At 43.9% G+C, this 61,438-nt stretch overlaps 3 protein-coding genes and 1 long non-coding RNA gene across 15 annotated transcripts; 2 read left to right on the top strand and 2 right to left on the bottom strand.

The window, feature by feature from the left end:
* The first annotated feature begins 6,887 nt into the window (after positions 1-6,887).
* On the top strand, positions 6,888-30,912 carry PPTC7 (protein phosphatase targeting COQ7). Of its 2 annotated transcripts, none has more exons than XM_083753338.1 (8): positions 6,888-7,026; positions 7,324-7,568; positions 8,555-8,783; positions 18,837-19,016; positions 21,760-21,958; positions 23,387-23,510; positions 25,485-25,614; positions 27,604-30,912. In XM_083753338.1, the coding sequence occupies exons 1-8, from the start codon at positions 6,996-6,998 to the stop codon at positions 27,660-27,662; spliced, it is 1,197 nt and encodes a 398-aa protein (XP_083609464.1). In that variant the 5' UTR covers positions 6,888-6,995; the 3' UTR covers positions 27,663-30,912. The 2 variants fall into 2 exon arrangements, with proteins under 2 accessions (XP_083609464.1, XP_083609465.1); XM_083753339.1 differs by having other exon boundaries at positions 6,889-7,026; positions 7,327-7,568.
* RAD9B (RAD9 checkpoint clamp component B) lies at positions 30,204-49,620 on the bottom strand. 9 transcript variants are annotated; one of them, XR_014567587.1, is made up of 12 exons: positions 49,098-49,501; positions 45,982-46,052; positions 45,085-45,234; positions 44,556-44,670; positions 42,992-43,091; positions 40,746-40,852; positions 37,885-37,991; positions 37,448-37,512; positions 36,498-36,620; positions 34,043-34,181; positions 31,155-32,645; positions 30,204-30,968 (listed from the first exon to the last, which is right to left on the bottom strand). XR_014567587.1 is itself a non-coding variant. In XM_083753322.1 (11 exons), exons 2-11 carry the CDS (start codon positions 46,011-46,013, stop codon positions 32,520-32,522), a joined length of 978 nt encoding a protein of 325 aa, XP_083609448.1. In that variant the 5' UTR covers positions 46,014-46,052; positions 49,515-49,620; the 3' UTR covers positions 30,204-32,519. The 9 variants fall into 9 exon arrangements, 8 of the variants coding, with proteins under 8 accessions (XP_083609448.1, XP_083609443.1, XP_083609449.1 ...); XM_083753322.1 differs by lacking the exon at positions 49,098-49,501 and adding an exon at positions 49,515-49,620 and having other exon boundaries at positions 30,204-32,645; positions 45,085-45,148; XM_083753317.1 differs by having other exon boundaries at positions 30,204-32,645; positions 49,311-49,501.
* Positions 49,621-49,632: 12 nt separating this feature from the next.
* VPS29 (VPS29 retromer complex component) lies at positions 49,633-57,096 on the top strand. 2 transcript variants are annotated; one of them, XM_083753456.1, is made up of 5 exons: positions 49,687-49,743; positions 53,604-53,615; positions 54,831-55,022; positions 55,321-55,556; positions 56,677-57,096. In XM_083753456.1, the coding sequence occupies exons 1-5, from the start codon at positions 49,741-49,743 to the stop codon at positions 56,792-56,794; spliced, it is 561 nt and encodes a 186-aa protein (XP_083609582.1). In that variant the 5' UTR covers positions 49,687-49,740; the 3' UTR covers positions 56,795-57,096. The 2 variants fall into 2 exon arrangements, with proteins under 2 accessions (XP_083609583.1, XP_083609582.1); XM_083753457.1 differs by lacking the exon at positions 53,604-53,615 and having other exon boundaries at positions 49,633-49,743.
* Positions 57,097-58,307: 1,211 nt separating this feature from the next.
* Positions 58,308-60,665, bottom strand: LOC310851247. Of its 2 annotated transcripts, XR_014567648.1 has the most exons (3): positions 60,519-60,665; positions 59,337-59,466; positions 58,308-59,286 (listed from the first exon to the last, which is right to left on the bottom strand). It is a non-coding gene; the product is annotated as an uncharacterized lncRNA (long non-coding RNA). The 2 variants fall into 2 exon arrangements; XR_014567647.1 differs by having other exon boundaries at positions 58,308-59,466.
* Between the last annotated feature and the right edge of the window lie 773 nt (positions 60,666-61,438).

Here is a 61,438-nt window from a genome sequence, read left to right as displayed (position 1 = left end):
AGCAGGCGTCTTTGAATTCCGTGACTGCTGTCACCATCTGCAGTGATCATGGAGCCCAAGAAAGTAAAATCTCTCACTGCCTCCATTTCTTCCCCTTCTATTTGCCAGGAGGTGATGGGCCCAGTGGTCATGATCTTCATGAGGCCCAATAGTAGGTCCAATTGCCAACAGCGAGTTTTCCAGGCTGAAAAGGGATGGCATCGTCTGCAGCAGTCTGCATGCCAGTTGCATTGCTCAAAGTGCCACCTTGCTCCCCTTTTGCAAGAGCGGAAGCAGGCCATGCCATCCCACACACTGGACCAGCTTTGGCCCAAGTGCTTCCAGCTGTTGACCTTGACCCTAAGCACCCGAATACATGCAGTTAGACTGAACCTTAATTTTCTGATCCAGCCACTCTGCCCTTACCATCAGAAAGTTCTTCCTGGTGCTTAGCTGGAATCTCCTTTTGTGTTACTTGAAGCCAGTGGTTCAGGTCCTTGCCTCCAGGGCAGGAGAAAACAAGTTTAATATATCTTTCATGGGGCAGCACTTTAGGTATTTGAAGATGACCATCATATCTCATTCTTCTCTTCTCAAGGCTAAACATACCCAACTCCCTCAACCGTTCTAATAAGGCTTTGCTTCAGACCCTTTATCATCTTGGTCACCCTCCTGTGCACCCATTCCAGCTTGCCAATATCCTTACATTGTGGTGCCCAGAACTGGGTACAGTATTCCAGATGTTGTCTGACCAAGCAGAAGATAGTGGTACAATTACTTCTCTTGACCTTGATGCAGCCTAGAATAGCGTTAGATTTTTGTGATGTTGCATCACATGGTTTGAATCACGTTAAGCTTGTGGTCTTTTAATGTTGACTTGACCCTTAAATCCTTTTTACATGTACTTCTGGCAAGCTAGGTGTCCCCCATCTTATATTGGTACATCTGGTTCTTCCTGCCTAAGTGCAGAAACTTACAACTGTCCCTACTGAAATACATTTTGTCAGTTTGAGCCCAGTTCTCCAATTTGTTAAGGCCATTTTGAATCCCGATTCTGTATTCTGCGGCATTAACTACCCTTCCCAGTTTGGTGTCATTTGCAAAGTTGATGTGCACCCTCTCACTTCCTTCGTCCAAGTCTTTTATAAATACATTGAACGACAGGCCCAGGACAGAGCCCAGCGGCACCCCACTTGTCACTTTTTCCCAGGATGATGAGGAACCAGTAATGAGCACTTTAAGTCAGTCAACCAGTTACAAATCGACCTGTTACCCTATCCAGCCCACATTTTACCAGCTTTTTCCACAAGAATATCATGGGGGACTTTGTCAAAAGCCTTACTGAAATCCAGATAAACTATGTCCACAGCATTCTATCAAAAAGGGAAATGAGATCTGTGTGGCATGACATATTTTTGAGAAACCCATGCTGGGTCTTAGCAATCAAAGCATCCTTTTCTAAGTGCTGACAGACTGTTGAATTATCTGTTCTAGGATCTTTCCTGGTCCTAGAACCAGGAAAACTCACTGGTTAGTAGTTGCCTGGGTCTTCCCCCCCCCCCCTTTTTGAAGATGGGGAAAATATTTGCCTGCCTCCAATCTGTAGGGACCTCACCTGTTCTCCAAGGATTCACAGAGATTATAGACAGAGGCACTTGGATTACTTCCACAAACTCCTTTAGTAATCTTGGGTGCAGCTCATCAGGTCCTGGAGATCTGAATTCATTTAAAGTAGCTAGGTATTCCCTTACTACCTCTTTTCCTATCATTCTCTGTCTGATGCCGGCGGTGTGCAGGAAATGTGAGTTTCTACATACTGAGAATATAGAAACTTATTTTTATGATTATGGAAGAAATTAATTATATCCTGCAGATGGCTTCCTTCCTGCTCCACCTCACTGATGAAGTCCCCCCCCCATTATAAATGCTCAGCCACTTCAGTATCTGAGCAGCAGAGGGCGCACTGGAGTATGTTTTGTTCATTCACAGGAGACTTCGAATAACATCTAAATAGCAAAACTTCCAGTTTATACTTAATTCTGTTTGCGTGAGAGTATAATATTTTCCAGAAGTCCCAAGCTGGCAGAGGACAGCAGTGTGAGCTGATTATTACTCATACTGCCCATTGCTAGTGTGACTCACACCTGACCTAACCCAAGAAGGATCGCTCTTCAATGGTGCAAGTCTTTTCTCTCTGTTGAAACTGTTGGCCACTTTCTGATACTACAGACAACATCATCATGTGTCTAACACAGGGGTGGGCAACCTAAGGCCCGGGAGCCGGATGTGGCCCAATCACCTTCTCAATCCGGCCTGCGGATGGTCCGGGAACCAGCATGTTTTTACATGAGTAGAATGTGTGCTTTTATTTAAAATGCATCTCTGGGTTATTTGTGGGGCCTGCCTGGTGTTTTTACATGAGTAGAAAGTGTGCTTTTATTTAAAAGGCATCTCTGGGTTCTTGCACTCTTCAAAAGGAGGGCAAGATAATTGCACCTAAGCAACGGCAACCACAGTGATCAAGCGGATGAAGGAATTCCCCCTACAATGCAGCATCTTGAGACTTTTTAGTTTAGAGCAAAGGTGACCAAGAGTGACATAGTTCGAGGGTTTTAAAATAATAGTTTTTTCTCTCCTCTCATAACGAAAAACCCGCAAGACGAAAGGGTTTTCCGATTTTTAGTGGCTTCGCAAGACGAATTTCCCTAAGGGCTTGCTTCGCAAGACGAAAGCCCATAGGGAAATCTCCGGGGACAGCGGGGAAGCGCAGCGCGCCTTCTCCTCTGTTCCCGGACCTGTCCTGAAGGCTTGCGGTGGGAGGTCAGCGCTTCTCCTCTGTTCCCGGGGCTTGCGGTGGGAGAAGGCTTTTTCCTCCCCACCGCCAACATTCAGAACAGCATTCTGAATGTTGGCGGTGGGGAGGAAAGCCCTCCTCCCACCGCAAGCCTTCAGGACAGGTCCGGGAAAAGAGGGGAAGCAGGCTGCTATCCGCAGCTTGGAGAGCCCTGCGGGGAACTCCTGCAGGGCTCCCCAAGCTGCGAATGTCTGCCCCTCACGCGGGGCAGCAGGCTGCTATCCGCAGCTTGGAGAGCCCTGCGGGGAACTCCTGCAGGGCTCCCCAAGCTGCGAATGTCTGCCCCTCGCGCCGGGCAGCAGGCTGCTATCCGCAGCCTAGGCAGCCCTGCGGGGACTCTTCTGAAGGCTGGCGGCGGGAGAAGGGCTTTTCTTCCCACCGCCAGCCTTCAGAAGGCTGTTCTGAAGGCTGGCGGTGGGGAGAAAAGTACTTCTCCCCCCGCCAGCCTTCAGAAGAGGTTGGGGGACAGACTGTCCCCGGACCTGGTCTGAAGGCGGTTTCCATAGGAACGCATTGATTGATTTTCAATGCATTCCTATGGGAAACCGTGCTTCGCAAGACGAAAAACTCGCAAGAAGAAAAAACTTGTGGAACGAATTAATTTCGTCTTGTGAGGCACCACTGTGCACTATAAGCTTCTAGGGGCAGGGTCCTGTCCCACTTCTGCTGCAAAGTGCACATGTACTGATAACAAATGTATAACAAATTGTGATGTTCCCTTGAAAAACAAACTAGTCTAAAATGTTCTTTAAAAGTCCCAAATTGGCACCAACAGGAGATCCAAGTTCATCTCCTTGGTGACTGTGTGTGAGCTGAATCCTCCCCACTCAAAGTCCACATGCCCTTTCTACCCAATCAATTTAAATTGCAAAACAAAGCCTTGCTGGGAATTTAACTCAAATGAGCCATGCAGAGTAAGAAAAGTGTTATTATTATTTTTTCAAGATTCCTAGCAGCTGCACAGTAGCCCCTTGGGAAATCAGAATGGGGCCTGACATTGAATACAACCCGACTCCTCCTTGGGATTTGGGTTTAAGAAACGGAACCTGCCATGCCAGCGGAATACGCTGCAAAGAAGGATCAAACCTCTGCCAAAGCTTATACCATTTTTTATTTAATTAAAATAGCACATTTGGTGTAAAACAAGCTTACAGTGGTGCTTCGCAAGACGAAAATAATCTGTTCTGCGAGTCTCTTCGTCTAGCAGTTTTTTCGTCTTGTGAAGCAACCCTATTAGCGGATTAGCGCTATTAGCGGCTTAAAGGTTATTAGCGGCTTAGAAAAAGGGGGGGAAAGCGAAAAAAATCACAAGACTCACAAGACGTTTTCGTCTTGCGAAGCAAGCCCATAGGGAAATTCGTCTTGCGAAGCACATCGAAAAACGGAAAACCCTTTCGTCTAGCGGGTTTTTCGTCTTGCAAGGCATTCGTCTTGTGGGGCACCACTGTATTCATGGCAGCTATAACTGGCTTGTGGGACGCAGGTGGCGCTGTGGGTAAAAGCCTCAGCGCCTAGGACTTGCCGATCGAAAGGTTGGCGGTTCGAATCCCCGCGGCGGGGTGCGCTCCCATCGCTCGGTCCCAGCGCCTGCCAACCTAGCAGTTTGAAAGCACCCCTGGGTGCAAGTAGATAAATAGGGACCGCTTACTAGCAGGAAGGTAAATGGCGTTCCGTGTGCTGCGCTGTCTCGCCAGATGCAGCTTGTCACGCTGGCCACGTGACCCGGATGTGTCTGCGGACAGCGCTGGCTCCCGGCCTCTAGAGTGAGATGAGCGCACAACCCTAGAGTCTGGCAAGACTGGCCCGAATGGGCAGGGGTACCTTTACCTTTTACCTATAACTGGCTTGTATGTGTGCCTGTGAGATTAAAACAAACGTACTCATCTCAAGTAAGATGAAAACTGTACTTGCCCCCCCCCCCCATGCGCTTTGGATCCTTCACTGTACACTTTTACCTAGATTTAATTCCATGGACACTTTATTATTCACGATTTTAGCTCCTACGAAAGTCAGAGGCAAAATGTTGGCAATTGAAAAGGCAAGGGTATTTTGCACTGGTACCATGGTGATAATGTCTTCCATTATCTCCCCCAAACATTCTCCTTCAATTAATGAACAAATAAATTGTTGAAGGTTGCTCAGAAGAGTCTGCATGAGGTTGACAAATAGAGTGGGAGGCCTCCTGATTCCTAAACTGTCTCTGTCCCTTTGATCTCTGTGCTGAGCTGCACTTTGAAGTCAAACTGATTTGCATTAAGTGGCATCCTCTTTCACTTCTACATCTCCTCTCACCTTTTCTCTGAATCTCGAGTGGCAATGTCATCTTGGAGAACAAAGGGGCAAGCATGGCTTCTTTGCTTCTCCAATCAGTTTCCTATCAAGAATGCACTCCCCTAAGATTTCATTCTGAACGCCTTCCAATGAAAGGTGTGCTCAAAGCAAAGATGCATTTCACTAAAGGTAACTTCTTCTGTTGGATACAAACTCTAGATTTCATTCAAAAGACTGTCAAAGGAGAGGAAAAAATTCAGTGAAATTCTCTTGGACAAGACTGAACTATTCTCGAAGTGTCATGATCCCCCATTGCTCAATTAGATATGTAAGCTACTGAACTTTACAGGGCCTACAGCTTAAGGGTGCAGAGAGGACTGCACTCATGCAGCTGCAATCTTACACACACTTGCGGGAGAGTAAACCTTCACTGGGAAAGGAGTACGACAAGGCTGTATTTTGTCTCCCTGCTTATTTAACTTATATGCAGAATTCATCATGCGAAAGGCTGGGCTGGATGAATCCCTAGCCGGAATTGCCGGAAGAAATATCAACAACCTCAGATATGGAGATGACACAACCTTGATGGCAGAAAGAGAGGAGGAATTAAAGAACCTTTTAATGAGGGTGAAAGTGGAGAGCGCAAAATATGGTCTGAAGCTCAACATAAAAAAAAAAAGATCATGGCCACTGGTCCCATCACCTCCTGGCAAATAGAAGGGAAAGAAATGGAGGCAGTGAGAGATTTTACTTTCTTGGGCTCCATGATCACTGCAGATGGTGACAGCAGTCACGGAATTAAAAGACGCCTGCTTCTTGGGAGAAGGGCAATGACAGGCCTAGACAGCATCTTGAGAAGTAGAGACATCACCTTGCCAACAAAGGTTCGTATGGTTAAAGCTATGGTTTTCCCAGTAGTGATGTATGGAAGTGAGAGCTGGACCATAAAGAAGGCTGATCGCCGAAGAATTGATGCTTTTGAATTATGGTGCTGGAGGAGACTCTTGAGAGTCCCATGGACTGCAAGAAGATCAAACCTCTCCATTCTGAAGGAAATCAGCCCTGAGTGCTCACTGGAAGGACAGATCCTGAAGCTGAGGCTCCAGTACTTTGGCCACCTCATGAGAAGAGAAGACTCCCTGGAAAAGACCCTGATGTTGGGAAAGATGGAGGGCACAAGGAGAAGGGGACGACAGAGGACGAGATGGTTGGATAGTGTTTTCGAGGTTACCAGCATGAGTTTGACCAAACTGCGGGAGGCAGTGGAGGACAGAGGTGCCTGGCGTTCTCTGGTCCAGGGGGTCACGAAGAGTCGGACACGACTAAACGACTAAACAACAACAACAAAACCTTCACTGTGGGGCTTATTCCAGACTAAACCCGCCTCCGCTGCTCCCCCCCCTTTCTGCAGCCGTCTGAAGGGTTTCACGTGTCTGGACAATCCGTCCAGGGAAGGAAGGAGGGATCTGGTTGTGGATCTGGGAATCTGCGAACACTTCCTCCACGCCCTCCCCCTCCACGCCGTGACGCCGCCGTTGCCCTTTTGTGACCTTGCAGTGAGGCTCGCCGGAGCGTCTTCTGCGGGGATTTGCATGGCGGCACCTCGGAAGAGGCGTCACAATAGTCCTGCTCACTAGGAAACAAAGAAAACGAATAACGAAAACTTGAAGGCCCCAGCAGGGGGAGGGTCTGTCTCCGAGGGGGGCTGCCACCCGGCCCTCTGCTGCTCAGCCCCCTTTTGCTTCTACAAGAGAGCGAGCGGGAAGGGAAACTACCTAGAAACAGCCGCACATGGTCTTGTAGGGCCAAGAACTACAATTCCCGGCAATGCCGCGCTCGCCCGGCGCCGGCCAGAGAGCAGTAGAACAACCGCTTTGGGGGAGCGCGCTGCATGCCGGGAGTCGCAGTCCAGGCTCCGAACGGTAGGACGCCACAACGTCCGTCCCCCTCCCGCGCAAGCGCACTTGCGCGCAGCTGACCTTCACGAGCGGCGAACGGAGGGAGGGGCGGGCTATGCAAATGAAGGCAAGCCGCGCAGCCAATGGCGGGGCTGGGCTGGCGCCGGAGGCCCGGATGTGAGGGAGCTCAGAGGGGTTTTCCCCCCCCTCCGCCCCGCCTCTCTTTCTCCTCGCCGGCGAAGAGGCGGGGCTGACCTCGCGCGTTTCCCTCCCTTTTCCCCTCCCTCCCTTCCTCCCTCCCTCCCTTTCTCTCTCCTTGAGGAGCCGCCGGCGGAACGCGGGCCCGAAGCACGCGACGGGGCGGAAGATGGCGGCTGGAGAGCCCGGCTGCCGGACGCGGGAGACACGCCGCCGGCTGTGAAGGGGGAAAGGACGAGGAGGACGAGAAGGGCAAGGGGAACCGGCGACCGAGGAAGAAGAAGAAGAAGGGAGGCCAAGAGCGGCTGTGGGCAGAGCCCAGCCCCCGACCTCAGGGGCCGCCTCGCGCCCAGGCGCCTCAGCCTGAGGTGGGGGTTCAGGGCCCTCCCGGGAGGGGAGGCCGGCACTTCTTTCTGTCATTTTTGGGCGCCTCCTGAAGAGAAAGAGGGGCTGGGAACGGGGGTCGTCGCTCTGAGGGGCGCCGGGCATCCCCCTCCCTCAGGGGGGCCTCGAGGAGGAGGGGCCCCCTCCCTCGTCAGAAGGGAGGCCCTTAACTGAGGAGAAATTGGCGGTCTCTTTTCGGGGAGGGGGGGCTGAGCGCCCCCACCTCAGAGCCCCATTCCGGGCTGTGAACCCTCGCTCTGAAGAGGGGCTCCTTTCAGTGGGGGGCTGACTCCCCCCGTTTTTTATTGTAGTTCTGAAGCGAGCCTCGTGGGGAGGAGGAGGGGCAGGGGGTGGGGTCCTTGACCCCTGGCCTTTAGGCTAGGGCCTTATTCCGAGGAGGAGCTGGAACTCCCGCCGGTGAACTTTGACGCACTTGGAGGGCCTCGGGAAATGTGCACCAGGGGGAGAAGGGGTCCCGTTTAGGAGGAACGCAGGTCACGGGGACCTAAGCGTGCTCACAGGAAGGAAAAACCGGCCTCAGCCTGGAGCTGTCTTGAAACTTAAGGCATTGCTTCTGTCTTTTATCTCTCATTTGGGTGGGAAGCATAGGTAATGTAGTTAAGTATAGAGGCCTCTTCCAGGGAGAGACCTAAGAGCTGAGTTTTCTTTTTGGAGAGGGTGGGTAAAAGTGGTGGATAAGGAAGTCTCCAGTAGACTGAATATAGGTATAGAACATCTATATATCAATATCTATCTATACACACACACACATATATATACACACGCACACGAAAAGGAAAGGGCTCTATTTCAAGGTTGAAATAACCTTTTGTTAGAGAAGAGTTCAAACAAGGGCCCCCCACTTTTGGAGGGGTCCCCACTGGTAACCCTGGGTCTTGGGGTGGCCCTAGTTCAGAGCGGACTACGTTGGCTCCGGTGGCACGTCTGCCCACGGTTTCCCTCGTTGCAGGCGGTCGGCTGCTGGGCTCCCCACACCATGTTCTCGGTCCTCTCCTATGGCAGACTGGTAGCCCGGGCAGTCCTAGGTGGCCTTTCTCAAACAGACTCTCGAGATTACAGCCTGGTGACTGCCAGCTGTGGCTTTGGCAAGGACTTCCGCAAGGGCATCTTGAAGAAAGGCATGTGCTACGGGGATGACGCCTGCTTTGTGGCCCGGCACCGATCTGCAGATGTTCTAGGTGAGTGATGGCTGAGGCTGGTCTTTGTGTTTGTCTTCCTCCTCATGTTTAAATGTTCTAAAATAGCACCCCTAGGTAGTATTTGAAAAGGCCTTATAATTGCATATCTGCAGGCTGCTGTCTGAGAGCAAAGTGTGCCAGGGAGACAGTGAAGTAGACTCCATGATTGTGGGGGGCTCCAGAACTGATCTTGCCCAGTATAAGTTCCTGTGTGGGTTGCTGTGTTGCTTTGCTCATCAGGACCTGTCCCTAATAGCTCCCCTGCAGTTCCAAGGTGGCTGCTACGTTTTTTAAAAAAGCATTTTAGGTTTCCCCATGTTTTTAAATAGCTTGAACTTAAACTCTTAAGGTGTCCCCCCCTCCCTTCTAACCCTGCAAATGAAACAAGCTGTTGGAAGCAAACACTTCCTGTCTTTAGCGCACCTTGTGTCCTTGTCAGGTGAAAAGCAAAGTGACATTGAAAGCGGTTTCAGATGTCAAGCTTCACTCCCCACACCCACTTTCCTGTGGTTTCAGAGCTCCCTGCAGATCTTCAGTGCAGTGCAGCTGTGCTGTGTCAGATGTCACAGGAGCAAAAGGGGGAAACCTCTTGAGTGCAGGCCCTTTGTAGGGGATGTGGCTTCTCAAATGCCGTTTTGCTTGCTGAGCAGCAGCAACATGAATGTAGATTGCTAAACACTCCTTGGTGCATGGCTTATTTAGAGTTGAAGATTGCTCTTGTGTCTAAACATATTATGTTAGTGAAACTTGGTGTTGCCATGGTAGCTTCATATCTGTTGTAATGAGTGATTTATTTTTTTAAAAAATGTTAGTTGGCTTTATAACAATGTTTTGAATAGTACATTTAAAAGAATCTTGTCAGATGCCCATGCTGTAGTTCTGTATATGGAGGACAAAGAAAAATATATCAACCTTGGTCATGCAGCGCAGTTCATCTTTGTTCTTAGGCCATAACCCACAATGCAGTTTGGCTGTTCAAGTGTCTTATCTAGCATATGATCCATGTTGAAGGGAAGGTCAGTAGAGTTCTTCCTTTCTGTCAATAGAATTTCTTGCACTGTTAATGGAAAGGGAGTGATGGATTTCTATCAAATGAAAGACTGATTGGAGTTTCCTTGGTTCTGCATTGCTCTTTAATAGTATAGCTGGGCATTTTTTCCTCTGGCCCTTATTTTGGTTGGATTACAGTGAATTGTATGGCAGGGTTTGGTGATGCTATGTCATTGTGTTGCAGTAGTCCTATGTAAGCAGCCTTGTAATGTCACTGAAGTGATGCGGGGATTAAATCCTTGTTATTTTCATTTTTAAATACTTTGTTTCCTGTACTTTATTACTGTTACAGCAAGCAGATTTTATTTTATGTATTACATTTATATCCCACTTTTCCTCCAAAGAGTTCAATGTGTCATATGTAGTTTTCTCCATTGTAATTTTTTCCTAATTCTTCAGAAAGTGATTTGTGTGGCTTAGTATTCTTTAGATGACTGTTCTAACAGCCCCCCCCCCCCACTTAATTTTGATTTAGGTGTTTATGCCCTCTTCAGTCAGTTAAGACTGACTCCTTAAAGCAGCTTACAGTTGAAATCCACCACACATTTTTGTGTGTGTTTGTGTTTTTGTGTGCATGCTCTGTGTTTCGTCTCTTCTGGCCCATGAAAATACACAGGTTCCAGACTCTTTCCTGGAGAAGGAGCTATAGGTGAACTCAGGCTTGCTGGTGACAAAGATTAACCTCTTGCTGTCATTTTTCTATTGGTTCCTTAGCCCGATCCACAGTGGATGAAATAAAATTCTCTCTTTGTTCTTAGTTCTCCATTTTAATTTTTTTTTAAAAGATACTTTTATTAGGCTATATAATTGGATATTTTGCCCTTCTTTCCCTGCATGTTTGGTAACCATGTTAGCTTTTCTCTGCTTGGTGTCCTGTGCTCTGCCTGCATCTTTTGTTCTAAATTTCAAATGTCTTCAGACACTTATGCAGCTTCACTGTTCTGGATTATCTTAATTAATTTTATACAACCTATAAAATAAAATGCAGAACAGCTTGGTACAATTAGATTTTTTATATATAAATAACGGTGTAGAATGTCTTTAGCCAAAGAATGAGTTTTAAATGTCTTTCACTTTTCATTCAGTCCAGATTAGCTTTATATATTACTCATTTGCGGATATAAGCATGCCATGAAGATCTCTACCTTCAGTTTTGAGAGTCTTTGTGGGCTGGGTGTGGGTGTGGAGTAGCCACATGAGCTGCTCCCATCCAGTGGAAAAAAAATTGCAAGAGCACTTGGAATCTGCCCAACTTCCAAGTCCCTGTTTGACCACAGTTTTAAAAAAAACACCCCTACACATGGCCTTTTTCTGTTGTGCAATTACTAGATCTGAAGAACAGCCCTGCTGAATCAGACCAAAGACCTGTCTCTTTCTGCTTATGGTTCGCAGCAGTTGGTATTCAGAGACATACTGCATCTGATACTGGAGCTATTATGACCAATAGCCACATCCTTTGCAGCTCAGTGGTTACTGCTGCTGTCCTGTGCACTGTTGCAATCAAGGGGGCTCACAGCAACTGTGTCAGCTGTGAGCCAGGAAGCCCTCAGTTCAAATCTCACCTATTGTACTATCTTAGCAAGTGGATTAAGGCAAAATATTTGCCCAGCTTCAGGCACTCTACTGCATTGTGGGAAAGGTAATAATGGCCTTTCTTGTAAAAGGGAAGGGGTTGCCAGCAGTTGACACTCTGCTGAAATTCCTACATTAATAGAGAAGTTGTGAAGAAGTGCTTTGAACACTTGCAGTACACTATCTTTAAAGGTAAAGGTACCCCTGCCCGTACGGGCCAGTCTTGACAGACTCTGGGGTTGTGCGCCCATCTCACTCAAGAGGCCAGGGGCCAGCGCTGTCCGGAGACACTTCCGGGTCACGTGGCCAGTGTGACAAAGCTGCATCTGGCGAGCCAGAGCCGCACACGGAAACGCCGTTTACCTTCCCGCTGGTAAGCGGTCCCTATTTATCTACTTGCACCCGGAGGTGCTTTCGAACTGCTAGGTTGGCAGGCGCTGGGACCGAGCAGCAGGAGCGCACCCCGCCGCAGGGATTCGAACCGCCGACCTTTCGATCGTCAAGTCCTAGGCGCTGAGGCTTTAACCCACAGCGCCACCTGTGTCCCCCAACACTATCTTTAAACGCTAATATTTTCTGGGGCTACATGGCGACTTCCTGCAGATACCAGTGCCTTGGCTGCCTGAGGTATGAAGGTTTGGTGCCAGCTATTGGTTACTGTACATGTTCTGGCCTTTCACCTGTAACTGCTTCGCTAGCTTTCCTTTCATGGCAGTTATTGTAAAAGATCCTCCATAGGAATTGAGGAGAGATCAGGGTCTGTGGCGATGAAAATTTTAACTCTGAAAGGCTTACGTAAAAAGAGCATGAAACGTGATTTTGTTGCAGAAGTTGAAGGATCCTCCTTATTCCCTTCCTTAGCACCTTGTTTGGGACAGTAGTCAACAGCAGTTTACAATGAAGCAAAAGCCACACTGAGAATGCATCAAACATGTTTACATATATGGGGATAATTTGGATCGTTTATTCTTCAATTAGATTGTCATAGATACTTCGTAAGGAGTACATTAGAGTGAGGAAAGAGCTTGGGAGATTGAAGTGAGGATTACAGGAAGCTTTCTGTAGATTCCTGTGTTTCCAAGCTGTTTTCTGCAGCCACAAGGAAAATGTGTGGGTTTTTTTAAAAAATAAAATACCGAAACTAGAGACTTGCAGGTTTGTCAGAACACCAGGTCCTGGGTTTCTGTGCAATTTGGCCAGAGTTAACAGCGTACAGACAGGCACACATTGCTTGGGTTTTCCTTTTTGGCTCTTGCACTGTTGACAAATCCTAGGCTGGGCGTTTTATGAGAGATGGCATTCCAAACCTTTTAATCATTTTAATAAGTACTGTTCAACGGTACTGTTGAAAAGCAATAGATAAATATGAAATCAAAGACATTTCAAATATTTCTTGGAAGATCATAGAATTGTAGAGTTAGGATCATCTAGCCCAACCCCACACAATACAGGAATCTCAACTAAATCATACATGGCAACCTCTGCTTAAAAATCTCCAAGCATAGGTCAGCAATAAAAGACACTGTTATTGAAGTTCACTCTTTATTCAAGGATTCAAAACAGCACAGGCCTAGTGATCCCAGCAACTGACCACTAAGTCTTGCCCCAATGAGGCAGCTGTGAGGACTACAGGCCTCCATCTTCCCATCACTTTCTAAGGCTCCTCTTCCAGGGTCTTTCCCAAGCCAGTTGCAAACTACACACAACCAATCTCTGCTCTGCATGTTTCATTTCTCTGCATATTCTAGGAGATAAGGGGGAGGGTAGCTGGCTGCAGTAGGAGGGCCTGTTGCCTCTTCTGTTTCCTCTTCCTCCTCCCAGTCTGCTCCTTCTTCTCCCTCTGTCCACTCATTGTTGTCCCACCACCACTTCCCTGTCTCTGAGCCTTCTTTCCCTGGGGATACCCTTTGGGTTTCCCCAGCCTGTATACTTCCCACCACTCCTCGGCATCCAGCCAGTCCGTGACACCAAGGTGGAGTCCACCACCTCTTGTGGGAGTGCGTTCCCCTATCAAACTGCTCTTGCCATCAGAAATGGCTTCCTGATGTTTGGTCAGAATCTCCTTTCTTGTAACTAGCCTCCGGAGCAGGGGAAAACAAGCTTGCTCTATTTTGCAGTCAAGTTTGCAGTCATAGCTACTCAGAAGCAAGCCTCATTAAACTAAATGGTGCTTACTCCCAAGTAACTGAGTATAGGACTGCAGGCTCAGGAGCATTCCAAGCTCCTGGCAGATAGATCGCCATTGCTGCATCCACAGCCTTGCTGCTTGCACTGTAAAGGTGGGGGTGTGGGAAATGCAGTTTTGCTGCATCAGCCCTCAAGCTGACATAGCAAAGTGGCCTTTGCCATCTTGTGGGTGGCAGGAGGGTCAGCTAATTCTGTTGGCCCAGCTGCACCCCAACAACATACTGTTTTGACTATTGCTGGCAGGGATACTGCTAGCAGTAACTTCCACCCACCCACCTTTTAGGCTTGTGCATTGGGATGTTGTTCACCAGCAGAGCTCCCCTGCCCCATCCAAAACAGGGATTGAAATTGTTCTGTCGGTCTCTCAGTATGAATGAGGCTGAGGTTCTTATTAATTTCATCCCACCTCAAAGCATGTATCAGTCTTAATTCTTCTTATAACTCAAATCTCCTCCTTGGAAAGACAGCTCCTCCAAAGCATAACCAAAACAACTCTGCTTAGTGGAAAAAGATATTCACCAGTGTAAGCCCAGTTTAGGCTGAAGGACAGTCTGTGGAAATGGTAGGTGATGAGCTAAGGGATTATTTTGTTAGCATAAAAAGAGGCTTGTATCCAGGGATCTCATTTGAACCATGCTATTGCATAATTATTCTGCTTTGAGAATGATGGATGGGTAGACAGAGTAAAGAAAGGCACACACAAGGAACTAGTGCAGAATATCCCAAGGTGGCCACTTCAGGAGGGAAGAATGCAGCAGTGGGCGTTTTGCAATATTACTTGCATTTTTAGTAAAAAATGCTTTTGGCATGGCCAGGTTTTCTAGTATCTTAAGATTTAACACTTACAAGTAAATGTCTTTAGCTGGTGTAGAGGGCAGCACACAGGTGTTTTGGTCTCTGATCACTGACAGGTGAAGGAATGCTTGTAACTGCCTGCTTGTAACTGTTTTTGGCCAAAGGTGTGGTTTGTTATTGGCCAAAATAAAACTGCATCTTTTAGAATAGTTTGTGCAAGTGGGAAAGTAAAACTTGGATCTGATCCTCTGGAGTTTGAATAAGTGGTTGTACCAGAAATGCCCTGCTGGCTGCCAGCACAGCATACACCTGCCCTCCCCTATAGCCTACAAAGAAGTTCACTGCTACCTCAACTACCATTTGATTTTGTGCTTGCTTGCCTTGAGTATCTGTAAGTGATGCATGCACAGCATGTAACCAGGCAGTAACTCTGGGGACTGTCCTCCATATAGTCAGAAGAACTGTGTAACTGTCCTGCTTACCAATGCTGATGAGATGATGTCTTTCTGCCCTCACCAGGGAGGCAGAGAATCAGAGTGATTAAGAGTTATGGTAAAGAACTGACTAACAGAAACAAAGGTTAATTTAGTATGTTCAGTGATATAAACTGCTTTGAGGGATTTCTTTCTCTTTTTTACAATCAAATGGTGTATAGATTTTATGAAATAAATAGGGTTAACTCATCCAGCCATGTTCAGTCTTTAAATCCCATGCTTCAGATATTTGAGAATATTTTTGTGGCCATGGGTTTCCATTAGTTTTTAATCAAACTAGTTTTTTAGTGCAAGAGGGAAAATATATTGATACACCATACAGCCAGGGAATTTATACGGACACTGTTCCTGTGGAACTGTCCTTGGTTAGTTCTGATGAAATGATGCTACTGCTGGTGATTTCAACACAGTGAATAAAGCTAGGTCTGTTGCCCAATTACAGAAATCTTAGTTGATTAATGGACTGAATTTGCCTAAGTGTAAAATGAAGAGTTCTGACCTAAGTCTGCTTTGTTTTTAGATGCACAGGCATAATCTTTGATAAGACATGTTCTTTCCTACATAAGAGAGAAGGAACTGGAATGCCTCTTTTAAGATGGAGTTTGCCCTCTGTAGGTTTTTTCCTCCCTCCAATACTTAACAGTTAACCATGAAGCAGGTCTTTAATTTTTAAATCAGGTGAATCATTTAGTCGATCAGAAGTTTTAAAAATTGATCTTTAACTGTAAACTAAACATTTTGGCCCTACCCAATCCCCAAATCCCCTTTGATGCCCAGTTCTAAAAACAGGAACAGATGTAAGTTTCTTTTCTATGATCTCCAAAGAGAACTTTATTGTATTAATTAGTTACAATGCTTTTCATTGAATGTCCTCAATCCCAAAGCAGGAACCAAATTAATAAAAGGAAACAGGGAAAAATATTATTAAAAATAATATACAAACTTTACAAAATCATATAAACAAGACCAATAAACAACTGAACAATTTTATCATAAGGTAAACTAGCAAAATTACAGTAATATAACTTAATATTTGCAATGCAACAAAGTACAGGCCTCAGGGTTGACCTTGAGCATGGGAAGTTATAGAAGACTAGAACAGTTGGGGAAGTAGGAGTTGCCTTTTTGTACATGCATGAAGGCACTTCTTTTACAGTGTGTTGTGGCTGAGTTGGTGATCTATAAAGAGTGCAGGTTGGGATTCCTGGTCTCCCAGCTGACTGTCTCTGCAGAATACGCTGTTCGACACTTTCCGACTTGATGCTGAGAGTGACTTGCTGGCTTTCAGAACTGAGGAGTCTGGGGGTGATGGAATTCAAGGATGCTTGTCCAGACGTTGTGGAAGACTGATCAAATGTTAAGCAGCATTTAGAGGAAGGGGAAGTTGATGAGGCAACCGCAAGGCATACATACAAGGTTGCTTAAATATGTTTTCTTTAGCTAATGTGCTGGCACGATTGCAGTCTCCAGAGGCTTATGCACAGGCACACTTTCAATTTACTTATAGATGTGTGTTTCTGCTTCTTGTATGGCTTACCAATCAAGGCCCATTGTGTTTAAGCTGCAAGACCTGCAATGAACTAGCCCACGTTCTGTCAAATGACCCTTTCATATCTAATGTAGGCATATAAGAAAATTCCTGATCCCCACCCCAAATCAATTAATCAGATGGGGACTGTGATTTTTTAAACCACTGATAGAGAAATCAAATGGTTAATCTAATATTAACTTTTAACATATTGCTTAGAGCAGTGGTTCCCAAATGGTGGTCTGTGGACTCCAGGAGGCCATCGTAACTGACCCAGGAGGTCTGTGGCACCATTCACATAAAAACTACCATAGAGATACCAACATTTTCAAAAGCAGAGGGGCCATGGCTTGTTTTTTAAAAACAGGGTGTAGTATAAGCAACCCCTGATTTCTGTGGGGGTTGCGTTCCAGGTCATGTGTGTACAATGGTGGAGCACATATAAGCCCGCCGTTTCGCCCACTTCCGGGTGTGCAGCAAAGTGCACACGCGTGGTCGTGCATGACTCCAAACAGTCATTGCCAATACTTTGCTAATTGGGAACCACTGGTTTAGAGGATTCATGTGCATTTCCTAAAGAAGAAAGGAAGGGTGTTCTTTAGTATTCAGGGTTATTGTATCAAAGTTGTGCTTTGTACTACTTGTGGTGTTACAAGAGGGGGGTGGTCATAATGCTTGACTTCTGGTATTGCATTGTTTGGGTGTGTGTTTTTTTAAAAAAATACAAATCCTTTAAAAATGGTTCTAAAAGGTTATGGACTATTTTGGGGAGAAATCTGATTAATGCTGATAGTCTGTTCAGAGTCTGGCGGTAACATGCCGACAGATTACATAGTTCATGCCAAGGTCAGCTGTAAACCCTCCATCTCCAGTTCAGCTGGCATCCTAAGTGAAGGACATTTTACAGATTAGCACATTTTTATTCATGTGTTTTCAATTCTAGGATAGAGGCTTGCAGCCTTGGGGAGCAGAGATAGCTCAGTAGGTAGAGCATGAGACTCTTAATCTCAGAGTAATAGGTTCATACCACACGTTGGGTAAAAAGATTGCTGCATTGCAGGGGGTTGGACTAGGTGACCCTCGGGAGCCATCCCAACCCTTCGATTCTCTGATTTTGTTTAGCAGATTTATCTTCCTTTGACTCACTCCCTGATAGTTGAGACAGTGACTCACACTGCATCCTGAATCATTTAACATGAGCTTCATGCATTCCATAAAATACCAAATGTTGACACTAGCAGGCTGAAGAGAGTTTCTGAACCAAATAAGTTGAATGTTAGAGAGAGAGAGAGAGTGAGAGTGAGAGTGAGAGAGTTGTGTGTGTGTGTGTGTGTGTGTGTGTGTGTGTGTGTGTGTGTGTAGAGGCTATAGATACTCAGCAATACCCCTGAAAATATTTCTTACTCTTATTTGACCATGGCAAAATTCTCAGGACTTTGCTTTTGCTAAACGACTTTGCCTCTTATTACTTTACCCTTCAAACCCTTCTGCAACTGCAAAACTACTGCAGAAAGTTTACAGCAAAGGGCCATTCTTGATCTTGATGCCTGATGGTGTTGGATAACAATGTTTGAGAGAAATGGGCTCCACACTGTCCAACCATTCTGGGAGCCTATAGCTGTACTAGCTTATCAGCCGACCACTTTCTCCTGGTAAATGTGTAGAAATGCACCATTCTTCTCTCCTGTCTATGTTCATGGTTACATGGCTGGCGCATGTTTGATATCTCAAATAGTGTTAGCATCTCCTCAGGCTCAAAATCAGCTGAAGTTGAAATGTGCATGTGAATTCATGACTAAAACTGTATCACTGCAGTTAGCCTGCCTAACCCGTTCTTTTCCCTTTTGCTTACATTTTGGTGCTGAAACTGGTTAAGATGAGGTGAGGTGCTCATCTTCAAGAAATATAGGTGACCACCAGCTCATAATTGATTCTGTTCAGAGGTAATCATATCTATGCCCTGAGTTTCTTAATGTATCCAAAGGGGCACAATCACTTTTGGTTAAAACTGGCAGTATCACAGTTCCGTTATGCAGATCTAGGGTGCTGCTTCACATAAAATTGTGGGCCCATTTAGAGATGAAGAAACTACCCCTGAATAATACCAGAAAGGAAGTAAAGGTGACTGTCCTTGGTCCTGTTGACTTCTGCATAACTTCCCCCTCCCCTGTCTGTCTTAAGCTAGTTGCATAATAAGCCCTTATTTGGGGCTTTCAGCAATCAGAAGTGATTATATACCTCTGTGCTTTCTGCATGGCATATTGAATTAGGAAAGTGATTAGTTTAGAAAGTCTTCTTTAGAAATATTAGCAGATATGGAGAATATTTAATTAAACCTCACCAGCTTTGCATGTTTAATGTAAATTTCATCTTCATTAATGCTGAGGAATGTATTCATAATATGTGTGTATATATATTCTTTTTTAGGGGTTGCAGATGGTGTTGGAGGCTGGCGGGACTATGGTGTTGACCCTTCTCAGTTCTCAGGGACTCTCATGCGCACTTGTGAACGCTTGGTCAAGGAAGGACGGTTTATACCAAGCAATCCTGTGGGGATTCTCACCACGAGCTACTGTGAGCTGCTGCAGAACAAAGTACCTTTGCTTGGTAAGCATAATGGTCTCTCCTCTTTCTCACATCAGTCCACTGGGGTGTATTCTTAGCCAGCCATACCTATAGCGCTGTCCAGTAGTTAAGCTGGGAAGTTCTTCAGTTATCACCTCCTGACAGGAACTCCTTGTTTGGCCTAGGTCAGGAGTGGGGAGCCAGTGACCCTCCAGATGTTATTGGACTACAGCTTCCAACAGCCCCAGCCAGCATATCCAATTCTCAGTGATTATGAGAGTGGTAGTACAAGAACAAGTGGAGGGCATCACATTGGGTACCCCTGGCCGAGGCAAGCCGTCTTGTAAGACTCTCACGACACATGCCATCTTCCGACAAATGCTTCTAAAATAAAGAGTTTTGTGGCTTTTGGCCACAAAGGGGAAGTGACCATGGTTTGGTACCGCATTAAATAAGCAAGCAAACAAAAACACTTTGATGGCATTCCTGCTCTTTCAGAACTGGTTGCTGATGCAAGCAGATATATGTTTATTTAGGAAAATAATCTGCGAACGCTTTCAGTTGAAGTCCCATTCTCCTTCGAATCTGAGCCCTTCTTTTTGCAGGATGATGCATCACTTGTACTTTGTGGCTCCTACCTTTTATTTTTGGTTGTCTAAAAGCAATGTGGAGTTGCCATTATTGGTTTCAGATTTAACTTCCCCACTGGGAATACATTCCAGCTGGGTGTCAGTTTAGGAGAAGTCTAGTGGTGGGTATTTGCAGTATGTGCTTTAACTTTAAACACCTGCTGAAAACTTTTCTATTTCTCCAGCCTTAAGGAGGCAATTAGCCATCTTCCCACAATGGCTAATTCATGTCTATTTTATTTTATTTTATTATCAGTTGCTTGGATTTTATTTTTTGAGATCGCGGTCTATAATTTTTTTTAAAAATATATAAGTTAAAAAATAAAATTGCCGTTTACATTTTACATTCATGCCACTCTCTTGAACTCATGAAAGCAAGTGGGTCTTGCAACAGAACATTGCAGTGTGGAATGTGCCAGTTTACTGTTCCTGCCAGCCAATCAGCCAGGTCTTCCAGATAACCCAATGACCCCACTCTCCACTCTCGCCTCCCAAGACACTGTGATCACTGAGCACACCCCGTCCTCATTCAGCAGCTTTTTTGGGTGGGGGGCTGTTGGCCCATAGGTAGTTTCTCCTAAAGATTATTTGTACTTCTGTGTACCTTGGAAGGGACACGGGTGGCACTGTGGGTTAAACCGCAGAGCCTAGGACTTGCCGATCAGAAGGTCGGCGGTTCGAATCCCCGCGATGGGGTGAGCTCCCGTTGCTCAGTCCCTGTTCCTGCCAACCTAGCAGTTCGAAAGCACGTCAAAGTGCAAGTAGATCAATAGGTACTGCTCCGGCGGGAAGGTAAACGGCGTTTCTGTGCGCTGCTCTGGTTCGCCAGAAGCGGCTTAGTCATGCTGGCCACATGACCCGGAAGCTGTACGCCGGCTCCCTCGGCCAATAAAGCGAGATGAGCGCCACAACCCCAGAGTCGGTCACGACTGGACCTAATGGTCAGGGGTCCAAAAAAAAAAGTACCTTGGAAGATCCCTATGGCATGCTGACACCTCTTTCTTGTTCCTCAATAGCCCCATTTCACCCACAGCCCTGTGAGGCACTTAAGGGGGTGAGTTTGATGTTAGAGGGAGTGATGTTGGGGGTCTTGAAGGAGCAGGATTTTGCTGTGTTGAGAACCAGCCACACTAATGGAAACGGACAACCTTTAGCACACTAAGTGCAAGTTACTTTTCGCACCGCACATGCTTCTCACCTGACCTCAGCTGCTCTGCCAAGAGGTCTCTGTAAGTATGTAAGCTATATTTAGCTAGCCTCTGCTGAGCTCAGGAAGAGTCATCCCTTTTTCATTACACACCTAAAGAACAGGCATTGGCTGCAGCATTTTCCCTTCAGTTCAGTCGTTGCTGGAACTGCTTAAATGAGCTCCAGTTTCAACTTACATCATGACTAGTTTTGTGGAAAAGTCCTGACTTAACTGAATGTTGCCAAGGTGGCCTCGTGCTGTGAGTGCCTGTCCCATTCATCTTGACCTTCTCAGTTCACAAGAGCACATCAGCTCCATGTTTGGCACTTGAATTTCTAGTTGCAGTGCATTTCTGATCAGCTTGACTCCTTATCCAACACTTCTAGATTTTCTTCCTTCTTTTAACTGCTGTAAATTTCCCCCTTATCTTGAATGCTTTGTTAAGCATTCCTTGTTAGGAATGCCAATATAAGAGCCAATGTGTCAGTTGCTCACATGTATTCAATGGACCAGTGATGAGATAGTTGAGTACATGTTTGCCTAGTGCTGCTAACTGCCGTCCAACCTCCTCAGCACTTCTTTGGGGATCTGCTGAAATGAATGCATGTTACATGTCTACCTCCAGAAATCTTGGTTGAAGAAAGTGCTTAGAGTTGGTAAGAATCCAAATAGCTGCTTATTAAGTTTCAGAATAATGGTGGCATTGCTTTTAGAGGTCTGATGTGCTACCTTTAAGAAGAGCTGTGTTGACTTACCAAGAGAACAGCACTGGAAGTCTGTTTCTGCTAATTAGAAATAGCTTCTCACAGTAGTTGGAAAACAATAGAAATTCTGTTCAGCTCATTTCCATGTAGTTTATCTCTCTCAGGTTCTTTCTTGTCCTTGCTGCAGCCAGTGGACCCCACTTAAAGTAAAAGCAGCTGCATTTATATGTCGTTATCTAAAAAATATTTAATTTTATTTCCAGGGAGCAGCACAGCTTGCATTGTAGTTCTGGATCGGACAAGTCATCGTTTACATACAGCAAACTTGGGGGATTCAGGCTTTTTGGTAGTCAGAGGTGGAGAGGTAGTACACCGATCTGATGAACAACAGCACTACTTCAACACTCCGTTCCAGCTGTCAATAGCACCACCTGAAGCTGAAGGGGTCGTCTTCAGTGACAGGTAAGATTTTTAAGTGTGATTATGTTGGGTGCATCCCCAGTGAATTCTGAGAGGAAGCTGTGCTCACACCCCATGTCCCAGAATATGTAACTCCCTTTTTCCAAACAAAGGAGAAGTATGGGAGATGGTCTTTTTCTGCTCAGGGGTTTTATGGTTGCCCTAAAGGGGCTTTTCCCCTCTCACTAGCCTGGCTTCACTCATTTACAGTGATCATTAGAGGCAAAGGTGTCTCCTCCTTGCATGAGGCTGTGCAAGGGTTATGTATGGAGTATTCCTCATCTCTCTGATAGTTGCATGTTATAAAACTACACTTTACAAAACAGAGCTTTGGCATAAAGATGGTTAGGGTGTGGTGTTAGGTTCCTTTTATGCCTCCAGATCCCGGCTTCAGTTTGACTTTCATGTGTGGCCACATTTGCCAGGGCCTCAAATGCCACATTTTAAAATTTCCCTCCTTCTGACTTGTTTGCCAAGGAATACTACTGTTTTATGTCTTGCCGTTGGAAATTTTTTTTGGCTATAAGAGTGAATTTGGCTTAAGAGTGAATCAAGCTGCTCTTCCAAGTTGAATTCCTGGAATGGGTGCTAAAAGTTCGTTCTTTGTGGCTGCTCTGCACTTGCAGCAGGATTCGAATGGAGATGTGGAAAAAGCCTTGTGCATTCACTTGTGTCCAAAATAGCTCTGTGTTCGCCCAGCATGCAAACGCTGTCACGCTGTCCTGTTCATTTCGGGGACCTCCTTCTCACTCTTGGGATTTGGATTGAGAATCTGCTAATTTTGCATACTCTGGCAGTGAGGTAGCAAATGCTTGAAGAACAGAGAGGGAAGCATGTGACTGCAGCTTGTATTTCAGTACGGTTAAAAGCTTCCAGCCGTGTGCTGTGCCCAATCAAAATGAGCAAAACTCCCATTTGGCAGAACACCAAGGTCCACGATGGGAGTGTTGGAAAAGCACATTCTGTTCAATGGGAACTAGCGGCTTAAAAAGGGTACCTTAGCAAAGGACTTGAAGCAAGATTACTCCCTTCCCACCAGCACTGCACTGCAAGTGCACAGGTCAAAGCAGGGGTCACTCAAAAATACTAGTGCAGGGGAGAGATCATGGGATCTATTCCATGCTCCTTTACTGTGTAAGGTTCCTTTTACCTCTTCAAACTGTCAGTCACAAGAGTCCCAGTCTGTTGTGTCTAATGAGCAGCTTGTTCAGCAGTGCAAATTCTTTGCTCGTGAAATGAAAGTTTGTGTAATAGTGATTTAAGAAAGCAAAGCCAGATAAATAGGGTTGCCCCACTAGTGCTTAAACATTATCACAATAGCTATTCCAGGTAAGCTGAATGTAGTGTTCTCCCCATTTTACAGATTAAATTAATCTCTGACCTGGGAGCCATTCAAATATATGTAGCTATTTGTGATCGTTGTTTTCACAGCCCAGATGCTGCGGATAGTACAACATTTGATGTCCAGCTAGGAGACATCATTCTGACAGCCACAGATGGGCTTTTTGACAACATGCCTGACTACATGATCCTACAGGAGCTTAAGAAGCTAAAGGTAAGCAGTATGCACAGAGTTGGGTGAAATATTTAAAAAGAGACGAGTTCATGTAACTATTTGCATATTATGTTAGTCTACTTGACCCAAAGTTTTTAAGCAAGGTGGACTAAAATCGCTTCTGGGGCCCCTTCAAGATTAGAGACCCTGAAGCTTAAGCTTAATTAGTTTTGTAGCAGATCTGCCCCTCACTACATCATTTATGTAGGAAATGAAACAGACTGGCTGTCTTTCTGATGATGGTGGAACTCTGATTACCAGAGTAATTGGAGGGGCCTCCAATAAGCTGAATTTTGAATGCATGAGAGTTAAATACAATGTCCTGCACTTATGCGTGATTGTGTATATGCATGACACTGGAAAATAATTAAATCATTTAATTTGGTGAGAGAGCAGGAGAGCCCTCGTGGCTCATGATGAGACCCTCCCTGGAGCCTTAAGAGGACGTCAGTGGGGGCAGAGGAAGCCTCGAAGAGAGGCGCAGCGGAACTGACACAGGGGAACTGACACAGCCACCACTTTCTCATACGTCCTCCTGCTGGCCTCAGAGCTTCAGCTCCAGATATTTTGATCTGGATTGGGGAGACAGTAGGGAAGAGAGGTGGAGAGCAGGAAAAAATGGAGGCTATTTAGAAGGTGCTCCCCACCTTTTGCAATTTCAGTTAATCAGAAAGGATATGTTTCAGAAAGCTTGATTCCCGAAAATGTTTTAATATTGAACTTCCCAGACACTCCCAAAAATCTTCTAAAAGTAGTTGCTAAAAATGACTCATTTGAAATTGGAGTACAGTGGTATCTCGGGTTACAAACTCTGCTAACTAGTAGTACCTCGGGTTACAAAATTTGCCCCAGGATGAGAATGGAAATTGTGCACTGACGGCGCGGTGCCAACAGGAGGAGGCCCCATTAACAAAAGCGCGCCTCAAGTTAAGAACGGTTTCTGGTTAAGAATGGATCTCTGGAACAAATTAAGTTTGTAACCCAAGGTACCACTGTAAAGGGGAAATCTCCTTAGTTGAGTTAGACTGATGAGGTGGAGGAGGCTCCTCCTTTTCAGCCACACTCTCCCAGCACCCCAAAGGGCCTGTTTGATCCCAGCCTGGTTTGAGTTTTGTCTCCTCCATTGGCCATGTCTGCTAAGGAAGACAGGCTGTGCCAAATGGGTCTCCAAGGGAAGTTGTTTCTTCCTCCTCCTCCTTTCCCAAAATACTGTTCCATTTGTAGTGGCTTTCTTTGCTTATCTAAGTCCTCTGGTGCTGATGGGAAGGGTTAGGAATGCATTTGCCAGAGATAACATGCTATTGCCCTTGTGGATGTGTGGGTTCATGTGGTATTGAGTGCCACCCACAGGCAACCTTAAATTTGGCTCCTGTACTATGCCCTACGGATAGGGTTCCCAGCATTAATCCCCATGGAGTCAGAACGGCAACTTCTGTTGAAATCGTCAGTGATGGCTTTCTCTTGTTAAGGTCAGCATTTCAAAGGAATTAAGATTGAGGAAAGCAAATTTGGGAAGAAATTATTAATCAATCTTGAATTCTGCTGTTTGGTTTTGGTCCCATCTCCCCCACAGTTTAGCTATTTCTTGGTGTTTGCCTATGCAGTAAGGAGTCAGATAAAAACTGAGTAAAAGTTAGATGAGTTGAAGTCAGGAGCAAGCTGTGATTTCCAGCCAGCCAGATACCAGCACCCTCTGAAAGCAGAGGGCTTCAGATATGCTCTTCAAGTCAAGTGCAGCTTCCCAAAACTTGTGCTGCTGTGGAGAGTAGGAAGATGTATTTCCATACATGGCATACTTAAATATATTCGTCTTTAACTCCAAACAGATCCTTTTGGGTTAGCCACTGTTAATATGTAACTTGGAATAAGGGACTAAACAATATTCTTCTATTATGTGCACTTATTTGTGGCATATGAAATGTGTAACCTTGGTAAAAAAATAACATTATTCTTTCTCTCATGCAATTGATTCAGAATTCAAATTACGAAAGTATACAACAGACAGCAAGAAGTATTGCCGAGCAAGCTCATGAACTGGCATATGACCCAAATTACATGTCTCCCTTTGCACAGTTTGCTTGTGATAATGGATTGAATGTAAGAGGTAAGTTTTACCATTTTCGTGTGGGAAGCTTAACAATGACTCTGCAGGCTAGCATTTGTTCCAAATTCTGAACTGGCAAGAAGACTTTGTACTAGAATGAGAGACTGGCTAGTAATTGGGGTGGTGTTTTACAAAGAGTGAGATGAACTGTTCCCAGGTTTGCTGCTGACTTGCTGTATAATTTCGGTTTTCATCATGCAAGCCACTTTGCATACTTAACAAACCTGATTATTTTCCATAACTACTGCATATAAGCCAGCTATACTGCAGTCCAGGGGGGAAAGGGTTTTTAAATTTTCTGGCACGATTCAGTGAAGTATGTCGAAGGCAAGCACAAACATTTCTATTTAGAGCATCAGCTTTTAGATTTCCCTGGATAGCAACAGGGCACCTGTTGGAACTCGTGGCTCTTAACCTATGGTACTAAGTGTATCTGGAATATGGAAGGTGGTCAACTCTCCTTCGTTGGAGGTTTTAAAGCAGAGGTTAGATGGCCATCTGTCGTGGATGCTTTACACTGGTGCCCCACAAGACGAAGGCCTCGCAAGACGGAAAACTCGCTAGACGAAAGGGTTTTCCGTTTTTTAAGCTGCTTCGCAAGACGAATTTCCCTATGGGCTTGCTTCGCAAGACGAAAACGTCTTGCAAGTTTGTTTCCTTTTTCTTAACACCATTAATACAGTTGCAACTTGAATTTGAGGAGCAACTCATAGAATGCAGTGTACATAGTAGCCTTTTTTGAGGTTTTTAAAGACTTTGGTGATTTTTGAAGCTTTTCGAAAACTTCTTTTGCAGCCATTTGGTAAGTTAAGCTTTTAAAACTTTTTTTTTGGGGGGGTTGGATTTTGGGTTGAGGTGTTTGGAATTCAAGGACTTGGTGTTGGGGAGGGGTTTTCAAGAATCTGGAAGCTTGTGTTTTTTCCCCTGCATTTTTATGATTTTCTGTGACCATTGGGCCACTCTGCTGTTTTTTTTAAAAAATTCTGGATTTGAATTTCTGTGTGCTGGGTGGCTGGGGGAACAGTTGGGGAGGGGTTTGCAAGAATCTGGAAGCTTGTGTTTTTCCCCCTGCATTTTTATGATTTTCTGTGACCATTGGGCCACTCTGCTGTTTTTTAAAAATAAATTCTGGGTTTGAATTTTGAAATGCTCTTTACAGTATGTGTGACTTTAAAGAGCACTCTTGTTGTACCAAATTTGGCTTTGTTTGGACTTTTTTTGACCATAGGAACACATTAATTGGTTTTCAATGCATTCCTATGGGATTTCGTGCTTCGCAAGACGAAAAATTCGCTAGACGAAAAAAATCGTGGAACGAATTAATTTCGTCTTGCGAGGCACCACTGTAGTTGAGATTCCTGCATTGCAGGGGGTTGGACTAGATGAATCTCTATGATTCTAGGTCTGCCAAACATATGTGTTGGGTTTGCTGAAAGTGCTTGCCCTCTGCTCTGCTTCGTGACCTGCTTTTAATGGCAGTTTCTTTGAAACCTGGAAGCAAGCTTATATTACTCTGATTCCTAAACAGCGTCAGGATAGATCCAACATTAAAAACTACAGACCAATCTCCCTACTCAATGTGGATTATAAAAATTTAGCAAATATATTGGCCAACAGGCTAAAGGTATATTCCAGGATTTCTGCCTGGAAGACATATGAAAGACAACATTAGAAATGTTGTGGACATTTTGGAAAAGTTAGAATCAAGAAAGAGCTGTAAATCAATGTTAATGTTTATTGATGCAGAGAAAGCCTTTGACAATGTTTCTTGGAGTTTTATGTTACATAATTTAGAGAGTATGGGGATAGGTCAGGATTTTTTAAATGGTATCAAAGCGATCTATCTAGAACAAAAAGCTAAAATTATTGTAAATAATGTGGTTTCAGAGGAAATTAGAATTGAGGAGGGAACCAGGCAAGGGTGCCCACTTTCCCCAGTTTCTTGGCCATTTTCTCCCAGTGAAAATATGTCAATGTCTTGCTTTGCAGGTGGAAAACCAGATGACATCACCGTCCTCCTTTCAATAGTAGCTGAATATACAGACTGACTGGCTGACAGCATAAACTTTTGACAACTGACTTGAGTGTTTCCTGCCGTTCCCTACTTCACATGGACTGTTTCCTGCTGGCAGGATGCCTTTCTCTGCAGCTGATCTCAGTGGCTCTTACATGTTACGTCCATTGCCTGTTTTAAAACGCAGTCGAGGTCTCTGTCATGAACCACTACTGGAGTACACTGGGGTGCATCTGCCAGCAAGAAATGAAGAATTTCAATACTTGAAGCTTGTCTTTTCAAACTTTAGTAGTAATTACTTCATAGTGGGGAGGGTGTGTGTGATTATGGTTATGAATCATGATTATGGCTCTGAAAGAAATAAGGAGAATTGGCTATTCATAATTCAGAACTAGATGTGCAGTTTGACACTGATAGAAAACCTCCATGAGGACAAACAAAATTGTTTTGTTAGAAAAAAAAGCCCATTTTTTATTTGAGAGGTCACAAATCGTTCTGTAACTAGCATAGTTTGTTAAAACGATAGTTGAGATTTGTGTCGATATGAATTCTCTGGAGGCTTCCAAGTGCAGTGAGCCTCAAGATATATATGGTTTAGCGCAGGAGTTTTGTCTGTTACTAATTTGAAACACAAGATTAGTTCATGAAAAGTATTGTGTGTCTATGAGAGAGAGAGAGTGTGTGTGTATGTATATGTGTGAAGGTGCCTGTTATTGTGCAGATGGAAATTTGGCATATCATTTATTTGCAAGGAGCCCTGTGCTGGCTGGATCTTTCTTTTAGAGAAAAAGATTTTCTAAAGATATTTCAGTTGCACTAAAGTTTGAAGAAGCCAGGGTGTTGAGAGTTTGGAATGGCATGCTGCCTGAGCACGAATCATCTGATCTTGCTTTGTATGCCATAGGTAGCTAGGAATGATAGAGGCATTAAAGTGGATAGTCTTCTCTTTTGGATTTGAGGAATTTGTTTCAATGTATGTACTTCTGCTTGTGCTCCCACAGCAATTGAAGTTGCACACATGCAAAACGCTGAATGAGCAACATTTACATTTTAGTAGCTTGGTGTACAGGATTTCCAGAATGAACTTTAATGATGTTTACAGGTATCTAATAGCCATTTTGCAATATAGCATTTCCTTTCATTTACATCCACTCGATCTAGTTTATTCTTCAGTAGCTGCAATCTCCTCCCTCCTTTTTTAAGCTCATGTAAAAACCAATCGCTATAAAGATATATATTGGTCAGTTTTTCATAACTTTTTTGCTAGTAGAAAAGTACTTAGAAATGAAAAGCCATGTTTTATATAGCAGTTGGGTAATGTGGATGTTTAGATTCTGAGCTTGGCCAGTAAAGCAACCTTTTTAAGATGAAAGGGTTTTTTTTACTGCCAGGTTTGTTGTGTTAAAACTGTAAGATTGAGGTTACCTCAGCCTGTTTTAAATATTTTTTGTGGTTGTACTGTATATTTGCATAATTACGTCAAGCTTTTATTTATAATTATGTGACATGTACCATGTACATGTCACTATTTCAATGCATCCTACTTTTAACAGGCATTTCATTTACCATGAGAATGGGCAGAATCATTTGGAAGCTGTTTAAATTACTTTTTGTGAAATTGGCATCTTGATTTTTCTTAAAACATTCTTCTTTTTTGTCAAAATGCCTTAACCACTTAACTTAACAAAATGATTTTTTCCCCAGCATGGATACAGGGTGGAATAAAATGAAATAAAGAAAATCATAGTGCTATAATTCAGAAATGTGGCAAATAACTTTGCACAAATCATTTCAATCCCTTACGCTACTTTAGCTGAACAAGTTATAACTATCAATATTCAACTAGAAGGAATGTATTAATGCTGCAGTTCCAGACTTTCCTGCTTTGCTAGAGGAGCAGTTATCCTTTCATTGGACTTTCTTTGCATTTTTAATCACCAGTATTTGCTATTGTTTATTAGAACAAGCCCTGATTAGTGATTGACTGGCCTCACCCACTTGCCCTTCCTTTTGGCCTTGGCCCTGACTTGGTGCCTCCATAGAGCAGGACAGTTTCCCTGCTTCATATTTTCTCTTCCTGCCTTTCTGCAACTACAAAGGATGACCCATCAATTAAAACAAATGTGGAAAAGAAGGTGCTTCTTGTGCCCAGATGGTCATGACCTGGAGCCCTTTGCCACTGTTCTTGGATCTTGTTCTGAGTAGCAGAACTGTAACATCTGTTGGGATTGCTGGCCTTGCTTTGCTTAGAACAGTTTTTAGTCAAGCAGTATGTATAAAGCCATTTGTCTCTTCCAATGTTTTTTATGACGATCAAATTGAGTTTTTAAACTTTCAGATACTAAGTTCCCCCTTCCCCTCTCCAGACGCCAAAGACCAGTACAGTTTATAGCTTTTTGCCATCTGTTTTTAGAGCAATACTGTATTATAAAGAATTAATATTTCTATTACATGCTTGTCTTTTTTCCATTTTAAGATGTGCACTCAAACATATCTGAACCTAATTTCTTCCTATGAACTTAAGCTGTTTGCGCACAAATATCTTTTACAAAAGAAAAAGGCAGGACTCATGTACTTGTGAAAATAACATTTACCAATCCTCAAAGCAGTAGTGTTTCCTAACAACTTGTTTAGTGTTTTGGTTTGGCACAGAGAAGACATTCCATTTTGTGTTTTCTTAAATCTGAAATGCATGGGTGGAGCCTGGGGAGATCTTACCTGCAGAATTGCTTTATAAAGAATCTGAAAGAAATTACTTGGCATAGCATCAACCTGCTTCACCCAGTAATGCAGTTGCAGCTGCAGGGCTTGCTATACGGGAATGCCTGTAATTGTGTTACTGAGTTTGTTGAAATGAAGGGCTAGGCTAATGTGAAATACCCATATTAATGAAGGAAACGTAAGTCCATGGCTTTCCCTCAATTTGCTATTTCCACAACAAGTGGGGAAAACCTTGAAAATTGGGACCAGATTGGATATAGCCAAAACTGTCCATAGTAAAAGCAAGAAAGATGAAGACACTGTGAATGGAATTACTCTTTGTAATGGATTGCTTTTCCATGGGAAGCCAGGCTAAATGTAGACACTGACTTTTTCTTTTATTTGACAAAGCTGATATAATGAGGATGCCTTCTTGTTAAATGAGACTATCATTACCTGTGCTTACCTAAAAGGCAATTATGTGAATTGGATGTTTGAAGTATATAATTTGTGCAAGAATAGTATCTGTAAATACATTTTAATGAACTGTAAAGATATTTAATAAATAAAGTATTTATACAATATGCATGTGTGCTTGGGCCCAGGGTCTTTTAACTCACCCTCCCCACTACTGATTCAGCTCCCCCCCCACACACACCTCATTCTAGGGGAACTTTACTCAGTCTTCAGGTGATCTGAACAAGGTTAATAGTATTTTATGTTGTCCCATAATACCATGATCTGTATTGTTTAATAGCATATGACTTCAGTTTTATTGCTTAAGGGGAAGAATTTATTTCATACTGCCCAAGTAGGAAATAGGTGCAAAACAATAACACCTGAATTTTCTATTATTGCATGCAGTGCATAGACTTCAAACAACTGTCCCTCAAATCCTGAGGTAATATGGGCTGTCCTTTCAAATGCAGAAGTCAAAACAGAAAATATTGACAAACAATCCATAAGGAATTCCTCTTGCATAGGTTCAGCCACAATAAAATGGAATTTCACTGTAACACATTTGTGTCCTTGTACAAGTTCTGCTCATTTTGGGGCTTGTGAAGGACAAGTTGCAGATGGTTATGCAGCTGGTGATTTCTTAAGGTGAGATGCAAAGGGAGACACTGAGCAATAAGCACTGATAGAATAACCTTACATAATGGGGAATTTGATTAAGAAGGCAAAGAACCAAATATTTTTACTGCAAAAAGCAAAAACAGTTTGAGGGTTTGGAGCATGTAGTAAACAAATATGCTAGAGAAATGACCTGAATTTGCTACTTGAACTAGTTGGACTGTTTTTCAGTACAGTGAAATTTCAACAGCAGTTCAGTTCCCATTGTCCTTCACTGTGGGAGTTGAAAGAAAGTGAATCTTAAAGAAAAGCAGACTAGGGAGCCGTGTGACTAGTTGCTCTTTGTTAGGTTGCTGTGGGTAACTGCCTGTTACCAGGGCTGAAACGGCCAAATGCATTCTGACTTCACTGCTCTGAAAGGAGTATCACTGTGACACAACACATGCTTATAAAATGAGGGAGGCTTCTAAGGCATTTAAATTTACTGGCATAATATACTATGCAAACTTCAACACTACTGAGATGTTTTTCTAATAGACTTGAGCTAAAACCAGTTTATTGCTAGTTAATCTTGCACAATTTCGTTTAGAAGGAGCAGGAGAATGAAATTGGATGTATTCCATTTTTGCAACCAGTCATTTGTCTTAAGTTCTCCTGTGTCATAATGCAATCAAACATCAACATTAATGCAATATGTATGTGTACTAACTGGCTTTGGTTCCCTCTTGCTTGGCTTAACTGAGAAGTAAATCTCATAAAATTACAGTTGTGATAACTTGAAGAAACATTCATCCAAAAGCTTCTAGTTTTTTTTTTAAATACAGGCATCTTAAGTGCGTTCAATGCATGCATGACCATGCAAACGTACATTGTCACAACCCAGAAGTGGCTGGAAAAGGGGAATGGTGGTGGAGCGGGCTTACATGCACTCCACCGACACGTGTGGGGGTCAGGAACATAACCCCCGTGCAAAACTGCCATTACCTGCATTATGAAACAGTGGACTACAACAGAGAACACAAAAACACCTAAAATGAGCAGAAGCTCAGCTTGCCTGAACGCTGAACATACATTCCTTGGCGACCATCGGAGTTGGCAGATTGATACTTTGTCACTACTAAAAAGTTGGGGAGAGTTGTTCATTGCTAAAATCTTCTGTGTCGCTTGCTGTCGCCAAAGTGTGGAATACACGAGTTACATCTTGTTCCTTGGATGAAACTGCCCCAAAGAATAGGGAATGGAACTAGAAAAGGCAATAAAGGAAGTTAACTGCATTGCATCAGCCCAAACCTCTGAAATACTTCACATATATATTAGGGCCAAATGAGATGTGATGGCAGCAGAGCTGAATCTCTAAAGTGGGAAGAGTGGCATGTCTTTAATGTATGGCAGGAGCTGGCAACAAGTTAAACCCTTAATATGCCTGAAATTCTTTCAATATAACTTACTCATTCCATCCAGCTGTATGGGAGGGAGAGACTTCTGTGAACTGTTTCCATTCAAGTTGGTTATTACAAGAACTATGTAACTTAAAAAACTAGTGTCTGCATTTGCTCATTTTTCTCTTCCATACACATCCCTTTTTCCCTTTATGTTGGTGGGCCTGAGCAGAATGAATTGTCTTTTCATTAGTCTTATGTAAGCCCCTCTAGGAATAGTGGGGTTAAAATGCTTTAAATTATAGACTTCTTTCCTCCCATTTTTTGTCTGGTGAGATTCCACAACTGGAAATAATATCCACTGGAATAAATAAGGGTGGGGGTTTTTTGAGGGGGAGGGAGGGCAGAAAGGTTCAGCTCTTCCATTCAGCCTCAATTTATCAGCCTGCACTCTAGAGATGTGGCATGCCCCATATTTGGTTGTTCTTCTGTCATGTTCGTTTTAGCATTAATGTATACAAATTTTGACCAAGATCCAAAAAGCTACAAGATGTTCCATGTGTCTGGGCATCCTTTTACCCTTCCTTTGCTAGACAGCCCCTCATACCACATGCTATGCTGCCTTTAAACAGGTGTGACGTATGTATATGGTTGGGGTCTGTTTGAAGGAACAGTTGACTCCCATGAAGTATCAAAATGGCTGGGTGTAGGAAGAGTCTGCTGAATTCCAAGTAGGTAAGTTATTTTTCCTCAATGTAAACAAAAAAGTTAAGCAGTTTAAGGCTTATGGAATAGATAATCTTCCATTATAAACTACAGTTGCTCTTGGGAGGGACAAAATACTGTTTCACGCAGTAATCAATGGGCCCTCTACTATTCAGCTGTTCATCCTACATATCCTGCGTATTTTGCAAAGTGGGGGCAGCAGTCTTTGTTAACATTTAAATGCAGGACACCATTTTGAATCAAGATGATGGACCAAAACATGACCTCACCTGATTTTTGGAGTGAAAACACAAATTACACTATCCATTTTAAAAATCACAATATTTTGGGGTTTCTAAAAATTCCCAGGCAGCAGCAGGCACTGCTTGCTAGTAATGGAATAAATACTTTTGCATAGGGTGGAATACTTCTGAATGGAGCACTACAAACATATCAAATTACCAATTTAATCCCAACAGAAATGTTTTTTTCTTTTTTGGGAGTGTCAAGCTGACTTCACTTTTACAAATCATTTCTATATGTCTTCAGCTTTTACCTTATAATCCAGATCAGGTGGCACTGCTTCTTTCTCCGTAATGGTGAAGCCATTTGCTGTAGCTGTGGCTGTTTCTGTCTTGCTAGTGTTTCTCCTGGAGATTATGGGGTCTTTATTGCTCCTCTTTAGTGCAGTGTTCCTAAAATGCCACAGAATCGAAAGAGTTATGTGCCTTTCCATTCCAGCAAAACTCTTACTGCACAGCTACTCTCTGCAGCATTTGTGACCAGGACCTTTGTCAAGGTGGATCTCATACTATTCTTGTCAGGCCTCTTCCACTGCTGTCTATTTTTTGCAGCAGTGGAGGATACCCACTTAATGTGATGATATGTACCCTTCTCTGGGGCAGGAGGCTGGTATGATTTGATAGATGTTCCCTTATTTTCAAAGGAGGGGATAGATTATTTACAATCCAGCGCCTTTTTGTCTTAAGGAAGGAAGCAGGTATTCGCTCGTGACCATGTGTAGAGAACAAGCCACAAGATGGTCACAGGTATGGTTCCTGATCTCAAATACGAGTGAAAAGCATGAATGGCAGTGAAGAGGCTGGGAGCATTGGAAAATAAGCAGCTTCTGGCATAGAGCTAATGATACTCTGTTTGCAAAGCTAGGTGTCTGTGGTAACTTTTTGCCCTCTTTCCTACATGTGTCACCATCAGTCCTGGTTAATTTGCTTTAGAGCAGCTTGCCACAGGGACAGCAAAGATTATTAGAAATAGAATTGAATTAAAGTTTTTGAGCATGGCTATGCCTACCAACTTTTCCCACTCCAATCTAAGCTCTATGGCAGGGGTGGAAAAGCTGTGGCCCTTCAGGAATTGCTGAACTACAGCTTCCAACATCACTTATTATTAGCCATGAAGGCTGTGGGGGGGGGGGATTGGAAGTCCAGCAACATCTGCAGGGCCATGGGTTCCAGGCTCCCACTCTGTGGGGTGTTGCCAAAGCTTGTAAGTCAGGTTCTCTTGTACACCCACTGAACTATTACAATTACTAAATTATCAGGTGATAACCTCCTTTGGAAGAGGACACAGAAACAACCCATTTGAGGACAGCACTGAGTGACATGGAAACAGTTTTTTGGGAGTTAGGACTGTGGCTCAATGACAGAAGACATACAGAAGTTCCTAAGTTCAGTCCATGGACTCTGTGGGTAGGGCTGGGAAACATCACAGTCTGAGCTTGGAGAACCCTGTCAATCATTATAGATAAATACAGAGCCAGATGAACCAGTGGGCTGACTCGCTAGAAGGAAGCTTCCTATGTTCTTAAATACATATATGTTGTGTACATTAGCTAGGAACACATAAATGCATAGGAATGGGTGCCCAAGTATTCCCCCCCCCCTTAGACCTAATTCTATCATGAAGGATTTCAAGTCCCCCCACCCTCAGGATTTGGGATTCTGTTTGGCATATGAACAAAACCTGAGAAATGTACAATAGTCTACAAATGTTGCTTTGACAACAGACAAGGGCAATTAGTGTATTATTTCAACTTGTATGTTGCTACATATAAATATGTCTAAAGCAGCTTACAACATGACAAATATGCAAATCAGCACATCATTAAGTAACTTGCAACGACTAGGTCATATCAATACAAAATATAACAACCCAAATAATTCACTTTGATAGTTTATTTTACAATGATCTGAAATGTTATATTAGCATTAAAATGTATCAGTTAATATCAATCAAACATAAGCATTCCAATACAGCCACATACTGCAATAACAACAATAAAACTAGCTTCCACTGCATGGCAGTACTATACCAACTGGTGTAAAACTTATGACTAACAACAGAAATTAACATATAAAAAACTATTTCCTCTAAAATAATTCTGTCCTTCAAACTTGAAATGGTTCCATAATTCCCCCTAACTAGCACCCAGTTTCCATGGCTCAGCAAATCTTAACTGTGAGCAAATGCAAAAGCACAAGCTGTATCCTCTCCTGAATTTAAAGAGACCTCACCTGGCTTCATCTGAAGGCCAAATGACTCATGACTTTCCATGTCTCTTTGCATCACAACCAGCAGAATTTATTTTAAAGAATATGCTTTGCATCAGTTGGAGGAGCTGATAATCCATGCAATTAGAGAAGATGCAGGGGAGAGTTCAACCCTTTCTACCTAGGCTGAGGAAAATCCCTCAAGTATAGCTAGTATTTGCTGGGGGGCGGGGACACGCCATTGGTGCCCAAGGGGAATTCCCCTCCCACCACAATGCAACTGCCAGTTTTAGAACTGGGATTTTCCTCAGGACCACAGCAAAGGAGGAATTCCTCCTCCACACCTGCTCTGATTCTGTGGGTTATTAGTCCCTCCAATTGATAGAAATGATATTTATTTTTATTTATTTATTTTAAACCCTCTGCCAAAGACTAATGTAACATAGTTTGCTCTTGAAGTCTAGCATTTTGCAAACATTAAGTTATTTAAAAATCAATTACCTTTTCTGGCATTGCGAAAGCAAAGGCGATTCATGAGACGGTGTCCTGCCTTCAGTATCTGCTAAGGTAGCCAAAACAAAACTGGCTTCTATGAGCATATCCTCAATGCCGAAAACAACTGGCCTATATATGTAAGAATAAGGTTGAGCTGAGAGCTACAGGCACATATAAGAATAGGTTGCATATCCATACATCTATACAGAAAAGTGAGGTGGCAACTGATACTGTCCTCTGCTCTTAAAAAGAGTTACTAAAGTATTATTTGGCTTTGTCTTGTAGCATTACAGAACACAGTTAATATCCCCCCCCAAAAAAAAAAATCAATGAGCTTAAGCACTCTTAGCTGTGTGTCAGATTCTGGGACATGTTTATGTTGTCATATGATGAGAACAATTTACATTCCATAACTTGGATATAAATTTGGTTGTGCATTTATGTGTGAATTGCATGCTCACTGCTAGTTTAACAAGTTTAAGGTAAAGGTAAAGGTACCCCTGCCCATACGGGCCAGTCGTGTCCGACTCTAGGGTTGTGCGCCCATCTCACTTAAGAGGCCGGGGGCCAGCGCTCTCCGGAGACACTTCCGGGTCACGTGGCCAGCATGACGAAGCTGCTCTGGTGAGCCAGCACCAGCGCAGAACATCGAAACGCCGTTTACCTTCCCGCTATAAAGCGGTATCTATTTATCTACTTGCACTTAGGGGTGCTTTCGAACTGCTAGGTGGGCAGGAGCTGGGACCGAAAGACGGGAGCTCACCCCGCCGCGGGGATTCAAACCACCGACCACGCGATCGGCAAGTCCTAGGCACTGAGGTTTTACCCACAGCGCCACCCGCGTCCCTACTTAACAAGTTTAAGCAATCTTAATTACTGTACAAGAGTAGCGATTACGGAAGTTCAAAGGAAAGCTGATACTAAAATGCTATATACCAAAGTACCCATCAACATACTTTCCAGAAACATCAAGATGAATAGAGACTGGAGCAGTGATTGCTTCTGCAAAAGTCAGAAGTCCCTAAATGCAAGTGAAATATGTCAATTAGCTCAAATATGACACACTATGGAGCATCAGAGTCTTGTTTTGCATTTGTGTTGCAATGTAACTAGCTATTTTTTTATTACTTGACCATGGGCAACTTGGAGGCTTCCAGCTGACCAATGACAGCAATAGGATGTTAGATTACAAGGATGCTTGGTCTGATCCTGAAGGACTGTTATGCCTACTGTGCTTAGAGATGCCAGTGTTTGACAGTCATTTCCCCATTATTTCACCACCCGCTATGCCCTTCAGCAAACCACCTAAACAAGACTTTGAAGCAGGTGCCCATGGAAGAGCATAACTGTGTAATATTGAGATACATCAAGGAAATATAATTAGCAATATTACCCTTAGCTCTTTAAGGCAAAATGTGACTTCAGTGTCTACTCCAACCTGAAAGTATTCAAATTCTTCTGGATTGATATGTATCTCAGTGTGCATTGCCTTTGCAAAATCTGTTCAAAATCATGACAATGGCAGAAATTAAAAACAATGGAGCTCCAACCATAACAAATGTATCCAAGCCTTTAAAAATTGAACATTGGTCATTTATAGTGAATATTCGTTCTGATCCAATGTAAGAGAGACATCCAGATACTGGGTGACCGCCTCCTCCTGTTCCTTACCTCCATGGCAGAGCCATGTGATGTGACTTTTAAGACCTAGGCTGGCTCAGCAGGCTTAGCCCCATGACTGAACCAATAACAGTGAGTAAATAGAGACATTGAAGGGAAAAAATGTTAAAGAAACAGAAAATGGGAGCCTCCTTTGAGAAGACCTGGCACAGATGGGCGATCGTAACAGAAGTCATTATGTGACCATTTTTACACAGCAAAGCGACCTAAAGGAAGGTTGGAGCTGAATGCCTCCCTCATCCTGGACCAGACACAACAGTTGCAGAAAGTGACCAATGTTCCATTCTCTGTCCAGTGAGAGGGAAGCATCCCGATATGGGACTTAACCAATCCTACCTCCTCTTGCAAGAGGGCTGAAGGCAGCTGTTACTTAAGGGCAGCACCTTTTTTCCTAGGAAAAAAGGTGCCAGAACTGCCCCCTCAGTGCTCCTCTCTCACTTGTGCACCCCACTGCATGCCCTGCAAGCCCTTCCGCAGTGAGCTGTTGCTGTGCTCACATTTTTCTTGTCTTCAAGCAGGTGGCACTGATTGTAACAATGATTTCCAGAGTAGCCACCCTGTTCACCTGCGGCACCACATGGTTTTGGTGGCAGAGGCTGTGAACCATGGGAGAAACGGCCACCACAAACAAGCCTCTGCCCACAAAAAGCATCCAATTGAAGACAGACTGAGGAAACTAATGGAGGGTGAGGGTTACCTTTTTCTCCCTTGAAAAGTACATAGAAAGTCTCTCTTCCAACTTCCTCCTTGAGCTCTTTCTCATTACAGTGGTACCTCGGGTTACATACGCTACAGGTTACAGACTCTGCTAACCCAGAAATAGTACCTCGGGTTAAGAACTTTGCTTCAGGATGAGAACAGAAATTGTGCGGCGGTGCAGCAGCAGCAGTGGGAGGCCCCATTAGCTAAAGTGGTGCTTCAGGTTAAGAACAATTTCAGGTTAAGAACAGACCTCCAGAACTAATTAAGTACATAACCAGAGGTACCACTGTACCTCTTTCAGATATTTTCAAAGCTCAAATTAATTCTGCTTCCAGTATTTACCCAAATCCTTTGGAAAAGCAAAGTGTGTACACTGGTGCACTTTTTTTCTGTGTGGTGGGAATGTGGGGAAGTGGGGATTGAGAAATAGCCAGACAGAGGGGATAGCAACCATGGCATTTGCTCCAAATGTGCCTATGGATCTAAAAAGGTTGACAAACCCCAGATAAAGGTAAAGGTAAAGGTACCCCTGCCCGTACGGGCCAGTCTTGACAGACTCTGGGGTTGTGCGCCCATCTCACTCAAGAGGCCAGGGGCCAGCGCTGTCCGGAGACACTTCCGGGTCACGTGGCCAGCGTGACATCGCTGCTCTGGCGAGCCAGAGCCACACACGGAAACGCCGTTTACCTTCCCGCTGGTAAGCGGTCCCTATTTATCTACTTGCACCCGGAGGTGCTTTCGAACTGCTAGGTTGGCAGGCGCTGGGACCGAGCAGCGGGAGCGCACCCCGCCGCAGGGATTCGAACCGCTGACCTTTCGATCGGCAAGTCCTAGGCGCTGAGGCTTTAACCCACAGCGCCACCTGTGTCCCCCAACACTATCTTTAAACGCTAATATTTTCTGGGGCTACATGGCGACTTCCTGCAGATACCAGTGCCTTGGCTGCCTGAGGTATGAAGGTTTGGTGCCAGCTATTGGTTACTGTACATGTTCTGGCCTTTCACCTGTAACTGCTTCGCTAGCTTTCCTTTCATGGCAGTTATTGTAAAAGATCCTCCATAGGAATTCAGGAGAGATCAGGGTCTGTGGTGATGAAAATTTTAACTCTGAAAGGCTTACGTAAAAAGAGCATGAAAGGTGATTTTGTTGCAGAAGTTGAAGGATCCTCCTTATTCCCTTCCTTAGCACCTTGTTTGGGACAGTAGTCAACAGCAGTTTACAATGAAGCAAAAGCTACACTGAGAATGCATCAAACATGTTTACATATATGGGGATAATTTGGATCATTTATTCTTCAATTAGATTGTCATAGATACTTCGTAAGGAGTACATTAGAGTGAGGACCTTTCGATCGGCAAGTCCTAGGCACTGAGGCTTTAACCCACAGCGCCACCTGCGTCCCTAAAACCCAGATAGATAATACATTTATGCCAGCCAGGCAGATATTTCAAAATGGACTCCTTTTTTAGTATGCGCGAGCAGAAAAAATAGGTTATAACTTAGCTGAAACAGCCTAATGTGGGGAATGTTGATATATTATCAATTTCTGGCATTAATTGACTTCTAGTACTTACTTATTGCTTATTAATTGTTTATAAATAAACAGGAACACAGAATGCAATCACAACTTCACAGATCATTACTGAATTTTTTTAAATTTACTCTTTCTTGTTATTCTGGCTTGCTATAAAATTCTGATGGTTATATTAAAAAATACCAACATATTTGTTTGCCATGACTGCTAAATAATAATTTTAGGTCATATAATGTACAATACACTTTTCCTGATAAAACATTATTGTAGTCTGAACATTCTTAATTATCACTTTATTGACTTATTTCTTAACCATACAATGAAAGTTCAATTCTTACCCATTTCCTCATCAGTGTAAGTCTTGAAACAAACTTTTACTGGAGTTACAGCTACAGTTACTTCATTTTGACAGGTTGGAAAATGAATCAGTATATCAGACAGCTGCCTGAGAAGTTTAAAAGGGTAATAGTGTTTCATATTACAAACAGCTCTCTATGCTTCTCATGAGTAATAAAAATTGGCAGCTCAGTCTCACTTAATCCATAGCATATTGATATTCCCTTTATCTAACTTTGGCTAATTTATTTCCTTGTTCAATCTCTTCTTTTGAGATTGGGGAATCACAATAGTGCTTAAGGCAGGAATGGAGAATCTGAGGGCCTCCAGATACTGTTTTTCTATTTGTCTATATCTATATTTTAAAGATTGTGAAACTCCCTTTCACAGGAGGCTAGGCTGGCCCTGTCAGTTTTCCTTTAGCCTGCAGGCAAACACAGGCCTTTGACCACTAACTGACTGTTATGTACTGAAGTTCTCACCCTGGGCCAGCAGGGGGATACTGTAGATGGTTATGCAAATATGTTGTTGAAAGTGACGTTCAGTGATTGGATAGTTTTAGAAAGTTGCTACAGTAACGTTGTACTGGAGCTCTATATAAGCAGGCTGACTGAACCCTTCAGTTCAGTTCTGTCCTGGCCTGTGAATAAACAAGAGCTGTTTGAAGAATCGCTGTGTCGTCTGATATGTTCACCCACAACTTAACACTGACTATTATGGAATAGTCTTCTGTGGTTTGGTATTGTACTTTTTGTGTATGGCACTTTTAAATAGTTTTAAGTGCTTTCAGTACTTTTTAAAAAGAGGGTTACTCAGTGCTTTTTTTTCTAGAAGAAGTGCCACACTTAACAACAACAACAAAAGGTGCCGAAACTGCATACCCTTGAGTACCCCCTGAAAAAAGCACTGGGGTTACTTATCTATTAGTTTAAAAAAAAAATCCTTCCAGTAGCACCTTAGAGACCAACTAAGTTTGTTATTGGTATGAGCTTTCGTGTGCATGCACACTGTCTGTCTGTTTGCTCATTCTCTATGAACACGAGTCAACTCTTGAGATATCATCACCTAATGTGGCATGAGGGTTTCTGAGGTGGAGGTGGCACTCTCTGTCAATGTTTGCATGCTAGCTGCCATTTTGAATCAAGGTAGCAGACCAAAATGTGACTTGGATTGACTTTGTCTGAATTTTGGTGTAACTGGTCCAAACTCACAAACTGTACCATCCATTTTCGAAATCACAACATCATTTAGCTTTTAAAAATACTTGGGCAGCACCAGGCAGTCATCACTAGTAATATATTTTAAAATTAGGTGTGCTGGTACAGTGGTGCCTCGCAAGACGAAATTAATTCGTTCTGCAAGTTTTTTCGTCTTGCGAGTTTTTCGTCTTGCGAAGCACGGTTTCCCATAAGAATGCATTAAAAATCCATTAATGCGTTCCTATGGAAACCGCCTTCAGACCAGGTCCGGGACAGTCTGTCCCCCGACCTCTTCTGAAGGCTGGGGGGGGGGACAAGGGCTTTTCTTCCCACCCCCAGCATTTTAAAAAACCCCGGGACAGCATTTTAAAATCGCCCCGGGACAGCGGAGGACTTCTCCGCTGTCCCGGGGCGATTTAAAAGCCCCCGGGAAGGCAGGCAGGGGGTACAAAGACTTTTGCCCCCCGCCCGCCTTCAGAAGAGGTCCAGGACCTCTTCTGAAGGCGGGCGGGGGGCAAAGGTCTTTGCTCCCCCGTGCCTGCCTTCCCGGGAGAGCGGAAAGTCTTTGCTCCCCCCCCCTTCAAAAGCCGTCCGGGACAGAGGAGAAACGAGCTGCGTTTCTCCGCTCTCCCGGGAAGGCAGGCAGGGGGGAGCAAAGACTTTTGCCCCCCGCCAGCCTTCAGAAGAGGTCCTTTGCTCCCCCCGCCTGCCTTCAAAAGCCGTCCAGGATAGCGGGAAGCGCTTCCCTGCTATCCCGGACTGCTTTTAAAATGCTGGCGGTGGGGAGCAAAGCCTTTCGGCCCCCGCCGGCCTTCCTGGACCTCTTCTGAAGGCCGGAGGGGGGGGGAAAGGCTTTGCTCCCCACCGCCAGCATTTAAAAGAGGTCCCCGGAGATTTCCCTATGGGCTTTCTTCTTGCGAAGCAAGCCCATAGGGAAATTCGTCTTGCGAAGTGCCTCAAAAAATGGAAAACCCTTTCGTCTTGCGGGTTTTTCGTCTTGCGAGGCGTTTGTCTTGCGGGGCACCACTGTAGTATGTTAACTCTATTACCTTGACTGAATCTTCATTGCATTGGGGCACAAATGCTTTGCAAACACAGCTTGCAAAGGTTCACATTCTTGAAAAGCTAGGTTATGAGTTTTCACAACACCTGAGGAGAGAGGATAAGGATGGAAATGAGCAAGCCCGCATATTAGCATTGTAAATCTCCAACAGTTTGACTTCACCCCTGAAGGAGCACTCTTCCACTGGATGCCAACCAATAGTGCCCTCTGGTGGGCACTGAATGCTCAACATCTTTTTAATAAAAAGTATGTGTAAGGTTCTCTTTGGAGTTAAGAAACAGTATTACTTTGACTAGGCCATTTTGTTACATACTGTATCTCTAACAACAATTATTAATGCAATAACGGAAGCACGTCATTTTTTTTCTACAGTGTGGAAAAGATTCATTAGACATACCTCTATAAGACACCCCCTATTTTGGGGGACTCTGATTTAAGAAAATGGGGCAAGATCTATCTGTGAATAAGACACCCCCCAAATTTTGGACATTATTTTTAAGGGAAAAAACCTAGTCTAATACTGGAAAAATACGGTATTTCCAGAGGTACAGCCATTTTAGTCTGTTGCAGTAAAACGTTTTACAGTTAAAATGTTTTAAGGCTGCTAATGAAATTCTTTTGGCATGCGCTTTGATGGACTTGAGAACACATATTTTTATTATTTACTTTATTAATTTATTTGTGCTGGAACCTGAAAACTTATTCTGCGGATATCAGGTGCTGTTTTGGAAAGTTCCAGGTCTAAGAAATGCAAGTCCAAAGTCTGTCAGCAAACAGAACTAAGTTGTGTTATTGTTTGGATCCTGACCTAGATTTTTTTAAAAAAACCTGCCTTTCAGCCCATCAGACTTAAAACATAATGTGCCAACTGTGATAGGAATTTTATGGTCTTAGATATATGGTAATGTTCATAACCGCACATACATAGATCAGCACAGGAAGACCAACCTGGAACCATTTTGATTCCTAAACTGGTCAAATGTTTTCTCTGCAAGGTCAAAATGGAAAAGCCTCCCCATTGTCTTTTCCTTCACAAATCCTGTCTTAAGGGCATGTCTGTGTTTGAATAAGGGTGTGAGCCTTATCATTACAAAAGACTGGCCATTCTCCTCAGGCAATCCAATCAAGTAACCTGCCAGACAGGAAATAAACAAGCGACAGGAGAAAAACAGCATCAAATGTTCTGTTTTAGACCGCCTTTTCTGTGATGTATCTGAGGGGTGGTCTTAGGTTACACCCCTTCTGTGATGTATGTATAATGCTTCTGGAGGTGGTCTTGATCTACAGGATGGGAATTTCAAAAGTCTTTATAAGCCCTTGCACAGCATTTTTGTGGGTCCTCCTCCTTTCCTGCATGTGAGGGGAGCACCCTGTTGCAACAGATCAATAAAGATAAGCTTACTAGCTGCTTTGCTTCTCAATATTCTCTGGTTGGCCTCTGTTATTTTCTCCTATCAATAGGGAACCTATGTAAGGACTCTATATGGGCTCTTGGATACCCCATAAGGGAAAAGGGCATATTTTTATTTACAACACAACTACTGACCTACCATGTTTGCAGAAAAGCTGAAAAACAACATGGCAGTCATTAAAGTTTGTATAGATGTTGCATTTCTCTATGTTCCTTTCCACTGTGTTTAAGCACCGAAATATAGGCAGGACAGCCTGAAATTTTTTAAAAAGAAAGAATTAATGGAGAGATCAGAGCAGAACTAGCCCTTAAAAACAAGATTATATATGGTAAAAAGTTTGGCTACTAGCATTTAAATAAACAGGATTAAATAAAAGTTCACTAGGAAGTACATAAGGAAGACCTAGATGGGTGTGCTAGTTTTGGATGGCACTGTTTGTTATTATTGTGTGCTAATAATGTTGGGAAACAAAATACATTTTTCAAACATTCTAGCAGCTTCAATAGAAACAATTTATTACTGGAAGAAAAACTACATGAAGTTCAAAAACTATTTTTAGTGGAAAGTTGTGTTTTGTCAAATCCCACCAACACACCACAATACATAAAATAGAACTGTGGTTTTGCGGTATAAAATAGTATAGATTTTCTCATCCACTGAGACTTACCTTTATTACTAATTTGTATGCAAGGTGTGTGTGATTTTTATTCAAACCCAATTCAGGCGTATTTCTACAGGAATAGTGATGAAAGAAGATGGATGAAAAAAAGACACAGGCATAGGCTGACTGGGAAGAATTCACCGACCTGAGGGAAAGCTATGAATAGACAAAATCAGCATGAAACCACAACTTGAAATAACAAACAAACAAAACGCTTATCCTATGGTAGTATTTAGGGCATTAGGTGTTATTGTTATTAAAAACTCTCTTAAGCATCTAAAATTTTCTAGACACTGCAGATACTGAGGACCCTTTGCATCTGTAGATCTTTGTAGTTATGCGTATATATATGATATGTGTAAGTTTGCACTTAATATTAATTTTAAACACCATTAAATAATATTTAATTAATATTTATTATCATTTTTGTATATGTATATGCAATTTGTATATGTTGATAATAAACACCATGCTTTTAACCTTGCTACCCCTTACACCTGGAATTTACTGACACAACAGGTGTGTGATGCCGCTTCTCATACTTCAAATCTCTACTCAAACCCATCTTTTTTCTTTGTACCCTACATAGCAATCCTCCTGGAATTCCTCCTGGCTATTGCTATTCTTAGGATGCTGTGGCAGGAGGATCCCTGGCTCTAAAGATGTTTCAAAATATGCTATAATTTGGGGGGGGGGGAGATATTTTATTCTTGTATTCCACTGTACTGTATTGTGTTGTATTTTCTCAGTTTAAGTTGTTTTAAGTTGTTATACTGTATATACACATTCTAGTTCCTGTTTTGTAAACTATTTTGTAAGACTGTCTTAAGTGGTATATAAATATATTAAATAAATAAGTTTAATTCCATATTCATTTTTTCTAAATTTTGAATGTTTACTTACTCCTTTTTCAGTAGGATCAAACCAAAATTCATCACTGATACGTGCTATGGCATGTATGGCCCTTCCAAATACTGTAGAGGAGATTTTAAAAGATGCATTAGTGTTTTCACATTTCAATATGCAATGCAATCTTATATGTGTTGGTTCAGAAGTAGACCCAACCGTAAGTAGACCTACTGACTTGCTGGGAATAAGTCATTTTGAGCAAAACAGGACTTACTTCTGAATTGATCGTTAGCTATATAAGAAACCCAAAATAAATTAGGGTCACTAAGAGAAAGCACCTGAATCAGAAACAAACAAAAAGGAGAAAAACAGGGATTTAGACCCAATTGTGTGCTATTATGGAGCAGAATGAGTGAGAAACACTCATTTTCCCATTAGAACTCTTAATGAAAGCATTCAGCCTGTTCATTTTAATTCCCAGCATGTGCATCCTTTATAAGCTTGCCCTCCCATACTCTACAAAGTCAGGAAACTGAAATATTGGCGTCAACAATTGAGGCAATAATTAAAAGGCTGGAATTTTGATTGGAAGCTCAAGAATAGGAGGTAGCTTTTAGCCTGGATCATTTAATTTGGAGCAGAAAGATGTGAGCGCCTGCAACCAATATTTAAACAGGCTCCAGGACCGTCCTCTGCAGCCCCATTTTTTTGATTCAAAATGGAAGTTTAATTACCACTTCACAGCAGGGCATCCATCTCATAATTTGTACTGATTTGTTAGTCCCTGTGACACGACTGAGGTCATTCGTGTCTATTTACTTAATTTCTCGCCACTACTAGTATCATTTAAAGCTTCAATTGACATGGCTCAAGACCCTCTTACAAATGCTTTAGTGTGATTAACTCTTGGCTCAACCCTGATACATAGCAATGTTAAACCAAGTATCCAAAATATAGTAACATGGCAAAATATGCATATTATGTATATGTGTTTCGTGTGTTGGTTAGTTGTTGGCATCCGGCTGCTTTCGCAGCACCTTTAGCATAACCAAAGTGACCTTCCCAGGGAGGGGAGTCCCTAAATGGCCAAGGACTTGAGACAGTATATAAAATATGTATTTTAACACCAATGGCTTGATGTAGATGTCAGCCTCTGCCTATGACTTGCTCTGAATATACGTGTGAGTAAAATTCAGCACCAGTGACAAATGCCACACAATAGGCAATGCAAATATATATATATATATATATATATATATATATATATATATATATATATATGCTTTCGTAGATTTTCACGGGTACAGGAATGCAGGTTTTGGTGTCCTCGGGTGTCTTCCCGTGTAAAAGTTGGGGTGTCTAGGCGACGTTTCGACGAGGTCTCACTCGTCATCTTCAGGCTGGTGCTTTCGGCTTCTTGTTACTGGAACAGAGCTCTGTTCCAGTAACAAGAAGCCGAAAGCACCAGCCTGAAGATGACGAGTGAGACCTCGTCGAAACGTCGCCTAGACACCCCAACTTTTACACGGGAAGACACCCGAGGACACCAAAACCTGCATATATATATATATATATATATATATGCTTTCGTAGATTTTCACGGGTACAGGAATGCAGGTTTTGGTGTCCTCGGGTGTCTTCCCGTGTAAAAGTTGGGGTGTCTAGGCGACGTTTCGACGAGGTCTCACTCGTCATCTTCAGGCTGGTGCTTTCGGCTTCTTGTTACTGGAACAGAGCGGGATCTCAATGTTTGAGTTCCTATAAATACTGTAGAGGGGGTGTGGTGTCTAGCCTCCAATGTTCTGGGCAGAGAACATTGCTCTTTAACACGGAACATCACCACAAGAGAATAATCATGGAAGCCATCGAGATAGAGAAACACCCTCACAACATGAACAAGCGTGATGACACATCCCGCTTGCCAGACATCTGGAAATTAGCCCTCTCCACAAAAACTGACACCAGATCCAGAGGCACACAGAACGCCAACACCAATCAACCACACCAGACCCAAACCCAGACCCTCTCCACAGATGAATTACTGACACCATCCAGTAGCCAATCCATGGTGGCACCTCCGGATGCTGCACCCCCCTGCAATCCCTACACAGATCTGGCTGACACAAGCCACAAAACCACAGCTCGCCCCTATACACGAAGCCAAGCCAAAGCACAACTAAGTGCAATACAGCCATCTTCTCAGGAAAACTCTTCACAAAGTTCAAGAGGTCAAGACACAAAGACTTTAGCAACTAATCCACACCTAATGACCCACCTAAGTGGTACTCAGGATATCACTCAAGAAATCACTCAAGGTATCTCTCAAGTAATTAAGGAACAAAAGAAGAAAAGGCACACTAGCCTGGGAACTTCCTCTCTGCCCAGAACATTGGAGGCTAGACACCACACCCCCTCTACAGTATTTATAGGAACTCAAACATTGAGATCCCGCTCTGTTCCAGTAACAAGAAGCCGAAAGCACCAGCCTGAAGATGACGAGTGAGACCTCGTTGAAACGTCGCCTAGACACCCCAACTTTTACACGGGAAGACACCCGAGGACACCAAAACCTGCATATATATATATATATATATATATAGGAAAGAAATACTGTAGTAAGGGCAAATGATTAGCTGGTTGTATTTCAGTCCCTTCTTTCTACTCAGGGGCTCTATGGCAGGCATGCAACTCGGCAAATTTTAAGAAAATAAATATTTTAACACACTGATCCAGTATGAGGTGATTTGAAATTAACTTTCTGTAATCAAGAGATGCTCTCTTAAAATTTACAAAAGCAAACTACTGCGTAAATGAAAAGTGCCTCAAAGGGTTTCTGGCTTATGCTCCTATTATTCTCTGCCTGCCTTGTGCGGTTTTTAATACGTTGGACTTTACTTTTCAGGAGCGGTATTATTCATAATTGCCTCAGCTAGAAACTCTACACCCATTTTAGGGCGGGGGTGGGGGAACTCGGCTAAACTTTTATTTTATTTTTTCGCATCTAAGCAGCTGAAGGATCCAAAAGCGGAAACGTGGGGAAATAGCGTGGGATTTAATCGACATTGTTTCTGCGGCGTCTCGTGAGGCACGCGGGATAAGAGTCTGAGGGACCCCAAATGATGACTATTGTTAACGTTCGCAATTTCTGTCACCATCCGGGGCGGCGCTACCTCGAACACCCGCAGCCCCGAAGCCGCACTTCATGGCCAGGCGACGGGGGCGACCGCAAAAAGCGGAGCAAAAGCGCCTTTCCCGCCTCGCCCACCTCAGCGGCGCCTCACGAGCCGCCCGCAAAAAAGGCGGGAAAACCACTCTGAGGGAAGACAGAGCCAGAAAAAACGGGGAAGGCGTAGAGGTCACGAGGTGGGCGACAGCCATCTCACTTCCGGCTCTCATTCCGACGACGCAGCTGCCCACTCCGCCTATGTAAAGTGCCTTCCGGCCCACCTTCTGATTTCGCAGTGGCAGGTGCGCAACCGGGAACCGAAAGTGTCTATCGGTCCTCTTTGCAGAACCTGCCTCTCTTTGGCCTCGCCGGTGCCCGGATGTAGAACCTCCCGCCTTCTCTTTCCCCCCACCCCTCCCACCTTTGCCCTTTTTTGATTCGGAAACGAACGGGCCCCGCCTCTTCGGCTCTGACTGGCAGGAGCGTCCGCAAACCGTCCTGAGTCTTTGCTTGGGGCTGTTTTTTGCGTGTGCGCTTTTTATTGTCCCGCCTCGGTTTCCGTAGGCCTAACTTCCGGCTTGGCACAGCGGAAGCGGCGGAAGGCAGGCAGGAAGGCGCTGCAGGAGCGGCACGGAGAGCCCCCCAAGATGGTGAGTTGCCCTGGGAGGGCGAGGGCGGCGAGAAAGGCCGGGGCAGAGGCCCACCAGGCCCCGCTCCTGGAGCCGTTCCGCTCCGCCCCGTCTCTTCCTCTTCCCTCGGTGACTGAGGGACGGAGCTGTCCGTCTTCGTGGCCTCCTGCCTCGGCCTGGCGCCCCTCGAGGTCTTGCCGTGCTCACGGCTGCCCTCCTCCTTGCCGGCCGGGCTGGTGAGAGGCGGAGCCCGGCAGTGCAGGGAGGGCCGCGGGTGAGGGGCAGCTGCTGGGCTGCCAACAGCCGGGCCGGCTGCCCTGTGGGCCCTCCGGACGCTGCTGGGCACCCGGTTCCCAGCAGCCGCAGCCAGCGAGGTCGGGGGTGAATTTGGCTCGATGCTATTTAACATCAGAGTATATCTAACTTCGTTAAATGGTTCCTCCCATGTTGAACGCCCAGGATTCCCAGGCTGGCCTCGTGATCGGCATCGGGGTGGTGCCTTCAGACCTTACGTTAGGTTCTGGGGTGTTTTTTTGGGGGGGGGGTGTTCTTAAATAACAAAGCGTCTCTTGGTCCTCAAAAGACGGACAACGTTCTTCCTGTGGCAGGATCATTGCCCTGCCACCGTTATGAGGATTGCTGAAGATCCTGAAGAACTAAGGATTAACTTGCCACGCTCAGCCCGGATAATTTCACTCCCAGTCAGAACACTCCCTCTGTCTTTATCCCTGCAGTTCTTGTTTTGCTTATATCAGTATAGCACCATTAGTGTGGTAGCACTTTTTAGTGGAGCAAAAGTGGGAGGGAGTGAAGGATAGTTCGCTGCCCCCCCCAAAAAAGTGTTTTCTTTCTAAATTACAAGTCTCTTTGTTTTCAGTGGAGCTTACTTTGCTTACGTATAGAGTACGGCTGAATTTTATACAAGAGAAATACATCTGAAATTCAGTGATATATGCAAAATGGTTTGAGAAAATGACAGTGTTGTGATATTATCTCAATGTGTTTGCTTGTCAAAGGCAATTTCCAGATTCATTTTGCAGCCAGTAAGCTTCCCTGAAGATTTGCTGAGTTTCTTCTGAATTTGTCCTGCTTTAAATTAACAAGATTTGATTCCCTTCCTGCAATACTCACATACAGTGGTACCTCGGGTTACAAACACTTCAGGTTACAGACCCCGCTAACCCGGAAGTAGTACCTCGGGTTAAGAACTTTGCCCCAGGATGAGAACAGAAATTGCTTGCTAGCAGCATGGCAGCAGCAGGAGGCTACATTAGCTAAAGTAGTACCTCAGGTTAAGAATGGTTTCAGGTTGAGAACAGACTTCTGGAACAAATTAAGTTCGTCACCAGAGGTACCACTGTACATTCATGGTGTTTATGGCAATAACTTTTCTCTCATAATTATGCTTGGCTAACCCCCTTAGATGCATTACGAATCCATGAACTGAGCCATCTTGTGCTGTGTGTCAGTATAACATGAAACTTACTGATGGGGATAGTTAGGAACCCGGGGGGGGGGGGGCAGGTTGTGAATAAGTGACAATGCTTGCTGGTACAAGGAATTTTATCCCTAGTAGAAATTGCTTGGTTCCAGACAAACAGCTTGATTCCCCCCCCCCCCCCAATTGCACTGAAACAGCTATGGAAGGATCTTGTGAAAGTAAACAGAGCTGGACAGCTCCTGTAGTGCTCAGATGCAGGTCTGTGTCTGCAAAGATGGTGGGGGTGGGAATTTCAACTCCTTGAGAGCACTTGCTTTCACTTCAGCCTATCTGGCTGCAATAATAATAATAATAATAATAATAATAAATTTTATTTATATCCCGCCCTCCCCAGCCGAAGCTGGGCTCAGGGCGGCTAACAACAATCAAAATAGTTCAACATTCTAAAAACATTCATTATAAAATTAATTAAAATCAAATTAAAATCAAATTAATGGCAACCATCAAGCAAAATTCTGTGCAGGTTCCCAGAGGAGGGGGTCAGGCTGCGCCCTGACCAAAGGTCTGGTGGAACAGCTCTGTCTTGCAGGCCCTGCGGAAAGATGTCAGGTCCCGCAGGGCCCTAGTCTCTTGTGACAGAGCGTTCCACCAGATTGGAGCTGCGGACAAGAAAGCCCTGGCTCTAGTTGAGGCCAGCCTAACCTCTCTGTGGCCTGCGATCTTTAGGATGTTTTTATTTGCAGACCGTAAATTTCTCTGTGGGACATACCAGGAGAGGCGGTCCCGTAGGTACGAGGGTCCTAGGCCATATAGGGCTTTAAAGGTTAAAACCAGCACCTTAAACCTGATCCTGTACTCCACTGGGAGCCAGTGCAGCTTGTATAGTACTGGATGAATATGATCTCGCAGCGAAGACCCCATTCTGCACCCACTGGAGTTTCTGGGTCAGTCTCAAGGGCAGCCCCATGTAGAGCGTATATGCTTGAAAATCTTGGAGCAATGCCTGATGACATCTCTGTGACCCAAAAGGTTGGCTGAATGAGATTTTCAGTAGTTAGGAAAGGGACTTCAGCTTCCTCCACAACTCTTTCACCCTGCCCATGGTTAGCAAAACCAGAATAAATTATGTAAAAACAGTAAGTTTTGGCTATGATAAGGTGTAATGCGTCAGTAAATAAATTTGGAATCACTCAAGAGAAATCATTTAGTTCTGAATAATTTGTACAGGCTGCAAAATTTGACAGTACAGAGCCCTGTTCATAAGAGCTTTTCTGAAGTGGGACCAGAAGCCAGAGCCTCAAAGCATTTGAGGGGAGGGGCTCTCTTTACACTATTGGAGGCTCTGAGCATTGGATACAGCCCTTTTGTATCACTGATCAAATAGCATCAACCTCAAACCCAAAGGGATCTACTATAGCAATATGGCAAGAAAGAGGATTTTGTGAATAAAAACTTGGTTCTTACTCCTCATTGTAAACTAAAATGAAGTGGATGTATGGAGGGTCATTCATGAGCTAATGCCAAAAATCCTGTATCTGGTTTATACTGCTGTGACACCCATTTCTCTTTATTTGTTCAATATAAGGGTTAGCTCCTTTTCACATCACCAAGCATATAGAGCTCTCCCTTCCACAGAAGTGAATGGGGAAGCCAATATGGGCAGTGGACTCCTTCATCTGCATGGTGAATTGTGTTGCATGTAAAAGGCCTTAGTGGAGAACCTGTGGCATTCTAGTTATGATTGAACTGTAGCTCCCATCTGTCCTAGCCAGCATGGCTAATAGTCAGGGATGATGGGAGGTGGAATCCAACAAATGCACAGAGGGTCACAGGTTCTATGGGGACTGCAAGAGATGAAGATCTGTTCAGGGAAGACTAAGAAAACCCTTCCATGAATGTTAGGGACGGGGACCTTTTTCAGGCAGAGGGTCACATTCTCTCATGGGGAACACAGTCCAGTGGGGGCACATTGCAAGTGGTGGGTGGGGCAAGAAGCAAATGTGGGTAGACTTACCCTTTGTGGGTAGACTTACCTTTATACAGTAGGCTGTTTTCCAGCCATGAAAATGTAGGAGGTTTCTGCACCTGCCCACATCTCTCCATTCTCCACTCTGGCAAGCAAGGGGCACCTTCACAATTCAGGGACACATTTCAACCAGGCAAAAGCACTCAAAGAGGACATGAAGCAGAACCATTGAAGGAGTGGTGGCATGAGATTTCCCAGCCCTGCTTTATGAAATCAGTTGCATAAATCAATTTTATTTTAACATTTCCTTTCCTAACATTCAAATTTAGTTGATGATTTGCCTATTAATTTGGCTTGAGATGTTTCCTTTTCTGTTGCATCCTTTTTATTTAACATTGTTCATGTCTCACCCTGTTTTTTTCCATTCCCCGCTCCCCGCCCCCTGTCTGCAATCAACTTCTTCATCCAAATAAGGCTGGGCACAGAGTAAGTTTGTTCATCTTGGCCTGTTGCTGACGTTGGTGGTGGTAGGTGACAACCCACTTAGTGGCTATTAGAATGCTTAAATTTATACAGATTCAAGAGCAATGTCTTGCTAGCTGCAGATGATGCTGCAACTACAGTTTTGGGGTGTGGTCAAACTCTTGCATCATGGTGCTTCATTGTGATGACTTTGTAAACCACTGTCTCAGTTTAGAGGACCCTATCAGCTGTTTCTAAGTGAGAAGACCGATAATGGCAGACAAGTTCTTCGCTGCTGACTGCAGCAACAGGGGAGTTTGGGGTGTGCTCTACAACACAGTATGAGGATGAGACCCTGTAGGCTTGGCCAGCACTACATGTGAGTTCTGCGCATACTTTGGCAAAAGTAAGTTGGCATTCTCATTGCCAGGGACCAGGGTTTGGAGCTTGATGCACTGGTGAGCTGAAGCTGATAAGCATTTTGTGGCTGTAGTTAAGTGTCCTCAGCTCCTTTTGCCAACATCAGGGGCAGTTTAATGCTCTGTATTACCACTGCCTGTCTTGTTTATGACACACCCCATTACCTTCATCTGACTTGTGCAAGGCATTGTGTGGTGTCACTGCACCAAAGCAACAGCCCAGAGCCTGGAAGTGTTACTACAGAATTGTCTGCTTGCGTGCTGGGAAAAAAAAAATGTATCTGGGGGCGAGATGACTCTGTCATCTTGAGACGGGGTGCCAACTTGAATAAAACATGGGAGGGGGGCAGGTGAGCCCTGCCCTGAATAATGGATCACAAGACATGGCACACCCAAACCATTTGAATGGCAGTGCCCATCAACTTTGAGAGGGGCCCAGACCCCTCCAATATTTTATTGGGGAGTTGGCGCCTTTGTCTTGAGATAACAATGGAATTACTTGGATGGGTGAAGCCCTCACTTTTCAAGGAGGAAAAACTGTGGCTGCCATGTTTGGGCTTTGTGCCAGATTTAACTGCAGTGGATTCAAAATCATTTTAAAACAGCCTTAATATCCGAGTGTCACAGGATTTGGAAGGAATTACAAAGTGCAATAAGGATGCGGTAATCCCACTGAAATTTAATGGGGCTGCCTTCGTTGTAGGGAAACTTTATCAGTTCGTAAGTGAAGGAGTCATGGACAAGATTGGGAACTCTGAAAGTTTCGTGACATGTTGCTGGAGACTTAAATGTGTTGTCTTTCCTTTTACTCCTTTGTAAGTTGGTTTTAGTGTTGGGAGACCTTCATATCCCGCACCGCTGCAACAGCCTGCCAGCTAAATTCAAGAAGTTGCTGGTTCCTGGAAAAATTCAACACATTCTCTGCACTGGAAACCTCTGCACAAAGGAGAGCTATGACTACCTCAAGACCTTGGCTGGTGATGTTCATGTCGTTAGAGGGGATTTTGATGAGGTAACTCAACTGCTGGGTAGGGGAAGATGGTAGATTTCTGTTTGTGCTGTGCTGTTCTTTTTTAGTTTAATTACAGAACCTTGCAAGTCTGTTTGATATCACGTGGATTCTCTTGAGTAAATGGGATGCGTGTATTTTGCGTCTGACAATAGTACCCTTTTAGTCCACCAATTAACGTGCTGCCATGCTGTTATTCTTAAGAATACAAAATGGCATTTTTCTTTGGAACTGATAAAACAGGAAGGGGGAACGGACTCTTGGTGCATACGTCATTTTTGTGCTGTCGCTTTAATCCTAGAACTTGAATTATCCTGAACAGAAAGTTGTAACTGTCGGACAGTTTAAGATTGGACTGATCCATGGCCATCAAGTTATTCCATGGGGCGACATGGCCAGCCTGGCGTTACTTCAAAGGCAGTTTGATGTGGACATCCTAATTTCAGGGCACACACACAAATTTGAAGCATTTGAACATGAAAATAAGTTCTATATCAACCCTGGATCAGCAACAGGAGCCTACAGTGCTTTGGAAAAGTGAGTTGCTATATACCACAATGTGCTTGTCATTGCTAACTACAGTTAGTTAGCTGAGGTACTCATGGTACAACTTGTTCTTTGCTATCAAGTTGAATTATTGCATAAATTTATTGTAGATTTGGGTACAGGAAACATTCCTGAATCTAGTCTTAGAATTTCTTTGCAGTTTGGAATATTATTTTGATATCAAAGCACATAAGGGACTATGCGCAGTTGAACTTTTCCCAAAATTTTGATCACTTTTAATGTCTTAACCAATAAATAAAATAATAAAATAGTTTGTTTGTATTTCAGTAGGAGTACTGAGTTGGTTTGTATTTTGCGTGATGCAACTTAAGAGGTGTTTGGTGCTAGAGGATAAAGCAGGAGATATTAGAACTGTCTCCTGAATTATATTTCCTGACCAAGGCTGCAGAAATGTCAGCTGACGTCAAGTGGTTATTTGAGGATGCTAGTGGGATTCACGTAAGACCATTTAGTAAAGGTAAGGTAAAGGTACCCCTGCCCGTACGGGCCAGTCTTGACAGACTCTGGGGTTGTGCGCCCATCTCACTCAAGAGGCCAGGGGCCAGCGCTGTCCGGAGACACTTCCGGGTCACGTGGCCAGCGTGACATCGCTGCTCTGGCGAGCCAGAGCCGCACACGGAAACGCCGTTTACCTTCCCGCTGGTAAGCGGTCCCTATTTATCTACTTGCACCCGGAGGTGCTTTCGAACTGCTAGGTTGGCAGGCGCTGGGACCGAGCAGCGGGAGCGCACCCCGCCGCAGGGATTCGAACCGCCGACCTTTCGATCGGCAAGTCCTAGGCGCTGAGGCTTTAACCCACAGCGCCACCTGCGTCCCTCTAAGACCATTTAGTACAGGGATCGTAAACCTGTGGGTCCTCCACGTGTTCTTGAACTACACCTCACATCTTCCCTGACCATTGGGGGTGCTGATTGGCACTGATAGGGGTCCAACAAACAGCTGGAAGACTATGGGGTCACCATCCCCCAGTGAGTTCAGCGGGGCGTTCTCTTAAACAAAGGGGCAGAGGATTGGTAACTTTAGCTTTCAAAGAACTTGGTGAGTTCAGATGCAGTCATTAAAATAACACTCCCATATTTTTTTTCCACAGCAACATCATTCCTTCATTTGTGCTGATGGACATCCAAGCTTCCACTGTTGTTACTTACGTTTATCAGCTGATTGGCGATGACGTGAAAGTAGAAAGGATTGAATACAAGAAATCTTAAAGCAAATTGCTCTATTTGGCTTTTCTCTGTGGGTTTCTTTTTTTGGGGGGACGACGGACAATATGCACTCAAGAGTCCACAGTGTTTCCAATATTGTTAACTTAGGAAATGAGTCCTCTTCCCCTACTGTAGACAGAAATGTTTTACAGCACTTGACTTACTAAAAGTCTGCCTTGGCTTAACTCTTTTCTTTTGCCTAAAAATTACTCATGTCTGTAAATACCGTTCCAAGTGCACAGCAAAACTCTGTCTGTTCATATGAACTATTCCCAGTATTGTAATAAACACTTGTTTACCTTTAATTTGATTAAGCTAACATTATTTATAAAATATATCACAAATCAAGAAACAAAACCCCAAAAGAAATACAGGTCTTTTGTTTTACTCATTACACTGCTTTTGTGTAGGAATACCAAAAGAGTTTACTATGTCATAGTGTAATACAATGATTCAGTAAGAAACAACTTCTAAAAGGTGTTGCTTGTTTTTCTAGTAGTAATGGCAAGGCTTCTATGCCGGCTCACTGAAATACCTCTGGAGGAGGAAAAAAGTAGCATTTATATCAAGTGTTCAGAATTATTTGGTTTCTGAATCCTAATTTCCAGACCGACAGTACTGTTTACTGTAATGTATTCAAAATATGGCCTAACAAGTTTCAGCTAAAACTACTGGACCTTGTTTAGCTCTAAGCTCCTTTGGGAGGAAGGTTGGGATACAAAATTAATAAATATAGAATCAGAGAATTGGAAGGGAACACCCTGTAATGCAGGAATCACAGCCAAAGAATCCCTAACAGGTGGCCATCCAGCTTCTGCTAAAAAACCTCCGGTGAAAGCGAGTTCACCTCCGTTCAAGGTGGTCCGTTCCACTGTTGAATGGCTCTGACCCTCAAAAACTTATCCTATTGTTTAGTCAGAATCCCCTTTCTTGTAATTTGAATCCATTAGTTTGGGTCCCAGGAGTCACTTCAGGAAAGTTAATGGTGGGGTTGGGTTTTGGTTCTATCAGCTTCACAAGATATATTGTCCTCTGGAAGAGTTGTTCTAGATTATCTTAAAATACTCTGTTATTTAGGGCTGCTGCATCATCCATCCTGTACAAAAGATGTACACACAGTGATTAGCAGAAAACATCTCAATATATCTGAACTATGCAAAAAATTAAAAATGCATATTGACCGAAGAGGGATGTGTTTTCCTAAAATCATAATACGTGTAGGGGTCTTTTTTGGTAGGGTGGGGGAAAAGTTACAAGTTGGCATACCAAGGACTGAAATGTGATTTCTGCAAGAGGTATGTTTACAGACAGCAATGCAGAGTTTGGTGCACAGGTTGCGCAATCCACTTGATACGCACCACATGATAGAATGGGACTTGGTTTTGGTAAATTGCTCTGAAGGTGGAATATTTATTATCCACTCTATTTTTACCCAACAATTCATATGGAACAAGATGTGTATGGTAGTGGGGGAAAGTAGGATTAGCTCCTCCTACCACAAAATGAAACTTGACCATTTTTACAGGTTTTTGCACCAAGCTTTTAATTCTGTCAGAATACATCTCTTGTAACTTCAATAATGGAAAGCATTCTGTGCTTACAACTCTTCACACCTCTCATTTGTGATGTAGTCTCGAATCTGACATCTATTCTGCAAAGCAGTGGAAGAGTTAATCTGGTTAGGTCCACAGGTTATGAGAAAGTCAACTGCGCCTTTGTCTGTTTTGTCCAAAAAGGGTGAACTTGAGATACCTATTTATTTATTATGGTCCCAGTTCCCCATCCCAAATCAATGAGAAAAACATAAATGGCAACCAGCCAGCTGTTGTAGAAGAAACACAATTCACCAGATGTTTGCAGAACTGCAATAAGACCCCCAATAATCTCCCTGATACCATTTTGGGCCAGTGGGGGGCTGAAGGGAGCCCAAAGAAACATCTGGAGGCTGCCCTGGTTTGTTGCAAGGTTGGGGAAACTATTTTGGAACAATTACAAACATCTGCTCCTTGTGAAAACTGTTCTTTGCATAAGTTGACAATGGAAACATTTTCAGAGAATTATCTTTTTTATCAGTTGGCACTGCAAAAACTAGCTCCAGAGAAATGTGTTTTTTGGATTAGATGACATGAGAAATACCCTGCTGCTTTAGAGAACTGTCTCTTTTGGATCAGTCGGTATTGCAACCATCTCCTTCGGAGAGCTGTCTTTTTTTGGATTTGTTGACATCAGAAACATCTGCCCCTTCAGAGAACTGTATTTGCATCAGTTGGCATCAGAAACATCTGCGCTTTTGTAGAACTGTCTTCTTTGGATCAGTTGATATCAGAAATATTTGGCTCATGGAGCTCAGCCAGAAGACCTGCCTTTCTTTATAGACCTTATCATGGAGGAGCTCCATTTGCTTCTTGAGAAAACTGTCTTTTTTGGATCAGTTGGATCTTCGCAGACATTGCTCCTTCGGAGAGCATCTTTTTGGAGCAGTTGACTTCGCAAACCTCTACTCCTTCAGAGAACTGTCTTCTTTGGATCAGTTGACATTGCAAACATCTCCTTTGGAGAGTGTCCTTTTTTTGGATTGGTTCACTTTGCAAACATCTGCTCCTTCAGACAAAATGCTTTTTAAAAATCAGTTGACACCAGAAACATGCTCCTTCGACGAATTGTCATGTTTGCATCTGTTGAGAACAGAAATACCTGCTACTTTGGAGAACACTCTTTTTGAATCATTTGACATTGCAAACATCTCCTTTAGACAAATGCCTTTGTTGGATCAGTCTCTTAACTCTTACTGTTAAATACAAAAAGTTTAGAGAGTGAAAGAGTGAAAGAGACGGTAAAAGTGAGATAGCACTCTTGCTACATGCTGAAAAAATAGAAGGCTGGGTGAAAAAGCCATTTAGGAAGAACTCAAACAGTTAAGTCGATAATAGGCTGCAGCTAGGGAGACACAGCTAGGGAGATCAAATCCCCAAATGTGCTTTAAAATTTGACTCTGTATTTTATGGCAAGGAAAGTGGTTTGTTGTTTAAGTATAAGTTTCAAGCCCAATTGTTTCAATAGCTCATATTGCACAGCGGGTACAAGTCAGAATTTGAGACAGAGTAATGGGGATCCTTGGGACATGGGTGGCGCTGTGGGTTAAACCACAGAGCCTAGGACTTGCCGATCAGAAGGTCGGCGGTTCAAACCCCTGTGACGGGGTGAGCTCCCGTTGCTCGGTCCCTGCTCCTGCCAACCTAGCAGTTCGAAAGCACATCAGAGTGCAAGTAGATAAATAGGTACCACTCCAGCGGGAAGGGAAACGGCGTTTCCATGCGCTGCTCTGGTTCGCCAGAAGCAGTTTAGTCATGCTGGCCACATGACCCGGAAGCTGTACGCCGGCTCCCTCGGCCAGTAAAGCGAGATGAGCACCGCAAACCCAGAGTCGGCCACGACTGGACCTAATGGTCAGGGGTCCCTTTACCTTTTAATGGGGATCTTTAACAATTGGCACAGGGCCCATAAAAGAGAGCAGGGCATCTGGCAAAGCCACAGCATTCTCCATAAAGAACACATTTCTGCAGTTTTGCCTAATATGGAGAGGTTAAGTTTTGCTCAGCTTACACACAAAGGGTTATTAAAATTGGCTTGCTATATTAACCCCTAGATGTCCAAATACCAGAGTGCTGACAACAGTACATCTCGGAAGCCAACAGTTCAAATCTCCACTCGGCCATACGCAACTCACAGGGTGACCTTGGGCAGTAGCTCACTCTCAGCCAGACCTACCTCGCAGGGTTGCTGTGGCGGTTAAACGACGGAGAGGGAACGAAAGAATAAACGTAACGAACAACAACTGCCACTTCCGCCTGCAGTGCCTCTCTCAAGATGGCGCCCACGACCGCCGTCTCTCATCCCGCGACGCCGCCAAGATGGCGGCGCTTCCGCCCTTCCTTCCCATCCACTTCCGCCTCTCCCAAGATGGCGGCGGCAGCGGAGGAACGTGCGTGGCTGCTGGAGGCCAGCTGGCGGCGGGCGGCGAGTTTTAGCCATAGAGCATGTGCAAAAGGGCGCCGCGACCACCCTCTCCGACTTCTTTAAAAAAAAAATTAAAAAATTATTGGTTTTCACAATTTTATAAACAAACAAACACATAAGACAAACAATCATAAATCATAGCCTTATTGAAAATTACACTTATTAACTTTAAGTGACTTCCTCGCTTCCCCTTGGTTGAACTTCATTGCCTACCCTTTTAACGCTTTTCCAAATCACAATTCTTATAAAATTTAACTTAAACATTGACATCCTTAAATCTTCACATTATGAAATTAAACATATTAATTCATCACATAAAATCCTAATCTGATTAAATATCTGCAAACTGTTTTCAGTTAATTTAATTTAACACCCTCTCCGACTTCTTCCCACCGCCCCCCATCAGTCCCTGCAGGTTGCTCTTTTGGAAGGGCTCTGCAGAGCCTCCATGGCTCAGCGCAGTCTATGCGTTTGGGATGGCAGAAGTTCAGGAACAAGCAGCACTGCAGCCCAACCCTCCGGATCTGAGTCCAGAGCAGGCATAGGCAAACTCGGCCCTTTAGCTGTTTTGGGACTACAATTCCCATCATCCCTGACCACTGGTCCTGTTAGCTGGGGGTGATGGGAGTT

The sequence above is a fragment of the Podarcis gaigeae genome, assembly GCF_964106915.1.
Source record: "Podarcis gaigeae genome assembly, chromosome: 8".
Lineage (NCBI taxonomy): Eukaryota > Metazoa > Chordata > Lepidosauria > Squamata > Lacertidae > Podarcis > Podarcis gaigeae.
The sequence above is the reverse complement of the archived record's forward strand: the minus strand, read 5'-3'. Positions and strand labels throughout refer to the sequence as shown.

Bases quoted from the DNA above. Each gene is read 5' to 3' on its own strand.
- RAD9B (XM_083753316.1), bottom strand. From the start codon at position 49,131: ATGAAGTGCGGCTTCGGGGCTGCGGGTGTTCGAGGTAGCGCCGCCCCG. The intron at 37,513-37,884 runs GTAATATTGCTA...ACTTGCATTTAG, and splicing joins TTTGCCTTAAAGAGCTAAGG to GGACTTCTGACTTTTGCAGA. The intron at 34,182-36,497 runs GTAATTGATTTT...GTGGCATTTTAG, and splicing joins CTTTCGCAATGCCAGAAAAG to GAACACTGCACTAAAGAGGA.
- VPS29 (XM_083753456.1), top strand. The intron at 55,023-55,320 runs GTAACTCAACTG...CTTTAATCCTAG, and splicing joins TTAGAGGGGATTTTGATGAG to AACTTGAATTATCCTGAACA. The intron at 55,557-56,676 runs GTGAGTTGCTAT...TTTTTTCCACAG, and splicing joins GCCTACAGTGCTTTGGAAAA to CAACATCATTCCTTCATTTG.
- PPTC7 (XM_083753338.1), top strand. From the start codon at position 6,996: ATGCCGGGAGTCGCAGTCCAGGCTCCGAACG. The intron at 7,027-7,323 runs GTAGGACGCCAC...TCTCTCCTTGAG, and splicing joins CGCAGTCCAGGCTCCGAACG to GAGCCGCCGGCGGAACGCGG. The intron at 23,511-25,484 runs GTAAGCAGTATG...CAATTGATTCAG, and splicing joins AGGAGCTTAAGAAGCTAAAG to AATTCAAATTACGAAAGTAT.